Here is a 72,089-nt window from a genome sequence, read left to right as displayed (position 1 = left end):
TTACAAGCCAGCTGTTTGGCCCACTGTGCTAAACCAGCCCCTTGTCTTGTAGATTCTTCCTTTCAGTTTCCGCAGTAATTTTCATCACGCAACGCCTCACTGCATGTCTTCACATTGCTCCCGAGCTTTCTGTTACTTAATTTCCATTCCAATACTTCCATCTTCTACCATCACTGACCCCCAGCTACTTTGAGCTATTCACTTTATCCAGGTCTTCACCCATAATCTTTACACCTCACACTAATCCTCTCTCTAGTCTCAAACTTAGGGTCCATAAATTAGAAACCTAATTTAACGGAATAATTTCATTTTGGGCGCAATTGGTGGGGTGTTTCTCGACAACTGCATTGGTAAGATCGCGGTCCATATTTAACAGCACTTAGTGCCAAAAATGAGCTCCCATAAGAGCCTCGCCATTAATGGCTATCTTGCTGTCTGATTCGCCAGACTTGTCCCTCAGCTTCTCGCCACTATCAAGGAGGAGCTGCTTTTAAACACTTCCTCTCCACTCACTCAGTTAACACACAAGTATGACAGCGAAGACCTACTCTTCGCTTGGGGGGGGCCGACCTGGACAGGCTTCTGGACGCCGTCGAGGAAATTTGGAGGAAAATGTAACTGGTCTGATTAGTAAGTTTGCAGACGACACAAAGGTTGGTGGAATTGCGGATAGCGATGAGGACTGTCTGAGGATACAGCAGGATTTAGATTGTCTGGAGACTTGGGCGGAGAGATGGCAGATGGAGTTTAATCCGGACAAATGTGAGGTAATGCATTTTGGAAGGTCTAATGCAGGTAGGGAATATACAGTGAATGGTAGAACCCTCAAGAGTATTGAAAGTCAAAGAGATCTAGGAGTACAGGTCCACAGGTCATTGAAAGGGGCAACACAGGTGGAGAAGGTAGTCAAGAAGGCATACGGCATGCTTGCCTTCATTGGCCGGGGCATTGAGTATAAGAATTGGCAAGTCATGTTGCAGCTGTATAGAACCTTAGTTAGGCCACACTTGGAGTATAGTGTTCAATTCTGGTCGCCACACTACCAGAAGGATGTGGAGGCTTTAGAGAGGGTGCAGAAGAGATTTACCAGAATGTTGCCTGGTATGGAGGGCATAAGCTATGAGGAGCGGTTGAATAAACTCGGTTTGTTCTCACTGGAACGAAGGAGGTTGAGGGGCGACCTGATAGAGGTATACAAAATTATGAGGGGCATAGACAGAGTGGATAGTCAGAGGCTTTTCCCCAGGGTAGAGGGGTCAAGGGGGCAAGGTTTAGAGTAGACGTACGAGGCAAGTTTTTTACGCAGAGGGTAGTGGGTGCCTGGAACTCGCTACCGGAGGAGGTAGTGGAAGCAGGGACGATAGGGACATTTAAGGGGCATCTTGACAAATATATGAATAGGATGGGAATAGAAGGATACGGACCCAGAAAGTGTAGAAGATTGTAGTTTAGTCGGGCAGTATGGTCGGCACGGGCTTGGAGGGCCGAAGGGCCTGTTCCTGTGCTGTACATTTCTTTGTTCTTTGTTCTTTGAGACGGGAGATCCTGTCCCGACACCCGAGGGGGTCGGCAAACCAGCAGCAGAATCACCAATGCTACCTGGGAGGTAGTGGCAGCGGCTGTCAGTGCGGGCAGCATGACCATGAGGACCAGCGTTCAATGTTGGAAGAAGACCAACGACCTCCACCGAGCTGCAAGGGTAGGTTACCATCTCTCTCCTGGCATCGCTTCCGCCTGCCACACCTCACCTTCCAATCCCCCGCCCTAATCCCAAGAATCACTGACAAACACTTCGCACCCTCCCCACATCCATGTTCCTCAGTGCCCCCTGGCACCAACCAGCACAACTCTTTCATGTCCAGTTGCGGTGCCCAAAATGCTACCTGCTGCAGACCTCCACTGATTCATCAAGCACATGGCTCACAAAGCCCTCTCTTTGTCCCCGCAGGAGAAGATAGCCCATAATAAGCGAGATAGGGCCAAGACAGCAGGCAGAGTACCAGAGACCCATGTCCTCACCCCCTATGAGGAACAGGCCTTGAAATCAAGGGGTTGTCCGAGGAGAGAACAGTCACCGACAGCGAAGTTGGCCTGTGCTGTAAAGGTGAGGATCCACTGCCCCTTCATCCAGATGACCTGCCTCAAGTGATTTGTTCATGTCAGATAAAATGTTCCTTCTCTCTCACTGACCACATGTCCATTCTCTCGCAGGATCTCCATCTGATAGGGCCGGGCTATCCGGAATCATCCCCCTCACCCCCGCCACCCTAGAGACCACCTTGGGGGAGAGCTCCAAGGAGACCACCATCAAAGCGTCACAGCTATCACAGTACAGAGACGCACATTTCCGTGGACGACAATAGTGGACAAGCTTCTGGGTCACAATCTGGTGAGCACCACACAGCTGCTGATGCACATCAGGTGGAGACAGGAACGTCCAAGGAAGTCAGCAGTCCTGGATCCCAGGACTCTGCTGAGTCTTGGTCAGATGCTGAGCCTCTGGAAAAGGTTATCCCAGAACTGATGCAGATGCTAGCCGTGAGATTCAGGAGGAGATGTCAGCAACATGCCACCGAATGCATAGCCAATTGGAGGAGTTCCAAAGAGTACGGGCGCAGGAGATGATGCCAACAATGTGAGACACTTGAGGCTAATACTGCCAGGTGACCATAATGGAAAGCCTGCAGCACATATGCAGTCAGTGTCTTGAGTGGACAGGGCAGGGCTCTGTCCTGGAAGTGTTTGGTAGGACAGACGGGCATCAGCTATATTTGCCCCTGTTAGAGGTATCCACAATATTTAAAGGTGGCTTGAAGACCTCACAGACGAAAAGCCACCCCCAATCTGGAGTGCTTCAGCCCTAGGCCATCCTCCATCCCCCCCCCCCCCCCCCCCCCACCAAAACGGCAGCCGCTCCAGTGCCCTTGAGCTGCATGCCGGAAAATGGAAATGTCTACTCACCTCCTCCGTTCCCCTCAGTAGCCATTGTGCCAACCTCAAGTTTTTTTAAAAGGAGTACTAAACGGTGCCCACATGATTTCTTACTGGGGAGCTGGTTAATTTCCGGGAAATCATTACATTTGACTTCAATCTCGCTAATGAGATGGAAAGTAATGCAAATTGGGGGTTAATGATATGCTTGCCATATTTGGGTGAGACCCAGAATTCGCCACCAGGAGCAGGCCGGTTAAATACCAAACTGATTTGCACCGGGTAGGAATCTTGATTTTGTCCTTTCCCACTATATAACTGGCATGCCCAGATCCACGTCAGGTGCAACACGGTAGTTAAATCACCCCCAAGTCTTTCGTCTGCTAATTTTCGTACCCCTGTCTTCCAGTGCTTCTCCAGTTTGTTAGATACTCAGTCATGTTCTCATCATCCCCACCGCATTGTTCAATATCTTCAAAACAAATCTTTGACCGTGGCACTCCCTTTTTCACTTGTTCAGTTAGATCATCCATGCCAGTAAGGAAGGGGCTCAGTGCCGATCCCTGGTGTAATCCAACGTTGCCTTTAAAAATCTCATTCTTCCCCCACACTGCTTCTTACTCTTGCCTGGCACCTGTATTAATGACACGTACTTCTTTGGGATTCCACAAATTCTAACACTTCTTCAGACTTCCTCCCTATCTATCCAGTTACAAACCTTCTCTCGATCGATGGTTACAGTATTCATGTTGTACTGGCCGTCTCAATATTTCTCCCTACTTGTCTCAAAACAAAAATGGCATTGGTGGTGCTTCTGGGCAAGAATCTCACTATTTTCTCAACCTCTGATCCATTACTTTCTCCCATTCTTAAAGGTATATGCTAAGAGTTTAATTCCTTTGTAATCTTGAATCATAAGGGAACAACCTTCACTTTCTTTAAACATACCGCTCTTCCATCTGGTAAAGATGCAAGGTATCTTACCTAGCATATGAAACATAAAAGAACAGACAGCTAATAAGTTAACAATTCCTTCTGTCTAATCCTTCATTTTTGCCAAAGTTCTTGCTGTTGTACTAGAACCTGAAAATATATGTATTTTTAAATCTTTATTAATGTCACAAATGGGCTTACATTAACAGTGCAATGAAGTTACTGTGAAAATCCCCTAGCCGCCACACTACGGTGCCTGTTCGGGTACACTTGAGGGAGAATTCAGAATGTCCAATTCACCTAACAAGCACGTCTTTCGGGACTTGTGGGAGGAAACCGGAGCACCCGGAGGAAACCCACGCAGACACGGGGAGAACATGCAGATTACTCACAGACAGTGACCCAAGCCGGGAATCGAAACTGGGTCCCTGGTGCTGTGAAGCAACAGCGCTAACCACTGTAGTACCGTGTCGCCCTGAATTAGAGTTGAGCCTGTATGTCTTTCTGTTTAGTCATTTTCCATCTCAAATCCTCCTTTAACCTCACCTACTCATACCAGCCCTGTAACTTTTCCTTCAGTTTCATTTAGGGATAGCATTAATGCCGTTTTCAGTCAAATCAATCAGATTATTTGCTTTAGAAGTCTTCAAAATTTCTAACCCTTAATGTGAAAGCAAAATCCAATAGGATATGAAAATTAGAATTGGCTACCAAAGCTATGTGGAAACAAAAGGTACAATTTTTGGGAAATGCCTTCTTATCTCTGCACAATAATCAATTGTATCTCTAATTAAATAGACTGTTTATCACAGCAAAAAGTTCTTGGCATAAACTATGGCTTAAGGATAATGTATTATATAACCAGACAAATGGAGTGAGAGTTTAATCAAATGTGTTAACAAATAAAGAAAAACTTTATTCCAGCCTTTTCAAAAACAATTCTCCTGTTTAAATACAAAGCTTTCTATATTAATTATTTTAACCAGATTATTCCAAATGAGGATGCTTATGCCCAGCTTTAGTTCTACCTACCTCACCTCAGGAGCATTCTGACTGCAGAAAGTGTCAGTGGGGGGGAGGGGGGAGGGGGGGGGGGGGGGGGGGGGGGGGGCAACAACAACCTGCATTGGTATAGCACCTCTAATGTGGTAAAGTATTCCAAGGTGTTTCACAGGAGCAACAATAAAACAAAGTGTGTTATTGAGCCACATTAAATATTAGGACAGATAACCTCAAGGGAGAAGCTGGTAAAGGAGTGAAAATGTTTGGGGAGGAATTTCTACTTGTTTACTGACTTTAGATCATTTACTCAGGATGATAGAGTTGATGTTTAGGGATTGTACTTGCTAGAGAAATAGACTTTAGATTCAGACATTTAAGATTATTAAAGGTATGGACATTGTGCAAGTAGATGATATGTTTGCGTTGATGAGGTCCACTTTACAAGCTGTCCAGAGAATGAAATTGAATATCTTCTATAGAAGATTTACTTTCCCCCTCAAGATTCATCAACCTGTGGAACATAATTGAAGAGGAAGTGGTAGAGGATTATTCCTTGCTTCGGTTCAAGAAGGCATTAGATGGGTTTCAAGAAAATAAGGTGATCACAGCATTTGGAAAGTAAGAGTAATTTATCTCCTGAAGTTTTTTACTGATGGGTTGAAAAGTTATTGCAGTATGTCGCAATAGGGGTGTGTCTTGAGGTTCTTTGGACTGTGCCCAATGCTTGATTGTTTAATTTTGTTTCATCGTAACATGAAGTGGGAACATTACCGAGGTGTGGTAGAACATGTTCGTTTGTGGTTTGTACAAAGAAAATTACAGCACAGGAACAGGCCCTTCGGCCCTCCCAGCGTGCGCTGATCCAGATCCTTTATCTAAACCTGTCGCCTATTTTCCAAGGATCTACTTCCTTCTGTTCCCCGCCCGTTCATATATCTGTCTAGATGCATCTTAAATGATACCATCGTGCCCGCCTCTACCACCTCTGCTGGCAAAGCGTTCCAGGCACCCACCACCCTCTGCGTAAAAAACTTTCCACGCACATCTCCCTTAAACTTTCCCCCTCTCACCTTGAAATCGTGAACCCTTGTAATTGACACCCCCACTCTTGGAAAAAGCTTGTTGCTATCCACCCTGTCCATACCTCTTATAATTTTGTAGACCTCAATCAGGTCCCCCTTCAACCTCCATCTTTCCAACAAAAACGATCCTAATCTACTCAACCTTTCTTCATAGTTAGCACCCTCCATACCAGGCAACATCCTGGTGAACCTCCTCTGCACCCTCTCTAAAGCATCCACATCCTTCTGGTAATGTGGCGACCAGAACTGCACGCAGTATTGCAAATGTGGCCTAACCAAAGTCCTATACAACTGTAACATGACCTGCCGACTCTTGTACTCAATACCCCGTCCGATGAAGGCAAGCATGCTGTATGCCTTCTTGACCACTCTATCAACCTGCGTTGCCACCTTTAGGTACAATGGATTTGAACTCCCAGATCTCTCTGCACATCAATTTTCCACAGGGCTCTTCCATTGACCGTATAGTCCACTCTTGAATTAGATCTTCCAAAATGCATCACCTCGCTCATTTGCCTGGATTGAACTCCATCTGCCATTTCTCTGCCCAACTCTCCAATCTATCTATATTTTGCTGTATTCTCTGACCGTCCTCCTCACTATCTGCAACTCCACCAATCTTAGTATCATCTGCAAACTTGCGAATCAGACCACCTATACCTTCGTCCAGATCATTTATGTATATCACAAACAACAGTGGTCCGAGCACGGATCCCTGTGCAACACCACTAGTCACCTTTCTCCATTTTGAGACACTCCCTTCCACCACTACTCTCTGTCTCCTGTTGCCCAGCCAGTTCTTTATCCATCTAGCTAGTACACCCTGAACCCCATACAACTTCACTTTTTCCATCAACCTGCCATGGGAAACTTTATCAAACGCCTTACTGAAGTCCATGTATATGACATCTACAGCCCTTCCCTCATCAATTAACTTTGTCACTTCTTCAAATAATTCTATTAGGTTTGTAAGACATGACCTTCCCTGCACAAAACCATGCTGCCTATCACTGATAAGTCTATTTTCTTCCAAATGTGAATAGATCCTATCCCTCAGTATTTTCTCCAACAGCTTGCCTACCACTGCCGTCAAGCTCACAGGTCTATAATTCCCTGGATTATCCCTGCTACCCTTCTTAAACAAAGGGACAACATTAGCAATTCTCCAATCCTCCGGGATCTCACCCGTGCTCAAGGATGCTGCAAAGATATCTGTTAAGGCCCCAGCTATTTCGTCCCTCGCTTCCCTCAGTAACCTGGGATAGAACCCATCCGGACCTGGGAACTTGTCCACCTTAATGCCTTTTAGAATACCCAAAACTTCCCCCTTCCTTATGCCGACGTGACGTAGAGTATTTAAACATCCATCCCTAGCCTCAACATCCGTCATGTCCCTCTCCTTGGTGAATACCGATGCAAAGTACTCATTAAGAATCTCACCCATTTCCTCTGACTCCATGCATAAATCCCCTCTTTTGTCTTTGAGTGGGCCAATCCTTTCGCTAGTTACCCTCTTGCTCCTTATATACGAATAAAAGGCTTTGGGATTTTCCTTAACCCTGTTAGCCAAAGATATTTCATGACCCCTTTTAGCCCTCTTTATTGCGCGTTTGAGATTTGTCCTACTTTCCCGATATTCCTCCAAAGCTTCATCAGTTTTAAGTCGCCTAGATCTTATGTATGCTTCCTTTTTCATCTTAGCTAGTTTCACAATTCCACCTGTCATCCATGGTTCCCTAATCTTGCCATTTCTATCCCTCATTTTCACAGGGACATGTCTGTCCTGCACTCTAGTCAACCTTTCCTTAAAAGACTCCCACATTTGAAATGTGGATTTACCCTTAAACAGCTGCTCCCAATCCACATTCCCTAGCTCCTGCCGAATTTTGTTATACTTGGTCTTTCCCCAATTTAGCACTCTTCCTTTAGGACCACTCTCGTCTTTGTCCATGAGTATTCTAAAACGTACGGAATTGGATCGCTTTTCCAAAGTAATCACCGACTGAAACTTCAACCACCTGGCCGGGATCATTCCCCAATACCAGATCCAGTATGGCCCCTTCCCGAGTTGGACTATTTACATACTGCTCTAAAATATTCTCCTGGATGCTCCTTACAAATTCTGCTCCATCTACGCCTCCAACACTACATGAGTCCCATTCAATGTTGGGAAAGTTAAAATCTCCCATCATGACCACGCTATTGCTCCTACATTTTTCTATAATCTGTCTACATATTTGTACCTCTACTTCACGCTCGCTTTTGGGAGGCCTGTAGTAAAGTCCCAACAATGTTACTACACCCTTCCTATTTCTTAGCTCTACACATATTGCCTCAGTTCTCGAATCCTCCATCGTGCCCTCCTTTTTTTTTTAAACAAACAATTTTATTGAGGTATTTTTTGGCATTGTAAACAGTTACAGATTACAGAAATATGCAAACATCAATATAAAACCAATACTTCAACCAAACCATACTGCACATGCCCGCTCCCCTCCTCTAGACACTACCCGCCTATTTATCCCTCCTACTCTACCATAATCTCCCCCCTCCGTCCTCCCACCACCCTGCTGACGTTCACTCTCCCGCGAAGAAGTCGATGAATGGCTGCCACCTTCAGGCGAACCCTAGTACAGATCCCCTCAAGGCGAACTTAATTTTTTCGATACCCAGAAAACTTGACATGTCCGAAAGCCATAGTTCGGTCTTCGGAGGTTTTGAGTCCCTCCATGCCAGCAGTATTCGCCGCCGGGCTATTAGGGAAGCAAAGGCCAGAACATCTGCCTCTTTCTCCCCCTGGACTCCCGGGTCTTTCGAAACCTTGAAAATTGCCACCCCTGGACTCATCACCACCCTTGTTTTCAGCACCCGGGACATGACCCCCGCAAATCCCTGCCAGTACCCCCTCAGCTTAGGACATGCCCAAAACATGTGAACGTGGTTCGCTGGTCCTCCCGCGCATCTAGCACACTTGTCCTCTACCCCAAAGAATTTGCTCATCCGAGCTAAAGTCATGTGGGCCCGGTGAACGACCTTAAATTGAATCAGGCCGAGCCTGGCACATGTTGCGGTTGAGTTTACCCTACTCAGGGCTTCCGCCCATAGCCCGCCCTCCATCTCCCCGCCAAGCTCCTCCGCCATTTGAGTTTCAGTTCCTCCGTCTGGGACTCTTCCCCCTTCATGAGCGCCTTGTAGATATCCGAGACTCTACCCTCTCCTCCTTCTCATCTAGAGACTATTCTGTCCTGGATCCCTTTTGGCGGGAGGCGAGGGAAGGATGGGACCTGTTTGCGTACATCTGTAAATACTTAAAGTCATTTCGCCTTACCAGCCCAAATTTCTCCTCCAAGCCCCTCAAACTCGCAAAGCTCCCCTCCAGGAACATATCGCCCACCCTCCCCACCCCCGCCCACCGCCATGTTCGAAACCCTCCATCCATGTTCGCGGGGGCGAATTGATGGTTATCACATATTGGAGCCCAGACAGACGCATCCACCCCCCCCTACATGCCTCCTCCACTGGCCCCATATCCGCAGGGCCGCCCCCACTACGGGGCTGGTGGAGTACCTGGTCGGCGACAGCGGTAGGGGAGCCGTGACCAGGGCTGCCAAACTGGTGCCCCTACACAAATCCGCCTCCACTCGCTCCCAGATAGACCCTGTACCCACCATCCACTTGTTTAGCATGGCTATGTTAGCCGCCCAGTAGTAGCTGATCAGACTCGGCAATGCCAGTCTCCCCTCGCTGCGGCTCCTTTCAAGCATCGCCTTCTTCACCCGCGGGGATTTTCCCTCCCAGACAAAGCTCATGATGATTTTGCCAGTCCTTTTGAAGAAGGACCGTGGGATGAAGATCGGGAGGCACTGGAAGATGAACAGAAATCTAGGGAGGATTGTCATCTTTACAGTCTGCACCCTCCCCGCCAGTGACAGCGGGAGTACATCCCATCTCCGAAACTCCCGATTCATTTGTTCCACCACTCTAGTCAAATTTAACTTGTGCAACCTGCCCCAGTCACGTGCCACCTGTATCCCCAAGTACCGGAAACCTTCCTCCACCAGCCTAAATGGCAGGCCCTTCAGTCTATTCTCCTGGCCCCTTGCCTGCACCACAAACATCTCACTCTTGGCCATATATAATTTGTACCCTGAAAACCGGCCGAACCTCCTCAATGTTTCCAGTATATTTTCCATCCCGGCCAGTGAGTCCCGACACGTACAGGAGCAGGTCGTCCGCATAGAGAGAGGCCCTATGTTCTCCCCCCCCCCCCCCCCCCTTCGCAGCTCTCAACGCCATCGCCAATGGCTCTATGGCCAGCGCGAACAGCAATGGGGAGAGTGGGCACCCGTCTGATCCTGCGATGTAGTCTGAAATAATCTGACATTATCCTGTTCGTCCTAACGCTAGCTTTTGAGGCCTGGTATAATAGTCTGACCCAATTAACCAGTCCCTCCCTGAACCCAAACCGTCTAAGCACCTCCCACAAATAGCCCCACTCCACCCGGTCGAACACCTTCTCAGCGTGCATTGCCACCACTACCTCCACCTCCTTGCCCATCGGGGGCATCATGATCACATTAAGCAATCTTCTCAAGTTAGCTGTCAGCTGCCTGCCTTTCACAAACCCTGTCTGATCGTCCCCAATCACCTCCGGTACGCAGTCCTCAATTCTAATCGCCAGGACCTTGGCATCCACATTGATCAGGGTGATTGGCCTGTATGACCCGCAGGATTCCGGGTCCTTGTCCGGTTTCAATATCAGCGAGATGGTGGCTTGCGACATCGGCGGCGGCAGGGTCCCTCTGTCCCTTGCCTCATTAAAAACCCTTGTCAGGACCGGTCCCACTATCTCCGAGAACTTCTTGTAAAACTCCACTGGGTATCCATCCGGCCCCGGGGCTTTCCCCGACTGCATGGCCTTTAGGCCCCCCAATACCTCCTCCGCTCTAATCGGGGCCCCAGCCCGCCCACTAGTCCCCTGCCTACTTTTGGGAAGGTTAGTCCATCCAGGAACCTTTTCATCTCCTCCGGCTCTTCCGGGGGTTCAGAAGTGTACAGCTTACTATAGAAGTCCCAAAATACCTTATTCAGTCCTGCTGGTTCCTCCACTCTGCTTCCCTCCCCATCAACCACTCTACTTATTTCCCTGGCCGCCTCCCTCTTCCTGAGTTGCTGCGCTAGCAATCTGCTGGCCTTCTCCCCATGCTCATGCACCACTCCCCTCGCCTTCCTAAGTTGTTCCATGGCCCTACTCGTGGATAGCACCCCCAGTTCCGCCTGCTCCCTCAGTAGGTCCTCCCCCGGGGACCCCGCATGCTCCTCGTCTATCCGGTGAATTTCCCTAACCAATCTGTCCATTTCTGCTCTGTCCGCCCTGACCCTGTGAGCCCGAATTGAGATCAGCTCCCCCCTCACTACTGCCTTCAGCGCCTCCCACAGGGCCGCTGCTGAAACCTCCCCCGTATCATTCACACTTCCGAAGTCTCTCACATATCCCCTCCTCCGACAACAGTCCTACGTCTAACCTCCATTGCGGGCGTTGGTAATTCGCCCCCCCGACCTGCAGGTCCACCCAGTGCGGGACATGATCTGAGATAGTGATTGCCGAGTATTCCGTATTCTTTACCTCCCCTACACAGTCCCTGCTCAAAAAATCAATCCTAGAATATACTTTATGAACTTACGAATAAAACGAGTAGCCCCTTCCCATCGGCTGTCTGGCTCTCCATGGGTCCACAGCCCCCATTTGCTCCATGAACCCTTTCAGCTCCCTTGCCATTGCTGGGAGTCTACCCGTTCTGGGACATGACCGGTCCAGCGCCCGGTCAAGGACTGTATTAAAGTCCCCCCCTCCCATTATCAACTTGCATGAGTCTAGGTCCGGGATCTTCCTCAGCACTCTTTTTGATATAGTCAACGACGTCCCAGTTCGGTGCATATATGTTCACCAGCACCACTCTTCTCCCCTCCATCTTGCCCCTTACCATAAGGAATCTGCCCCCGCCATCTGCGACTGCATCCTCCGCCTCAAATTGAACCCTCTTATTGATCATAATTGCTACCCCCCTGGACTTAGAATCCAAGTCCGAGTGGAAGACCTGGCTGATCCAGCCCTTCCTTAGCCTAGTCTGGTCAGACACTTTCGGATGTGTCTCCTGCAACATAATTACGTCCGCCTTCAGAGCCCGCAAATGCGTGAACACACATGCCCTTTTAACTGGCTCATTTAGTCCCCTGACATTCCAGGTGATCAGCCTGGTTGGGGGGCACAACCCCCCCCCCGCCGGTCAGTCATAACCTTTCTTGGGCCCGCCCCCAGCCCACGCGCCGCGCCATTCTTGGCTTGCCTCTTGGCCGCCTCCACCCCGACCTTGTTTCCATTACCTACTTCAGATCCCCCCGTCAGCAAAATATCTCCCCCCCCCACCTAGTAACATCCCCCGATAACCCCACCCCTGCCATCCACTGGCTGTATTCTCTCTTCCCCCCCCCCCCCCCCCCCCCCCCACCTGACTAGCCAATCTGCTGGCCCGGTGACTCATTGCTCCGGTGCCCCCTTGTCTCACTCCCATTGTTTCCCCGACCTCATCTCCCCTTCTCCCCCCACCCCCCCCCCCCCTCCCTCCCAGCACACCATCCCCCACTCCGACCCACTGGAGTAGTCTCACTAAGATGGGAAAGATCAAACAAGATGTAAACATAAAACAGCAACGCGAGGCTGCTCCAGGTGCAACACAGTTCCAGCTGTGTACACAGAAAAGTGTTAACCCACGTCCCTTTCCGAGCACTTAAAAAAATATATATATAACACCACAATAACCCAGTACCTGTACATCCCCCATCCGAAACAAACATAAAAACCATAGACATAAATGAAACAAAAGTCCCCAACGAACATCTTTAATCCCCATTGCTGACCGGCCACCCTTTTGTTATAATACAGGCTCCAGCACACTCAGAGAGCCCAACAAAAAGTACCCACCACACCAGGAAAAAAAAGGAGAGAAAGAAAAAAGCACCAGAAAAAAGGAAAAAGACCATAAAAGAGGGGGAGGGAATACCCCCCACACCCCCCACAGGCAAAAACTGCCCACAAAAAATACACCACAAGGCACCTTTAAAGCAGTAACCAGTCGACCAGCAGACCAGGCACAGTAGGCGTCCCTTCGAACAGTAATTCTCGGACCCTAGCTTGCGTCCGTGGGTCCTTTTTTCGAGACCAGCCCCAGATCCCTCACAAAGTCCATCACTTCCTCGGGCTCGGAGAAGTAGTGGTGTTGGCCCTGATGCGTAACCCAAAGACGGGCCGGGAAGAGCAGACCAAACTTCACTTGCTTTTTCAACAACACCTCCTGAACTTGTTTAAAGGCTGCTCGCCGCCTGGCCACCTCCTGGCTTAGGTCCTGGTAAATGCGAAGGACACTGCTATTCCACGTGCTGCTCTTAGCACTCTTTGCCCTCTGCAGCACCCGCTCCTTCTCCACAAACCTGTGGAACCTAATCACCATCGGACACCGCTTCCCCCAGCTCCTTAACTTTTGCGTCCTGGGCATCCAGTCTCTGGTTCAGCTGATCCACTGCCTTCTGAAGTGGGTCCAAGTTATCCCGCTTCAACGACTCAAAACTGCTCTTTATCACCTGCAGCATGTTTTCCAGTGCCTGCTGGATCGCCGGGTCCGAGATCCATAGGTCCGCCATCTTTGCTCCCGGGTCAGCTTCCCCTGCACCTTGCCTTTGTCCCTTCCTCTCCCGTTTGCGCTGCTTTCGGCTCTCCCGCAGTTCCATGCAGCTCTGCTCGCTTCTTAGCCCCCCGTGACCGTCCTTTCAGCGCCCCACAGTCCCGCAAAACCGGGGAACCAGGTCCTCAAATCCCACCGGAGTGAGAGCCCCCAAATGTGCGGCTCACTCACTCATTGCCGCCACGGAAGTCCATCGTGCCTTCCTTAATCACAGCTGTGATATCATCTCTGACCAGTAATCCAACTCCTCCACCCATTTTACCTCCCTCTCTATCCCTCCTGAAGCATCTATACCCTGGGATATTTAGTTGCCAGTCTTGGCCTTCCCTCAACCAAGTCTCAGTAATACCAATAACATCATATTCCCAGGTACTAATCTAAGCCCTACGTTCATCTGCCTTACCTGTTACACTTCTCGCATTGAAACAAATGCACCTCAGACCACCTGTCCCTTTGCGTTCATCATCTCTTCCCTGTCTACTCTTCCCCTTAGTCACATTGAGTGTATTATCTAGTACCTTACTGGCTTTAGCTGCTGCCTCATTACTAACCTCTAACTTCCTAATCTGGTTCCCATCCCCCTGCCACATTAGTTGAAAACCTCCCCAACAGTGTTAGCAAAAGCACCCCCTAGGACATTGGTTCCAGTCCTGCCCAGGTGTAGACCATCTGATTTGTAATGATCCCACCGCCCCCAAAACCGGTTGTCAGAGAGATCTAGGTGTACAGGTCCACAGGTCACTGAAAGGGGCAACACAGGTGGAGAAGGTAGTTAAGAAGGCATACGGCATGTTTGCCTTCATTGGCCGGGGCATTGAGTATAAGAATTGGCAAGTCATGTTGCAACTATATAGAACCTTAGTTAGGCCACACTTGGAGTATAGTGTTCAATTCTGGTCGCCACACGACCAGGATGTGGAGGCTTTAGAGAGGGTGCAGAAGAGATTTACCAGAATGTTGCCTGGTATGGAGGGCATTAGCTATGAGGAGCGGTTGAATAAACTCGGTTTGTTCTCACTGGAATGACAGGAGGTTGAGGGGTGACCTGATAGAGGTCTACAAAATTATGAGGGACATAAACAGAGTGGATAGTCAGAGGCTTTTCCCTGGGGTAGAGGGGTCAATTACTAGGGGGCATAAGTTTAAGGTGCGAGGGGCAAGGTTTAGAGTAGATGTACTAGGCAAGTTTATTTACCTAGAGGGTAGTGGGTGCCTGGAACTCGCTGCCGGAGGAGGTGGTGGAAGTAGGGATGATAGTGACATTTAAGGGGCATCTTGACAAATACATGAATAGGATGGGAATAGAGGGATACGGACCCAGGAAGTGTAGAAGATTGTAGTTTAATCGGGCAGCATGGTCGGCACGGGCTTGGAGGGCCGAAGGGCCTGTTCCTGTGCTGTACTTTTCTTCTTTTGTTTTTGTTCAATGTCCCAAAAATCTGAACCCCTCCCCCCTGCACCATCTCTCAAGCCACGTAGTCATTCTGACTATTCTTGAATTTCTACTATGACTGTCTCGTGGCACTGGTAGCAATCCTGAGATTACTACCTTTGAGGTCCTACTTTTTAACTTATCTCCTAACTCCCTAAATTCTGATTGTAGGACCTCATCCTGTTTTTTACCTATATCGTTGGTGCCTATATGCACTACGGCAACTGGCTGTTCACCCTCCCCCTTCAGTATGTCCTGCAGCCGATCTGAGACATCCCTGACCCATGCACCCGGGAGGCAACATACCATTCGGGAGTCTCGTTTTCAACCACAGAAACGCCTGTCTACTCCCCTTACGATTGAATCCTCTCTGGCTATAGCCCTGCCAGTCTTTCTCCCGCCCTTCTGTGCAGCTGAGCCAGCCACGATGCCATGAGCCTGGCTACGACTGCCTTCTCCTGGTGAGTCATCTCCCCCAACAGTATCCAAAACGGTGTACCTGTTTTGGAGGGAGATTACCGCCGGGGACACCTGCACTGCCTTCCTGCTCTTTCTCTGCCTTTTGGTCACCCATTCCCTGTCTCCTTCACCAATCCTAATCTGCGGTGTGACCAACTCACTGAACGTGCTATCCATGACCTCAGCATCGCGGATGCTCCAAAGTGAGTCCATCCGCAGCTCCAGAGCCGTCATGCGGTCTAACAGGAGCTGCAGCTGGACACACTTCCCGCACATGGAGTCGGGCATCGGCCGCGTCCCTGAACTCCCACATTGAGCACGAGGAGCATAACACGGGTCTGGGATCTCCTGCCATTTTTACACTTTACCTTAACTGATTACAAATATAATATCAAATAATGAATAAGTGAACGGAATAAAGAATTAACTTACCAATCACAATACTTACCAACACACGAAGAGTTACATTTCTCCCAATACTGCTAATTGGAGCACTTTCCTTGCCAGCTAATCGGGTCAATGCTTTGCTGTGATGTCACTCTTCAAGTTAAGTTTTTAAAGCTTTTAAAGAGGAAAACTTACCTTCCCAACAGACCCCTTGCCACTGCTCCCGCCGAAAATCTGAAGGCTGCGTCTCTGGCAGCTGTGTCCCCGCCACTCTCCTCGTGCTCTTTTATCCTGTGGCCCGCCACTCGCCTCGCGCTCTTTTATCCTGTGTCCCCGCCGCTCTCCTTGCACTGTTTTATCCTGTGTCCCCGCCGTTCTCCTTGCACTCTTTCACTGTGTCCCTGCCGCTCTCCTCGCGCTCTTTTATCCTGTGTTCCCCGCCGCTCTCCTCGCGCTCTTTTATCCTGTGTCCCCGCCGCTCTCCTCGCGCTCTTTTATCCTGTGTCCCCGCCGCTCTCCTCGCGCTTTCACTTCCGCCGCTCTCTCGCGCTTTTATCCTGTGTCCCCGCTGCTCTCCTCGAGCTCTTTCACTGTGTCCTCGCCGCTCTTTTATCCTGTGTCCCCGCCGCTCTCCTCGCGCTCTTTTATCCTGTGTCCCCGCTGCTCTCCTCGCGCTCTTTTATCCTGTGTCCCCGCCGCTCTCCTTACACTGTTTTATCCTGTGTCCCCGCCGCTCTCCTTGCACTCTTTCACTGTGTCCCTGCCGCTCTCCTCGCGCTCTTTTATCCTGTGTCCCCGCCGCGCTCCTCGCGCTTTTATCCTGTGTCCCCGCGGCTCCTCACGCTTTCACTTCCGCCGCTCTCTCGCGCTTTTATCCTGTGTCCCCGCTGCTCTCCTCGAGCCCTTTCAGTGTCCTCGCCGCTCTTTTATCCTGTGTCCGCGCCGCTCTCCTCGCGCTCTTTTATCCTGTGACCCCGCTGCTCTCCTCGCGCTCTTTTATCCTGTGTCCCCGCCACTCTCCTTGCACTTTCACTGTGTCCCCGCCGCTCTCCTTGCGCTCTCTTATCTTGTGTCCCCGCGGCTCCTCGCGCAAAGTGAGTCCATCCGCAGCTCCAGAGCCATCATGCGGTCTAACAGGAGCTGCAGCTGGACACACTTCCCGCACATGGAGTCGGGCATCGGCCGCGTCCCTGAACTCCCACATTGAGCACGAGGAACATAACACGGGTCTGGGATCTCCTGCCATTTTTACACTTTACCTTAACTGATTACAAATATAATATCAAATAATGAATAAGTGAACGGAATAAAGATTTTACTTACCAATCACAATACTTACCCACACACGAAGAGTTACATTTCTCCCAATACTGCTAATTGGAGCACTTTCCTTGCCAGCTAATCGGGTCAATGCTTTGCTGTGATGTCACTCTTCAAGTTAAGTTTTTAAAGCTTTTAAAGAGGAAAACTTACCTTCCCAACAGACCCCTTGCCACTGCTCCCGCCGAAAATCTGAAGGCTGCGTCTCTGGCAGCTGTGTCCCCGCCACTCTCCTCATGCTCTTTTATCCTGTGACCCGCCACTCGCCTCGCGCTCTTTTATCCTTTGTCCCCGCCGCTCTCCTTGCACTGTTTTATCCTGTGTCCCCGCCGTTCTCCTTGCACTCTTTCACTGTGTCCCTGCCGCTCTCCTCGCGCTCTTTTATCCTGTGTTCCCCGCCGCTCTCCTCGCGCTCTTTTATCCTGTGTCCCCGCCGCTCTCCTCGCGCTCTTTTATCCTGTGTCCCCGCGGTTCTCCTCGCGCTTTCACTTCCGCCGCTCTCTCGCGCTTTTATCCTGTGTCCCCACTGCTCTCCTCGAGCTCTTTCACTGTGTCCTCGCCGCTCTTTTATCCTGTGTCCTCGCCGCTCTCCTCGCGCTCTTTTATCCTGTGTCCCCGCTGCTCTCCTCGCGCTCTTTTATCCTGTGTCCCCGCCGCTCTCCTTACACTGTTTTATCCTGTGTCCCCGCCGCTCTCCTTGCACTCTTTCACTGTGTCCCTGCCGCTCTCCTCGCGCTCATTTATCCTGTGTCCCCCGCCGCTCTCCTCGCGCTTTTATCCTGTGTCCCCCGCCGCTCTCCTCGCGCTCTTTTATCCTGTGTCCCCGCCGCGCTCCTCGCGCTTTTATCCTGTGTCCCCGCGGCTCCTCGCGCTTTCACTTCCGCCGCTCTCACGCGCTTTTATCCTGTGTCCCCGCTGCTCTCCTCGAGCCCTTTCAGTGTCCTCGCCGCTCTTTTATCCTGTGTCCCCGCTGCTCTCCTCGCGCTCTTTTATCCTGTGTCCCCGCCACTCTCCTTGCACTTTCACTGTGTCCCCGCCGCTCTCCTTGCGCTCTCTTATCCTGTGTCCCCGCGGCTCCTCGCGCTTTCACTTCCGCCGCTCTCTCGCGCTTTTATCCTGTGTCCCCGCTGCTCTCCTCGAGCTCTTTCAGTGTCCTCGCCGCTCTTTTATCCTGTGTCCACGCCGCTCTCCTCGCGCTCTTTTATCCTGTGTCCCCGCTGCTCTCCTCGCGCTCTTTTATCCTGTGTCCCCGCCACTCTCCTTGCACTTACACTGTGTCCCCGCCGCTCTCCTTGCGCTCTCTTATCCTGTGTCCCCGCGGCTCCTCGCGCTTTCACTTCCGCCGCTCTCTCGCGCTTTTATCCTGTGTCCCCGCTGCTCTCCTCGAGCTCTTTGTGTCCTCACCGCTCTTTTATCCTGTGTCCCCGCCGCTCTCCTCGCGCTCTTTTATCCTGTGTCCCCGCTGCTCTCCTCGCGCTCTTTTATCCTGTGTCCCCGCCACTCACCTTGCACTTTCACTGTGTCCCCGCCGCTCTCCTTGCGCTCTCTTATCCTGTGTCCCCGCGGCTCCTCGCGCTTTCACTTCCGCCGCTCTCTCGCGCTTTTATCCTGTCCCCGCTGCTCTCCTCGAGCTTTTTCAGTGTCCTCGCCGCTCTTTTATCCTGTGTCCCCGCCGCTCTCCTCGCGCTCTTTTATCCTGTGTCCCCGCCACTCTCCTTGCACTTTCACTGTGTCCCCGCCGCTCTCCTTGCGCTCTCTTATCCTGTGGGCCCCGCGGCTCTCCTCGCGCTCTTTTATCCTGTGTCCCCGCCGCTCTCCTCGCACTCTTTCACTGAGTCTCCGCCGCTCTCCTGAGTGTGATGCAAGAGAGGACAGAGGGTGAGATTGGCAGCATGGATGAGTGAAGTGGAAAGGGGCTGTCATCCTTTCTGAGTTAAGAGATGGGGTGGTGGGAACATAGAGTCAAGGTAAGAAAATTAGGGGCATTCAGTTGTAGGTAATTTTCATCATGGATTAAAAAAAAATTTAGAGTACCCAATTAATTAAGGGGCAATTTAGCGTAGCCAATACACCTAGCCTGCACATCTTTGGATTGTGGGGGCGAAACCCACGCAAACACTGGGAGAATGTGCAAACTCCACACGGACAGTGACCCAGAATCGAACCTGGGACCTTGGCGCCGTGAGGCAGCAGGGCTAACCCACTGTGCCACCATGCTGTTTTATCATGGGTTTATTTGACAGAATTTCAAGTTAGCAGCACAATGGCTATATTCGGGGTGGTCGGTGAGTTTAATGTAAGAAGCGAGGACTGGGCTGAATACGTGAAGAGGTTGCAGTATTTCTTTTTAGCAAATGGCAGAGAAGATGAGAAAAAACAGCGTTCGATTCTCCTGAGTGTGTGTAGAGAAAGGTTGATGCACTAAGTTGATGGAATCTGGCCACACCACTAAAGCCAGGAGAGATTTTACTTGCAGTTTTAGTTGCTCTGGTCCAGAATCACCATAACCCGAAGCCCTCTGTAATTGCTCAGATTCAAATTTCATAACCATTATGAAAAGAAGGTCAATCGGTAGCTAACTTTGTGACAGAATTACCTCAGCTGTCAGAACACTGAATTTGGAGCAATGTTAGAAGATATGCTTACAGATAGAATCATAGAATCTACAGTGCAGAAGGAGGCCATTCGGCCCACCGAGTCTGCACTGGCCCTTGGGAAGAGCACCCCACTTAAGCCCACACCTCCACCCTATCCCCGTAACCCAACCCAACCTTTTTTGGATACTAAGGGCAATTTAGCCAATCCACCTAACCTGCACATCTTTGATCTGTGGGAGGAAACCGGAGCACCCGGAGGAAACCCACGCAGACACGGGGAGAACGTGCAGACTCCGCATTGATAGTGACCCAAGCCAGAAATCGAACCTGGGACCTTGGAGCTGTGAAGCAAACAGTGCTAACCACTGTGCTGTCGTGCCACCCGATAGATTGGCTTGAGGTTTTAACGAGGACAGCATTCAGCGTCGGCTGTTGGGTGAAGCCACACTGACTTTTAAGAAGGGTCTGGAAATTTCTCAGCATGGAAATGGCTGCTAGCAATGCTAGATATATTCAGCAGGCTAATGGTGGTGGCCCAGAAGAGGTCGCTGCACCAAGTACAGAAAGAAGCTGCAAGCAGAATGGTGAAATAAGTGGAGTGTTTCAGGTGTAGGGCTACACTGTGTGAATTATTGCAAGTTTCTGTACGCTGCTTGTCACCAATGCAACAAGAAGGGCTATTTAGTGAGGAAGTGCAGGAATGCGAACGGCAAGGTGAAGGCTGAGGAAGAAAATTTTAATTCAAGGAAGCCTCAAACAGTATACACTACAGGGAAAACTCAGAGCAGGTGTATGTACACAAATCTTCAATGGTGGCAGCATAAGCAGAGGCTTTTTAAAAACCATATGGCTCTTTCACTTTATTAATGAAGGAATACAAAAACAATCAAGTTATGCAAAACCACTGGTTAGGTTTCGTGGAATATCCTGTTTAACTCTTGAGCATCATTCTTTAGGGAGGATGTCAAGGAAGAGATAGAGAAACTGGTGCGACAATAATCTCCCTCAATGTCAACAAAACGAACACGGGCCTACACTGGCCGACCTTGGAAGCACATGCCCCATTCTTGCCTTTAATGCAAATGGGGACATGTGCTTACCTTTAATACGAAAAGGGAGTCTGCTTGGTCCTCACGATCTCACTCCAACCAGGTTCACAGGAGAGGACAATGTGCAGACTTCAGCCAGTTTCTTTGTGCCACCTTCATCTTTGTGAGAATGGAAAATCTAACCTCGAACATGTAGAAGTCATCGTGAAGGGAAATAGCAACAAAATGCTGGTTTTACTAAATACACTTGGGAGATGCTACTCCTGAATGCTGGCAGCCTCGTGGACTTCTGGTGCGTTTTTAATGTGCTGTCACAGGTCAGGTACAGCAATGTAATCTTTTCATTTGGAGTCAGCTGTAAGTTAATAGTTGACTCTGGGGTCTCAACCTAAAAGGAATTTTTCACCCAACACTTCACTTTCGAAACCTGAAACTTATTTGTCAGTACTTCTCTGTATATAACAAACATGGGCTTTGCACCCTTATTTGCAATGGCACAATTAGCAACGCTATACCTTGAGAAATCATCTTTATACATCTTTGTACAGGGTGCTGGGCATCAAGTGTACATTCAGGACACGCTGACCTGCTCACTGCTGTCGCTTATGGTCGGAAGACTGCATACAGCGTAATTTTCTTCTCATTTAAAAGGCGGAGGCAGCCGCCATTCTTTGTGGGCTGTTAACCACTGCTCTGTCTTGCCCTGGATTCTCCTGAGCTGCTGCTCTCCAATAGATTCAGATACGAGATCCTGACCAGTAGATACACGGCTTATTTATGTCTCTGGTCGTCTCTTTCTTGTAAGAAAACAATTCATTTTCACAGACCTCTTGCCTTGCTTGCCAGCAGCTACAAAATGGAGAAAGCTCTCTTCCGTGATTTGATGCCAAAAACACGTATGTACAGGGTACTGGGCATCAAGTGTACGTTCAGGACACTTGCTCACTGCTGTCGCTTATGGTCGGAAGACTGCATACAGCTTCATTTCCTTGGAGACTGCGTCATTCTCTATAAAAATGCCGATAACAGCCATTGGGCACTTCTCCTGCAATTGGGACCACTATGGGAACATCGCAAACGATCACTCCGCAAACCTCCCAAAACCGCCCATGACCCATCTGTGGGTCATGACCCGAAATTTGAAACGCTGTAAGTGTGCAAACTGGGTCAAACAGGGTTGCGTCATCGCACCAACACTCTTCTCCATCTTCCTCGCAACAACTTGATTGGGCAGCACGGTAGCACAGTGAATAACATTGTGGCTTCACAGCGCCAGGGTCCCAGGTTCGATTCCCTGCTGGGTCACTGTCTGTGCGGAGTCTGCACGTTCTCCCTGTGTCTGCGTGCTCCGGTTTCCTCCCACAGTCCAAAGACGTGCAGGTTAGGTGGTTTGGCCATCCTAAATTGCCCTTGGCGTCCAAAAATGTTAGGAGAGGTTATTGGGTTACAGGGGTAGGGTGGAAGTGAGGGCTTATGTGGGTCGGTGCAGACTCGATGGGCCGAATGGACTCCTTCTGTACTGTGTGTTCTATGTAACACTCCACCCCATCACCCTGAAGCACCCACTGGAGTGGAGCTAACCTACCGGATAAGCGGGAAACTGTTCAACCTCCAACGCCTCCAGTCCAGAACCAAGACCATCCCAACCTCTTGTCATCGAGCTGCAGTACACAGACAAGCCTGTGTGCGTGCACAAACAATTGCCGACACATTCACTGAGGCATATGAGAGAATAGGCCTCAGACTAAACATCTGGAAAACAAAGGTTCTCTACCAGCTCGCTCCTGCCACATAAAACTGCCCCCCAACCATCAGATCCATGATGAGACCTTGGACAATGTGGATCATTTCCCATACCTTGGGAGCCTCCTCTCGGTGTGAGTAGACATTGAAGACAAAATCCAACACAAACTCCAATGTGCCATTGCAGTCTTCGGATGCCTGAGAAGCAAAGTATTCGAAGACTGAGTCCTCAAACCCAACACCAAGCTCATGGTCTACAGAGCAGCCGAGGTCCCTGCCTCCTATGCATCAGAAACATGGACAATGAACAACATGCATCTCAAATCCTTGGATAACATCAACACTGTCTCTGCAAAATCCTGCAAATCCACTGACAGGATAGGCGTACCAATGTGAGTGGCCTCTCCCAGGCCAATATCCTCAGTATCGAGGCACTGGTCACGGTTGACCAGCTGCAATGGGCTTCCCACGTTGCTCACATGCCCCCAACACAAGACTCCCAAAACAAGTGTTCAATTCTGAGCTCTGCAATGGTAAGCGATCATCAAGGAGGCAGAGGAAACACTATCAGGACACTGAAAGCCTCTCTAAATAAATGCAACATCTCCACCGACATGTGGGAATCCACTTGCCTCAGAACGCATAAACTGGAGAAAAAGCACCCACGAAGGTGCCAATCACCTCCAGTATTGGAGGGTGGAGCACATGGAGGCCAAGTGTACACCGAGGAGTGCAGAATCCAGAGCGCCACCTGCCAAACGGATGGCAGAGTCTGCGGATCCAGGATTGGACTGTTCAGCCCCACCTCTCCGGAGTGGCAGCAAGTCACCCTCCACGCTGAGAGACTGCCCAAGAGAGGAGAGGCAGAAACTGTTGTTCAGTTTCAGTTGTTCAGAGGCAGAAGGGCCAATGAATCACAAGGCCAATCAGGTAATAAAACCAGAAAGGCTGGATAAACTGAGCAGGTCTGTCAGCATCTGAAGGGAGAGAAAAACAAGAGAGCAAATGTTTGGAGACCGTCTGACTCATCTTCGGAATTGACTTGAGGCGCTCGGCGTAAGAAAGCTTTTATTTCCCAGGCGGGGAGTGTTGTGATGATGTGGCCGCAACAAAGCTGCAAATTCAAAACCTCGAAACTCCGCGCTCTCTCTCTCTCTCTTTCCCCGCGGATGCTGTCAGCCCCGCTGAGAGGAGATTGTCCAGCGTCTTCTGGGGTTTTTTTGCTGCAAATTCAACGGCAACGTTGAAAAAAAAAGAGAAAATCAATTGGGTTGATCTCTGGCCGCCTTCGGATGAGGGCGTGCGTCGGTTTGTAAGCCGCCGGCTTCATTCGATTCGATCGGTCCGTTAAACTGTGACGGTTGCCGTCCGGGGGGGGGGGGGGGGCGGATGTCGCGCGCGAAAGGCACAAGCGGCCGCTCGAGGGTCAGTGGCCGATGCTGGCCGTTCGGGCCGGGCAGAGCGCGGGGGACAGCAGCCAGCCAATGGGAGTCGGGGTGGGCCGGGCACGGGGGGGGGGGGGGGGGACGCACAGAAGCCAGCCAATGGGAGTCGGGGTGGGCCGGGCACGAGGGGGGGACACAGCAGCCAGCCAATGGGAGTCGGGGTGTGCCGGGCCGAGGGGCGGGTCGCCGGGGGGGGGAGTGTCCACTCGCGGGCTGCGCTGATTGGGTGATACTTGAACCAAAAAAGGATATAAACCACCTTCAGGAGGTTTCGAAATAGAAAAAAAAAAGAGGCTGTGAGGGGGAACGGCGCTGATACGGTTAGTCAGGGGGGAATAAGACTTGTGTGGAATTCCAGCTGCGTCGAAGGACGGGACGTGCTTCACCATTAAAGCTGTGTAAATATTCCGCCGACTGTTGTTTCTTTTTATTATTATTAAGTGTAAACTGAGTCGACAGCCCCAAACAGAAAGGCCCGGCCGGGGTGAGCAGCCCGATCAACGAGGAGGCGCCATCCTTCCATTGAGTGTGAGCAGGAGAAATGGCATTGGATTTCGCGGCAGGATGCCTGGGAGGTGAGGGGTGGTTTGTTTTTCAAATATGTATTCACCAACGAACAAACAAAAAAAAAAGGGGATCGGCCTTCTTCATGCTGAAAACGTCTGGCAAGGCGCAGCGTGCCTCGCCGGGCAAGGCAGTGCATTGAGCGGTTGCCACGTATTTACAGAGCGGATCCCCTTCGAGTCGGATGGGTGTCTCTGGTGGGGGGGGGGGGTCCAGCGGCTCTCAGCTCGGGGGGGGGGGGGTGATGGGCTTTAGCACTCAGTCTCTGCTAATCGCCGACCCAAGGTCAGGGCAGACCAAAGTAGATTAGAAAGCGGTGCTGCCTGGAGGTTTGGGAGGGGACGTTTAGCCTCGCCACTTCCCTCCCTTTCCTGGCACTGGCCGACTAAGATTCCCTTCGCAGCCGCTTCAACCCCTTTCTCTGAAACTGTGAGGAAGTCAACTCATTTCCAGCTCTCTCTTCACCCCACCTCCCCGCGCCATGTAGTGGGGGGGGGGGGGGGGGGGGGCGGAGGAGAGAGAACAGTTGCCTGCGTTGATCATCCCTGTCTCTATTAATAGCAGCGCTACACGTGAAAATCCATAGCGTTAGCTGATACATTCCTGGCAATATGCTGTTGCCCAATGTCTGTTGCAGTCAGCTAAAAATGTACATTGAATAAAACATGCTTTTATCAATCTCTTTCGCCAGGGGACCCTTGTTTACCTTTAAGTATGCTGAGCAAAAGTTGATATTGTTTGTTTTGGGTTGGACCGTTTACTCAGTGTGACTTGTCTAATTTATTGCTTTACTCCTAATTTAAGTAAAAGTCCAAATGTTTTGGGGAATTTGGCACTCAAGACTAATATTGTTCTGCTTAGTTTATTACATCGTCAGTAATATATTGAAACTCCATATCCGAAACTCGATATTCATGTTAGAAATTAAACGAAACTCAAAATCCAAGTCTAGCATTGACTACAGAACTAGAATGGAGATATAATGTGTATAATACTTGGAGTCATCTTATTGAACTGTGTATTGCAGAAAGTTGGAGCGGGGTAAAAACAGGAATGATTAAATAATAAGGGCCATCCGAGTGTAGTAAGGTAACCAAATAATATAAATCCACAAGAGCAAAGTGACAGGCTGCACCCTGAATTTAGGTTACTGTTATCCCTCTGTAAAACATTTGTTTTTACTCTGGATGAGTTTATATTTGCCTTATCAACTTGCCCTGTCACCTTCAAAAGTGGGTGATTTTGGTTTTCAACGCTTACATTAATTTACAGGTTTGGGGAAAGAGTTCTAACAATCTGAATAAGTTTTAGTTTGTTTTCTGAAAATCAAACTTTTCCATAGATGGGACAGTATTCTCCTTTTTCACATTTTCTCCCAAATTTACACCCACCAACAATAATCAATAACAAATATGTCAATCCCCATATCAATAACAACGATCCCATCCTCCCATCAAACCCCAAACAGTAGCCCGCATGTTCACATAAACAAATAACACAAAGGAATCGCCTATAGTCACCATCAACACACACCGCCTCTTCCCCCCCCCCCCCCCCAAAAAAAAAACCTAATGTTCAATGTTATCCAGTTCTTGAAAGTGCATGATGAATAATGCCCATGAATTGTAGAACCCCTCCATCCTTCCCCTCAGTTCAAATTTAACCTTCTCAAGAGTCAAGAATTCCAACAAGTCCCCACGCCAGGGCACAGGGTGGAGAGGCTGCCCTCCATCCCATCAGGATCCGCCTTCGGGCGATCAACGAGGCGAAGGCTACAACATCTGCCTCCGCACCCATTTCCAACCCTGGCTGGTCCGACACCCCGAATATGGCCACCCCGGGGCCTGGGTCCAGTTTCACATGCACCACTTTAGAAATTACCCTAAAAACCTCCTTCCAGTAATCCTAGCTTTGGACAGGACCAAAACATGAGCGTGATTAGCGCCCCCCCCGCAACGTTCACACACAACTTCTACTCCTTCAAATAATCGGCTCATACTCGCCCTCGTGAGATGTGCTCTGTATACCACCTTCAGCTGTATTAGCCCCAACCTCGCGCACGAGGTGGAGGCATTCACTCTCCGGAGCACCTCACACCAGAACCCCTCCTCCATAGCCTGTCCCAACTCTTCCTCCCACTTTGCTTTGATCCTTCCAATGGTGCCTCCTCCTCCTTCCAAAATAGCTCTGTAAACCGCTGACACTACCCCCTTCTCCAGTCCCCCTGTCGTCAGCACCTCCTCCAGGCCGGCTCCTCCGAGAAGTTCTGTATCTCCTTTCTGGTAAAATCTCGAACCTGCATATATCTAAACATTTCCCCCTGCTCCTGCCCATACTTCGCTTCCAGCTCCTTCAATCCTGCAAACCAACCCCTAAGAAACAAATCTTTCAGTGTCTTAATCCCCTTCTCCTTCCATTTCCGAAAATTTCCATCCCACCTCCCTGGCTCAAATCTGTGGTTCCCCCCGGATCGGCATTTCCCTTGACCCTGCCCCCAACCCGAAATGTTGGCGAAACTGCCTCCAAATCTTCAATGAAGCTATTATTACCGGACTCCGAGTACATCCCCGGGGCTATCGGGAGCGGCGCTGTTGCTAGTGCTTTCAATCCCGACCCCCTACACAAACTCTGATGGGACGGTACATGTGGCTAAAAGCACTCCACTCACTGGTGCGCTGTCGTCTTCAATTATTGATTATAATTTTTGAAGCCCAGTTTGAGGCATAATACAAACCCTGTAACACTCTTAAGCAAATTTACTTTGTCACAAAACTGACTAATAACCTTCCAAATTGTGAAGTTATGTTGCAACGTTTTAGTATATGGCGTAACCAGTTATAAATAATGCAATCAATTTCCTGAAAGGGATACTTCAGTTTCGCCTTTTGTTTAAAAAAAAAAAAGTCAAACCACATTTGCTGTTTAATGGTCTGAATCGGTTACTCTGACTGCTAATTCTTGCAGCATAGTCACTGTCCTGTAAATACATAATATAAGTCAAAGAGCAGCTTTTCAGTTTAACTTTCATTACTTAAAGCAGTGAGCAACAGTAGACTTCAGAAGCCTGACACACAATAATGTTAATTTGATGAAAATACATCTCTTTCATGTTGTCCTATAGATGTTGTTGGTTACAGATCGTATTCACCCAGCTATCTATCTGTCAGTTTAGAAAAGACATTGGTTGCGAAAGCTAGGAAATTGTAAACTCCCCTACTTCTCCGTCCATGCCCACAAAATACAGATAGTATTCCCCCAGCTATCTGTCAGTTGAGAAAAGGCACATTGGTTGCCAAAGCTAGAAAATTGTAAACTCACCTACTTCTCCGTACATGCCCACAAAATTCAAAATTATTGCAAAAAAACAAGTACGTGGTAAATCACAACCATTTTGTATTGCTGCTCTATTTTTCTCTAGTTCCTCTCTTCATTATTTTAGCGCTGATGGCATATCCAGTAGTAAGATTTTGCCATTTGCTTCCATTTATGTTCGTTCAACTTATTTATTTTTTTAAATCTTTTTATTCTCCTCATTTTCAACATTTTCATCAAATAAACAACCAAAGAAAAAAAACTAATACAAGAACAATCCCCCAAACACAAAACCGTACCCTGCTCAATAGACAGACCAAACTTCCCCTTCTCGAGAGTCCAAAAAAAATTTCAAATAGGTCCTGAGTCACAGGATGGAGAAGCTAACCTTCACCCCCAACAGGACCCGCCTCCGCAAAATCAGCTAGGTGAAGGCTAAAACATCTGCCCCTGCAGCCCAAGGCGGTCTGCCACCCCAAAAATGATTCCAAGTTCCCATGCACTACCTCCGGACCCTGAAAACCTCCCTCCAACAAACCCCTCACATTCCACGTAACTATCCTGACCGGGGTTCTCTTCCCCCTCCTATCCACCATCATAACTCCCGGCCCTGCCCACTGAGCTTGGCCCGCCCCGTCCCATTGTTACCATTGAACCCCAACTCCCCCCTCCCCATTCGCTTCCTCTCGAAAACACCTCCCAGTATTGGTCCACTCCCCCCACTTTTCACATCTCCTAGGTCCATCGAAACCTGTTCTATCTGGCTCCTCCCCACCACACTCCCATTCACTAACCAGCTTAAGCTAGCTAGTGTGGAGGCCCCAAGCCCCTCCCCCACCCGGTCCCAGGAAAACAAAAGAAACAAAATCACAAACCCAAAAAAACCCATCATTGCAAAAAAAAAACCTTATCCAAACAGGCAACTTCACCTCATTTAACACATAGAACAACATGAAATAAAAAAAATGAAGCTATATACAATCTTCCACCCCCCCCTCCCCCACCCCTTCTCTCAGTCCAAGACCAATCCTTTATCCCATTTCTCACTTCTGCCTTCGCAAACGCCTCTGCCACTTCCACCGTCTCAAAATAAAAGTATTTGGAGTTGTAGGTCACCCTCAACTTAGCTGGGTACACTACACTGAACCGCATTCTGCTGTTATACAGTGCTGTTTTCACTAGGCCAAAGGGCGACTGTCTCTTTCTCAATTCCGCGGTTAAGTCTGGTAAATAGCTCACTGCACCTCCCGCTTCTGCTTTGCCCAACCCGGGACCTTCTCCTTCTCGTGGTACCTATGGAAACAAATAATCACCACCCATGACGACTCCTTTGTCTATGGTTTAGGCCTCCCTTCAGTTTTATTTTTAGAGTTTGCTATTCCAGCATTCCTGACATGTTGTAGATACAGTTGCAATCAGACCTCTGCGAAATGATTGATTAAACCCATGCTGCCCATTGATGCAATGCAACCCACTTTTAATTATGTTCACCAATTCCTTTAAAGCATTTTAACATTAACAATGTCAGTTGTGCAGTGTTTAATCACAACTCTTTGGATGTTAAAGATCAGTTGCTTTTTGAAGTACCATCACTATTATATAGCTAACTGTTTTAGGTAATTTTCAGATAGCAAGGTCCCACAAAACAGATAATGGGAGACGCAAGATGAAACTATTTTCTTTTTAGTGGGGCAATTGTTGAGGCGATGCATCAAAGAGCAGAGTTATGGATCAGTTGATAGCACACTTGCCCCTGAGTCAAGTCCCACTCCTGACTTAAACACAAAAATCAAAGTTAGTACTCCAGTACTGAAGGAGTGCGGCACTGCCTGAGGTACCATCTTTTGTTTGCAGCCTAGAACTGTCAGCATTTGCTGTTAGTGCTCCACTGGAAAGGGCGATAACTTGTCTGCACAGAATAATGTGGAACTCCATAATTTGCAGTTAGTGATTCTTTCCAAGAGCCGGTGCAGACTCGATGGGCCAAATGGCCTCCTTCTGCACGGTAAATTCTATGATAATCATAATTTGTACACCAAAGACACCATCGTCACAATTTTGTTTTTACCTACATTCAGTTACTTACAAAGTACAGTAACTAAAATATGTAGGCTAAGATTTCAGTACGATTCCCGTACCAGCCTCCCCGAACAGGTGCCGGAATGTGGCGACTAGGGGCTTTTCACAGTAACTTCATTGAAGACTACTCGTGACAATAAGCGACTTTTCATTTTTTTTTCATTTTCAGTAAAAGTCAGCTGTGCATTTTGTTAAAGGTTTGCCATAATTTCCCCAGCTATTTTTGTGGATGCTTGGTGCCGGCTGCATGGAAGTGATCTTCAGGCGATACAGTGGCACTTCATGGTGATGGCCCAAGAACACGGCTAATTCTCGTGCACAAATCTTCAGGATTACAGCTGGCATATTGTCAGGGCCCATAGGCTTTGTAATATTCAATGCCATCAGTTCTTTCTTGATAACATGTGAAATGTTTGGAACTTGCTGGAGTGGGCAAGATGGTGGGTGAGCCAGGTGAATCAGATGGGTGGCTAGGAAAAGTCCTACATTTAATGAAGAGCGGAATGAGACCAACGTGCGATTTTCAACCACTGATGCAGGAAGACAGTTGAGCTAGTTAAGGAGCCACTTATAAGTTCTGAGCTTACTGGAATTTAATGGTAGCTCAGTAGTTAGTTGACTCTCATGGGTCTCCCATGCTGCCAGAGAGCCTCCATGTAAACCCTGCTGGGTTTGCCAGTGGCTTACCAAGGGGCCTCTTATGGTATCGGGAAAGGAGGAACCACTGAAATCCTATCTTTGCGTGTGATATCCCCCCCCCCCCCCCAAACCTGGCGAGCCCCATCCCACTCCACTATCTATCTCTGAGGATCCAGTGACGAACCCTGGTGAAGGTCTCACTGTAGTACTGGTGATACCTGCCCACAGTTCTCTGGGGGCCTCTGATTGGGTGGCAGCTCTTGGCAGTGGGATTTCTGTCCTACTGGTCCACCACTGCCAGATAAGTGCCTGATTACACTGATACAGTGTCGTGGAAAGATGACACACGGCTTCTGGGGCCAGCTTTGCCTCAACTAAATGCAACCCATGTTGTCTGAAGATTGACTCTATGCTGGTGGGGATCTTGGGAGGAGACTGAGATGAATAATCCACCCTGTCAGTTCTGACTGAAGATGGTTGTAAGGGCTTATCTTTGCAGTGTCATGCTGCACACTCCCATTACTAAAGATGGGGATGTTTGTGAAACCTCTTTCTCCTGTTGGTTGTTTAATTGCCCAATGTCATTCACGACTCAATGTAGCAAGTCTGCAGATATTTATTTGATACTTTGGTTATGGGATATTTTGCTTTCTATACATGCTGCTTCTACTGTTTAGTATTCATAGGGTCTTGCATTTTAGCTTCTGCAGCTCGGCACCTCTTTTAAGTTTGCCTGCTGCTGCTCTTGGCATTCTTTCCTACACTTCTCATTGAACCAAGGTTGATTTGAAGGCTTGATGCCAATGCTAGAGAGAAATATATAGCACCATGAGGTTACAGATTGTGGTTGAATACAATTTTGTTGTTGCTGAAGGCCTACATCATATTTAGAGGATGTCCAGTTTTGAGCTGATAGATCTGCACAACTCTGTTGGAATGAGATCACTTCGGTTTTCCTCCTTGTTTCTGTTCTCATCACCTGCTCCATGTCCAGTCTTTATTAAATCCTTCAGGGCCTGGTTAGTCATGGTGTAACTGAGCCACTCTTAGTGATGGACATTGAAGTCCCCCATCCACAGTGTATTCTTGCAAAAAAAAAAAAAAAAAAGACTTTGTGGAAGGGTGTCTGGGCCATGTTGACATCGAAAAAGAGGAGGTATTGGGTCTTTTAAAAGACATTAAGGTAGATGAGTCTGCTGGACCAGGTGACATTTATCCCAGAATACTGAGTAATGCAGGGGAGGAAAGTTGCTGGGGCCTTAACTGGCATCTTTGTATCCTCATTGGCTACAGGTGAGATTCCCAGAGGACTGGAGAATAGTTGATGTGGTACTGCTGATTAAAGAAAGGTAGCAGGCATAATCCAGGAAACTATAGGCCAGGGAGCCTCATGTCGGTAGTAGATAAATTATTGGAGAGAATTCTCAGGGGCATGATTTATACCCATTTGGAAACAAATGGACTCATTATTTATTGACATGGGGAGGTCGCTAACTTGATCGAGTTTTTTGAAGAGTCAAAGATGATTGATGAGGGGAGTGCGATGGATGTTGTTTACATGGTCTTCAGTAGAGCCTTTGACAAGGTGCCTCATGGTAGACTGGTACAAAAGGTGAAGTCACACAGGATCTGAGGTGAGGTGGTAAGATGGATACAGAACTGGCTCGGTCACCGAAGGCAAAGGGTAGCAGTAGAAGGGTGTTTTTCTGAATGGAAGGTTGTGACTAGTGGTGTTCCACATGGATCTGTGCTGGGGCCTCTGTTGTTTGTTGTATACATAAAACGATTTGGACGAAAATGTAGCTAGTCTGATTAGTAAGTTCACAGATGATACCAAGGTTGTTGGAGGGGCAGATAGTGTTGAGGATTGTCAGAGGATACAGCAGGACATGAGCAGAGAAATAGCAAATGGAGTTTGATTCAGACAAATGTGAGAATGCATTTTGGTAGGTCTAACATTGAGGGGAAATATACCGTAAATGGCAAAACTCTTAGGAATATAAAAAGAGAAATCTGGGCATGCAGGTCCACAGATCGTTGAAAGTGGCAACACAAGTGGACAAGGTAGTCAAGAAAGCATACAGAATACTTGCCTTCATTGGCATCGTGTATAAAAACTGGCGAGTCATGCTACAGTTGTATAGAACCTTAGTAATGCTGCACTTGGAATATTGCGCACAATTCTGGTTGCCATACTACCAGAAGGATGGTGGAGGCTTTGGAGAGGGTGCAGAGGAGGTTTACCAGGATATTGCCTGCTTGGAGGATGTTAGCTATGCGGAGAGGCCGAATAGACTCTAGACTGTTTTCATTAGAATGACGGAGGTTGAGGGGTGACCTGATAGAGGTCTCATGATTGTGAGGGGCGTGGATGGGCAGGCACTCTTTCCCAGGGTGGAGGGCTAAGTCACCAGGGGGCATAGGTTTAAGGTCCGTGGGGCAAAGTTTAGAGGACATGTGCGAGGCAGGTTTTTTTTACATGAGGGTGGTGAGTGCCTGGTATGCGTTGCCAGGGGAGGTTGCGGAAGCAGATACATTAATGCCGTTCAAAGGGCATCTCAACAAATACATGGATATGATGGGTATAGTGCAGGCATTTTCAAAGTCGGAGTAGCGACCCACGGATGGGTGTTGGGAGGGTCGCGGAGCCGTCCGTCGCAGCGCTCGCGATTCCACAAATTCATGCGCAAACAGCTGGCTTTTAGCAATACCGGCGGCGAGCGGCCTTCAAAATAATGGCAGTGACCATATTAAAAAAATGCGGGCGCATTGCGCATGCGTGCCCGCTCATCCTTGGGCATAGTTCAGCGCATGCGCACCGATGAGTGGGCACGCATGCGCGGCGCGCCCTCATTTTTTTATATGGTCGCTGCTGTCATTTTGAAGGCTGCTCGCAACCGGCATTGTTAAAAGCCGGCTGTTGCGTGCGAATTTGCGCAATCTGAGATGCACAAGAAGATTTTTTTAAAATTCTATGTAATCTTCCTGCCTGAAGGGAGGCAGTGAGCAGGTCACGCCACCCAAATTTTGACGTCACATGCTTTGGGCGAGACTGCGATTCCTCCATTTTGTCAGCAACAAACAAATAAATGAGGACCAAGCAGGCTCGCCTCTCGCATTAAAGGTAAGAGAAAATGGTGGGACGCGAAGGTTGGCCAGCATGTGTCCCGAAGGTTGGCAGGTTGGTAAAAAAAGTTTGATAAACACTGGTATAGAGGGATACGGCACAAGGAAGTGCTGAGGGTTTTGGCCAAGGGTGGTATCATGACCGGTACATGCTTGAAGGGACTGTTCCTGTGCTGTATTGTTCTTTGTTCTCTATCTTTGCTACCCTCCGTGCTTCTTCCAAGTGGTGCTCAACATGGGGGACCACTGATTCATCAGCTGAGAGAGGGTGGGAGATGATAATGCCCATGTTTGACCGAATGACATGCAATGTCATGGTATCTTTAACTTCAAAATGGATCTTGGCCTTTATTATCATTAATATTCATTAATGTTGCAGTGTTTTGAAATGTTTTGCTTCACAAATTTTACCCATTTATTTTATGTTGTCCTGTTTAATCACTGTGAAGCAGATTTGTGGGCCTGTCCAGTTTTCTGCTCCTGTTTCCCTGTTTCATGTGTTCTTCTGCTTTGTGGCGTCAACTATATCTCCAGTTTAGAGTTTAATCTTTGGATCACCGATAATATATTTTTGTACATATTGATGTAGGGCAGTTCTATTTATTTTAAACTTACTTGACCTGCCCAAGTTAAGTATTTCTGTTAATGGTAAAAGAACTCTGCATTTCTGTTCTTGGTACTCTGCATTCACGATGAAATCTACCTTATATTTGGAACATAGAATTGTGGTAGGGAAGTTAGCAATAACCAAAGTTAGAGGACATTGAACCTTCAAGAATGAGATGATAAAGCACAGCTTCATTTCCAAAAGACTACCATTTGATTAGCCATCCAGTGTATTCCATCACATACTTTTTAGTAAAGCTTTTGTGACTCCTTTCAACAAGTTAGTCGTTGTAGTCATTTGTTGTAGTCAGTGGTGATCATTGCTCACCTGTTTTTCAGTTTGTATAAAGGTCTTTAAACTTCTCCATGTAGTATCTTCAGTCAGACCAGAAATGACATTGCATAATGAACATTGGTTCCTTAGCTGACCCCTCACTTTATTCACCTTGTTACATGTTTGTTAGATGTTTTGCCCTCTTTGACTTTCAATCATTTTCCAATAGACTACTTCTAGTTTGTGTTTCCAAACCTGATGTCTCAGCAACCAGTTAATCCTTGGACAGAGAATTTTCCTGGTTCTGGATTAGATAAGACATTATGCTTAATGTCTGACTTTGCTTCTACTATGCTTAGTTGCATTTATTTTCCTTTGCACACCACACTATACAGTTCTGATAGTTAAATTAAGATCTTTCCAAATCTCGAAAGTATGAAACACTTAATGCATCTATTTTACTTCAAACCTTTGAAGCACTACTTACATAATTTATATGGAAAGTCAGCTTCTTGGGCAAATTACAATCTTCCCATAAGCAAATACCAGGGTTGTTAGCTGCATATTTTTCTTTAAAAGACTTAGCCTTTTTTCACAGAGTGCGACATGTCATGAGCAGGAGAGAAATGGTGGGATGGCTTTTCCCATTTTTCCTCACCCCTTGATTACCACAATAAGCTGCGTATTTTGGAGGGAGTGTTTTAAACCATTCAAGTGCTGCGACTTTAACAATAGACACAAGACCGGGAATGGAATTCTCCCAAGCCCCCAGCAGTGCGTGCCAGAGGCCGAAGCGAACCTCCTGTGCATCCTGTTAATTTGGATGCAAATGAAGGCCCATTCCCCTGCCCCCCCTCAGCAGATTTTCCGTGGTGCCAGCAGGAAACAGGCCAGCATAATTTACACTCTGAAAAAGATGGCATGCAGATGTCGGAACTCATCTGAACAATGCCTGGGCTGCCTCCGAAGTTCAGGATGGAGGCTGCCTTGATGCTGGAACATCACAATAGTGGGTTGGGGATACATCTGCAAGTGTCCTGGAGAGGATCCGTATTCCGGTCTTAGCGAGTGCTCCCGGACTTCTATCTTGATTTTCAGGAGGTCCACCATCTGTCTTCAATGGTGGGCCAGTAATGTTGGATGCCTTTTAAATATGGCGCCCAGACATGACGGCGGACTTATGCACCATCCAGATCTGTCCCGCCACTGAATATCGCGTGAAATGTCTGGGTGTGTAATTAATTAGGCCAGGACTAGAAGATTTGCCATGGCTGCTGAAGCGAGAAACACTTCCATGTTCTTGCACCCATAGAACCAGAGAATTCCTACAGTGCAGAAGGAGACCAGGCCCATCAAGTCTGCACCAACCCTTTGAAAGAGCACCTACCTTTTTTTAAATTTTGAGTACCCAATTCTTTTTTTTTCCCAATTAAGGGCAATTTAACATGGCCAATTAACCTACCCTGCGCATCTTTGGGTTGTGGGGGTGAGACCCACGCAGACACGGTGAGAATGTGCAAACTCCACACCGATTGTAGGCCAGGATCGAACCTGGGTCCTCGGCAATGTGAAGCAGCAGTGCTAACCGCTGTGCCACCGTGCTGCCCAAGAGCACTCTACCTAGGCCCACTCCCCTGCCGGATCCCTGTGACCACACCGCACCTACACATATTTGGACACTAAGGGGCAATTTTAGCAAGGCCAATCCACCTAACCTGCACCAGCCATGGCACTTAGTCTCAAAATTCCGCCCAGGTTTTCTGTTAAGTTTAAATCTGAAGAAAAGATGAACGTTTATTCACACACAACCTGAAATGTAACTATAACATTCAACTCCTCAAATGCTTGCATACACTAAGATGAATTCCAGAGGTAAAAAGCATGCATTTAGGTTCTAACAAGAAGTAAATTACAAATTTAAATTAGCCCTTTAAGTTGTATGTGTTACAGGCTTTGATACGTTCTCTTGCAGTTATTTAGAGATGAATGGAAGTTGAAAGTCTGGGCTTCCAGACAGAATTGTGGCCAAGTCTGGTGAAGACAAGTTAGCCCTCTCTCACTGCCTGAGTTTACTGTTATATTAGGCTGGGTTCCTTTCTTGTTGGAGGATGGTGTTTCTTGTGTCCAGTTGATTTCCAGACTGACCTGTTTCTGGCTGGTCCTTCCGAGTTATATGATTTGATACTGGAAGTCTAGTTTCGATCATATGACCACTTGATCAGAAATTATATGGCCACAAAGAATTAGAAGTTCGAGCCACTGCTACAAAAGAGGAGAATGAATGGAGGCTTTTCACATCTGCTTGTGATAAACTAGTTGCTCCACGTCTCTTTGTGCCCAGAATTTTATTAAATACCCAAGAAATAGAAGGTGTAAATTCACAAGTGATCTGTCTTCTCTCCACCCATTGAGATTTCATTTTCAATGACTTTCCAGAAGCATGGTCAGAGAGGAGTTGATCCTTGTTTGTCCAGAAATCACAAACGGTCACTTCGGCCCTCTTTTTGTAGGAAATTGTCCACTTTTTAAAAGTAAATGTCTCTATCTTGGAAGTTAGAAATGTGATATATCTTCACTGGGCATAACTAATGAAGCTGACAAATATTGGAACATTTTAGCTCACCTTATCAACTATTGTAGAGAAATAAGTGTTTTTTGTCAATTCTTCATACAGCATGGGCCCTCTCCCCAGTATTCTTAAATAACAGAAGTTAATTCCTTGTGGAAATATAGGGGGTTAAAAGCTGAACCAGCTCATTTGTTGCCACCATCTATGCTGTAGCATTCTGCAATTCTATACCATATTATTTTCGGAGCGTAAAATCTCATACACACATTGATCTTGTCATTATTTACTATTTTGTGAGTATAGCAAGACCGTTTGAAAGCCTGCTTCAATAGAGCTAGTTTATGTTTTTGAATACAAGATACAGGTTATCGTGTTTAATTAGGTCCCATCCTCCTTCCACCTCCGTGTTTTCTTTTCAAAGTAATTCTGTTTTCATGGCTGCTTGTTGGATTTGGAGAATCTGCAATAAAATTGATGGTATCCTTATTAATGTGGTGTTCACATTAACTGATATTTCGCTCAGTCTGCGATGCAATAGATATTTTCTACTGGTGTTACACTGTTAAATGTGAAGGAGTGTAGTAAAATAAATATTAATAGAATTTTCTCCTGTAAAGCAAACATTGTTAATTTACTTTAGAGATTCTGTTTGCCAAACCCCCCCCCCCCCCCCTCTTGAGTACTGCAAACAGTAATTTGATGTCGAGAATAAAGAAAATTGTGCGATTCAGGCCAGTAAAGGTAATTTAATCTGCTTACTAGATCTTTTCGTTGGCATGCTTAATCTTTGTTAATCATGAAATAGTTTGCCCAATTCTAATGCACAGCTTAACACGGTCGTGAAACCATGTGACTGTAGATATCGCTATATTCTGATGTGATTTGTTCTAATAAAACATTATGGTACAATTGGTAAACAGGTCCATGATTTTATGATTAAGCTCATCAAATACGTGACAGTTTTTGGCAGGCTCAGTGATGTTAGTTTTACTACTTCAGACTGTTCAAATTAATGCCATTGACACAACACCAGAATCTAGTGATGCTTTGAATGGGTTTTAAGCTTAAATGGAACTTTACTCATGGTTGTATTTTTCTTTCAGCTTTGTAAGAGAGATTGAGAACATTTCTCCCTCTCCCCCTCACCCCTATCCATATGCTTGTCTGCAACAGTAATTGTTTAGTTTTCACTCCCTTTCCCACCGCTGACGACCTGTATGCTTGTATGAAAACTCAGCTCAATGGTTATGGGTTTAGACTCTAATGTAAATGTTGTTGCCTGGTCTCATAATTCTTGCACCTGCTCAGATAGCTGCAATCTGCCATAAGTGCTCATTCAGTGATCAGAAATTATAATGTTAAGATCTGCTCTCCCTGTATGTGAATTGAACTTAAGCCCTCAAGCCTGTACAGTGTTCATGTTGGTGAATGGCATAAACCTACCAGCGTCAGTGCAACTATTGATCAATGTTAGTTGATCTTGATGAGACTGAACTAAAGTGGAAGCCTACAGAGTTGAGGGCAGATTATTGACATGGTTAGGAAATTAGTTGAGTGGCAGGCAACCGAGTGGGAGCAATGGGTAATTACTCTTAATTGGCAGGCGGTGACTAGTGGTGTGCCAAAAGGATCTGTGTTGAGGCCTCCATTATTCACACTATTCATTGACTTGGATGATGGCATAGAGAGTCATATATCTATATTTGAGGATGATACAAAGTTAGGTGGCATTGTAGGTAGCCTTGATGATAGCAGAAAATTGCAAGGATATATTGATAGACTAGGTGAGTGGGCAAAATTATGGCAGATGGCATTAAATGTAAGCAAGTGTCAGGTTATCCATTTTGGACCTAAAAAGGATAGTGCAGAGTACTTTTTAAATGGAAGGAGGTTAGGTACGATGGATGTCCAAGGAGACTTGGGGTTCACGTGCATAAGTCCTTAATGCCAGGAACAAATTCAAAAAAGTAATCAAAAGGCTAATGGAATGCTAGCTTTTATATCTAGAGGACTGGAATATAAAGACACTGGGACCGGGGTTATGCTGCAGCTATTAAAGAAAAAACCCTGGTTAGACTCCATTTGGAGGATTGTGGTGAGCAGTTCTGGGCAACACACTTCAGGAAGGATATTTTGGCCTTAGAGGGAGTGCAACATAGGTTTTATAAAAATAAAAAAATTGATACCTGGACTAGAAGGGTTGAGTTACGAGGAGAGAGTACTCAAATTAGACCTGTTTCACTAGAATTTAAAAGGTTATGGGCCGATCTGATCGATGTATTCAAGATATTAACAGAGAACGACAGAGTAGATAACTATTTCCACTGGTTGGAGATTACAAACAAAAGAACAAAGAAAAGTACAGCACAGGAACAGGCCCTTCGGCCCTCCAATCCTGTGCCAACCATGCTGCCCGACTAAACTACAATCTTCTACACTTCCTGGGTCCGTATCCCTCTATTCCCATCCTATTCATGTATTTGTCAAGATGCCCCTTAAATGTCACTATCGTCCCTGCTTCCACCACCTCCTCCGGCAGCGAGTTCTAGGCACCCCGCTACCTCTGTGTTTATATTTTTTTTAAAACTTGCCTCGTACATCTACTCTAAACTTTGCCCCTCGCACCTTAAACCTATGCCCCCCAATAATTGACCCCTCTACCCTGGGGAAAAGCCTCTGACTATCCACTCTGTCTATGCCCCTCATAATTTTGTAGACCCCTATCAGGTCTCCCCTCAACTTCCGTCGTTCCTGTGAGAACAAACCGAGTTTATTCAACCGCTCCACATAGCTAATGCCCTCCATACCAGGCAACATTCTGGTAAATCGCTTCTGCACCCTCTCTAAAGCCTCCACATCCTTCTGGTAGTGTGGCGACAGAATTGAACACTATACTCCAAGTGTGGCCTAAAACTCAAAATTAGGGCCAGACCATTCAGGAGAGATGTTAGGAAGCACTTCTTCACTCAAAGGGTGGTCGAGGTTTTGAACTCTCCCACAGACCGCAGTTGAACCTAGATCAGTTGTTAATTTTAAATCTGAGATAGATAGAGTTTTGTTAAGCAAAGTATTGAGGGATATGGGCTAAAAGCAGGTACATGGAGTTGGATCACAAATCAGCCATGATCTCATTGAATGGTGGGACAGGCTCTAGGGGCTGAATGGCCTACTCCTGTTCCCATGTTCCGAGTGCACATTTTACTTTGTTCCAATTGGGTAACTTTGGTTGAGAAACGTGTGGGCTCGAAATGTAGCAGCTTTTCGGCAAGAATTTTAACAGTAATTTATTACATGGGAAATGTCGAGATATTTTGTTTGTTTGACTAATTTATTTATTTTGGATATGTTGGGTGTATTAACATGAAATATGTTATTCTGCACTTGTCCTGCAGCACAGAATACGAGGCAGCCATTAATATTGCTGTTTGTATCACACAAGATAAAGGGAAGCACACTATTAGATTTTTGCATCTCACCATTTTTTAATAAAATCTGGCTTATAATATTATATAAAATGCGAACTAAAGTTTTGAGTGTCCGTTAGAACAGGACTTACTTTATAAATTTATGGGGGGGAGGCAGCAGATTACATACACCGATTGATCTGAATGTAGAAATCAGAAGAAGGTTAGTGCTTCAAATAGTTGACAGTCCTTGCATGGCCCAAGCTTTCACATGAACTCTGCAGCAAGATTTGCAAAATACATGTGGCAGACCATTAGCAGGAGGGGAGAGGCTTCAACGGTCTCTTGAAAAGTGGCACTTCCCAGTCCAAGGATAGCACATATGACTGCTGCAACCACCCAGAGAGTTGCACTGTCACAAGTCTTATTGAACGGTCCAAGAGACTGAGCAACAGAAAAGATGTATACAACCAGTGAGCAGTGTACAACACCACTGACTTGTCAGTAGTCTGGAATGTTGTTATGGTTATATATGGCTTTTGTAGATGAAAAAAAAAATACAGCTTCTCAAGCAAGTGCTGTGATATGCAGTTAACCTAAAATGATCAAAAGCTAGGTAATAATTTAGCATGAAACCAGTGGAAAAGAAGATCAAAGGAAACATGCTGGTCTCCTGGTTCTATTTAGAAGTCGTCATCACTAATTACATGATGCATCTAACAATTTTTTATTATCTGTAGTGATGTGATGTCACAATTATAGTGCCACCGCAAATTCTTACTTTGTTTCATTTTAATAATCTTTCTTATCACAAGTAGGCTTACATTAACACTGCAATGAAGTTACTGTGAAAAGCCTCTCGTTGCCACATTCCGGCACCTGTTCGGGTACACAGAGGGAGAATTCAGAATGTCCAAATTACCCAACAGCATGTCTTTCGAGAGGAAACCGGAGCACCCGGAGGAAACCCACGCAGATACGGGGAGAGTGTGCAGACTCCGCACAGACTGGACCCAAGCTGAGAATCGAACTTGGGACTGGGACTGTGAAGCAATAGTGCTAACCACTGTGCTTCCATGAAGCCATTTTGTAATCCCTGGCTGTTTTGTAGGACGAGATAATGGAGAATCTTGTAAAATTTTAAATGCCCATTTTAGTTGGACAAGTGGCTTTTTAACCTGAAGACCACAGGCTAGAAAGAATGTTGATTGACAGAATTTGAAATCGATTTTGCTCTGAATATTTATTTGTGTTGCATTGCAATAATAGTTGAAATATGGGTGAATCACAGATGAAGCTGCATCACTTTTAAAATCAAATAAAGAGAGTGCTTTCCCCACTCTCCAATTGGTTCAGTTCAGACATTGCGTATCAGTGTTGTGGTTAAGGTACTGGATTAATAATTCATGAGTAACTGAAAACTATGTTTTGAGTTTCTTCCAGCCAACATAAAGTTATAATGAACACAATATAGCCTGACCACTTGGGGCAGGTCTATGTTGCCTAATTTCTGTCTGGATTCCTTAAGATGTAAGATTTGATGAGTAAAAAGCAAAAAATGTAATCACTGGAGATCTGCTGGAACGTATAATAACTGAAACATGAATTCTTCCATTGGCTGAGCTTGGCCGCTGTTTCTCCAGCATTTTTTTGCTGTTTATTTGAAATCTCGTAAATGTAGGATTAACATTTGAAGGCATCTTGTCAAGTTTCAATGGATCTCTTGAATGCCCTGAATAAAGGATAATACTGGGTACCCATGATTAAATAGAAATTTCAGTGATTTTATATTTTGGCTAGACCAAGGTAGTTACAGGAATGGGCTATAGAAATACAATAATGTTTCAGGGCATTACAAGCTCATGGGAAAAGAACAATTAAAAGCACATAAAATATCCATGTTGTTTAGTTTCCCATGCTCTCTAGTCAAAAATGGACTTCAACACCGATTTTAAAAAAAAAAAAGTATATTTATATATTTTATTCCAAACACAATCAAAAACATGAACAAACAACCACAACCAAATAAAAACATGTTTCAGTTTGTCAATTTCTACACCCCCCCCCCCCCCTCAAGTCAACCAACTGGCAGCAAATAGATCCTTAAAAAATCCATCTCACTAAGAATCCCTGTTACGATCCCCTGAGAGCGAACTTGATCTTTTCGAGTCAGAAAAATTCATACAAATACCCCAGCTATGCCGAGATCCCCGGTGCCACTGTTATGCCCAGATTTTCATCCCAGGGTCAGGTTTGCCAACTCAGCTGGTCACCCCCCCCCAAGTGCGCGCACACTCTCTAATGCCCCATACGTCTATGTCAACTTGTTGCCAACCCATCATAGTTTGGCTTGTCCCCACCAAATCAACTTCCCTACTATCCTTGGAGAGTTCCTTGACACTTGCTGGTCAACTTGAATATTCCAATGACTGTGTGTAAAAACTGCATACTGATGTTCACTTTTAACAATCCCAAAGGATGCAATACTTCTCCCAAAGGTGTCCTGGGACCCTATCCAAAGAGCTAGCTTACCATCAAGTTCAAACCTCCTCTGATCTGATCTATTCTGCACGCTCCAGATGCCACACTCCTGTTCTTCCAAAGTCCCACTGCAATGGAGGCATTTGGTGATTGGCCTTCTGCCTCTGTGAATCATAATTGTGCGAACCCTAGCCTGACTCCTATGTCATCCCTGCGAAGATGGGAAAGGTCAGGTTTGGGAGCAGGACTTCAGATTTTCAGCCATTTACTGGATTTTCGTCGCAATGGAAAAGTTCCCCTTCTTGATGAAATTCCAGGCCTACGATTCAGACAGCACTCTCGTCAGTTTGATTCAGTTAGTAGTACCTTCTCCCTCCAAATCAAAAGGTTGTGCTTGCGAGCTCTACTTGAAGATTTGAGCCTGTCATCCAGACTGATATGGCAGTGCAATTCTGGGGGAGTACTTCATTATATTTCAGATAAGACAATAAATGGAGTTTCAGAAGGGCAATAATTTGTATGTAGGTGAATATGTACAGCAACGTCTGGGAAACATCAATGAGTTAATGGTTCATTAGTTGCAGCATGACATCTGCTGTTACTTAGACATGCAAGCCCTTGCATGTTTAGGTTGTTGCATCTTTTGCAAGGTAAATTGCTAAAATTACAAACTGATAGCAGTGCGGTGAGAGTTGGGGTATCTCCTCCTAGAGCAATCTGATTGAAGGAAAGGAATGTCAAAGTAACAGCCCAGGACTGAGAAGGAAGTGTAAGAGTGGTGAATTTCAACATTAATTCTCATTTATGCATTGAGTTTGAAGGACAGAAAGTTTGGATTAATCTCTACCAAAGAGCCAGTATAGCCATCATGGTTGAATGGCCTCCTCTGCTATAGTATCCTGTGATAACCATTAATCTCACTTATTTTAGCAGCATATTCTGCCCCAGTCTGGATTGCGTTAATGGGATATTGACCACTGCAACAGGTTGTGTAATTTGGCAGCTGTGTTTTTTTAAATACACTGCGTCCTCCATTCTACCTGTAAGTGGCAGCCTTAGTTAACTGTTAAAGGCTCAGAATGTGATTTGTATCACGGCCTTCTAACCTTCAAACATTAAACATTCTTTTTGCTCTGGTTTTTAAATTTATACTTTCTTAAGTCAAATTGTTACTATAAATATCAGGGCCTGGATTCTCTGTGCCAAATTGGCACTCGACGTGAGGGGGCGGAGAATGGTGCCTCAGACCTGCAATCGGGTCCATTGAAAGAGTCCCCCGCAGCGAATCTCCGCAGTCGATTGGCTGAGTTCCCACCGGTATGGTGCCACCCGGCGGGAGCTCGGAGTCGCGGCTGCAGTGGCTGTCCTGGTGGGGGCGGGGGGGCCTCCACGACGGCTGGGCCCGCCGCCTCCACGACGGCTAGGCCCGCGATCGTGCTCCACCGATCGGCGGGTGCGCACGATCTGGGGGGTGGGGGCCTACCTTCTGCGCCGGCCAGCTGTGTGGCTCTGCATGTTGCACGGCACGGAAGCGGCCGCCGTGCGCATGCGCAGGCCAGCAGGGCCGCGTACGGCAGCTGGAGCAACGCGGAGCACTCTGGCGCCGTGCTGGTCCCCTGTGGGCTACAGAATCGCTGGGCCAAGAGGCCCATTGACGCCGGCGTGAAACACTCCGGTGTTTACGCTGGCATCAACATTTAGCTGCGTTTTGTAGAGAATCCCGGCCCAGATATTGCTTTTTAAAAATTTAGTTTTTCCAATTTTTTTTTTTCAATTAAGGGGCAACTTAGTGTGGCCAATCCACCTACTCTGTAGATCTTTTGGGGGTGAGACCCGTGCAGACATGGGGAGAATGTACAACCTCCTCTCACACTGACCCAGGGCCGGGATCGAATCTGGGTCCTCGGCACTGTAGGGCAGCAATGCTAACCACAACACCAGATATTGTAACCTTACATAGAATATCTAGTACCGAAATAGGCCATTCAACCAACTAATGCTTGTGTTTCTATGTTTGAGTCTCCTCCAATTTCATCTACCTCATCGCAGCCCTTCAACATTTCTTTGCATCTCCATTTTCTCTCAGCTGTTTTTTCTCAATTGCTTCCCCAAGGTAGTGAATTTAATTCTCTCCCAAACAACTTTCCTATTGGATTTATTAGTTCCTATTTATATTTATGAACTTTGGTTTTAGATTCTCTCAAGTAGAAATATTACCTCAACATCTACCCTGTCCAGCTCATTCATGATTTTAAAGATCATCTCTTAAGACTTTGAAGGGGAAAAAGCGCAACCGGATCAATCTTTCCTAATAACTATAATCTCAGTCCTGGTACAATCCTTGTGAATCTTTCCGTCTTGAGCTTTCCCTAATGCATCTATGTTTTTTTTTGTATTTTACATTATTATAATATGCAGACCGGGCTTGAATGTTTGGGACCCGACAATGCCACGAATGGAGGTGGGTGTTCCAAATATACCGGCACGATCAGCATATTTGTTTCGTGATACTGATTCCGGTGTTACCAGGTAGGGGGGAAGCAATGATCCCACTTTCGTCCCAATTAAGGCTAGTTAAAGTTGTTAAAGAGTTTATTGTGAACTTGTTAGGAGAGGGTGGTTAAAATATTTTACTGGAATGCATGGGTTTAATGCAGTGGCTGGCAGGAAGCCAGTCATCGCAGCTCCAGGGCATTACCGTGGCTGCATAAAGGGTTATCGGTGCAGAGGGAGCTCAGCCTTTTAGGAGGTTCCCATGACACTGCACATGTGGCAGGGAGAGAACCCAGTCAGCGATCAGACATTGAATGGGGCTGTCACTCCCTCTGCATTGTGGGCAGAAAAACAAGAGTGCAAGGCTGCTAGTCACAATATAATATCGCATGTCCACAAGGAAGGCTGCAGCAAACAAGTGGATGCAAATCTCAGTTTTGAGAGGCTGATAAGTATGTATCATTGCAGGTCAATCTGTCACTGAGCCCTGCTGTGTACAGATACTCTCCCTCAGATGGATTAAGGAGGCTGATGGTTGTCCGGTGTTACGGAGATCTCTGTGCCATGATCTCTGTGCCAGCAATGATACTGACAAGTCCATGCCATCCGCCATCTCTTGCATCCTCTGTATGTCAGTACACCGTTCCAGCATTCACTCCAAATGTTGCTGCATTTGGCTTTCCATGAGATTGGTCCCAATCTCCATGGAGGAGCTCATGCATTCATGGCCCTGAGCTATTGTGGAACAAACGAGCTAGATGGACTCCTTCATTCTCTGCTCATGCCCCTGCCCTGCCTCAAGGAACTTTGACAAGTGGGAACATGCTTCTGCTGGTGTATGTAGAGCCTCCTCTAGTGACTCCTTGAGGTCCTGCATTTGTGCCTAACTGGGCAGGACTGTCTGTTTCCCCTCCTCCAAGGGAAACTTCCCGCAGCTGCCTCAGCCTCTGGTACCTCCTCCTGCACACTAGTGCTCGCTCCTCTCCCAGTGCCATCCTATCTAAACACACTGTGGAAGTAGTTGAGTCAGAAACATTAGGGACCTTCAAGCGGCTATTGGATAGGTACATGGATTATGGTAGAATGATTGGGTGTAGATAAATTTGTTCTTGATCTAGGGCAAAGGTTCGGCACAACATCGTGGGCCGAAGGGCCTGTTCTGTGCTGTATTTTCTATGTTCTCCCTTGGGACCTGCCTATGTCAGGTCACGCTGAGGTGAGTGTACCACAGTGTTACAACACCCTGGACCAGTGCGCAGTCAATTCCAGCCCCACTTGAACTGGAGTCGCAACACAATTGAATTAACCAATAATTGTTAGGAGCTGGTTTAGCACCGTGTGCTGAATAGCTGGCTTGTAATGCAGAACACGGCGGCAGTGCGGGTTCAATTCCCGTACCGGCCTCGCCGAACAGGCGCCGGAATGTGGCGACTTGAAGCTTTTCACAGTAACTTCAATGAAGCCTACTTGTGACTATAAGCGATCATTATTATTAATTGTTTGAAAAATACCATGTGTGTGTATATATACACGCACACAAGACAGGAAACATTTCTAAGTACAGTGCGAGTGGGAATTGCCGCGAGTTTCCCAACGACGCCGGCAACTCAATTCAACATTAATTGGTCCACTTAATGAGGTCTCACAGGCTTCTCGTCACAAACAACAGCTCACTAGCTGATTTGCCAGAACCGCGCTCGCCAGCCCCCCCCCCCGCTAACAAGATCGGGCAGCACTTAAGCTGGACTTACTTAGCCAACCCACAGCTCCAGGGTCCCAGGTTCGATTTCTGGCTTGGGTCACTGTCTGTGCGGAGTCTGCACATTCTCCCCGTATCTGTGTGGGTTTCCTCCGGGTGCTCTGGTTTCCTCCCACATTCCAAAGATGCACAGTTTAGGTGGATTGGCCATAAGAAAAAAATTGCCCTCCCGTGTTCTAAAAGGTTAGGTGGGGATAGGGTGGAGGTGTGGGCTTGGGGGTGCTCTTTTCAAGGGCCTGAGCAGACTCGATGGGCCGAATGGCCTCCTGCACTGTAAATTCTATGAACCCCAGCCAGCTCGCAACAATGGTGCTGAGGAGACCAGTCCAAAGATTTGAAGATGCTGACCCGCGGAGGCTGCTAGACACTGGAGGCAGGGAGGGATATCCTGTTCCCCCGAGTGCTGCCTGGGATGAGGTGGCGGCAGCTGTCAGCTCGGGGACTGGCCTTCAGTGCCGAAAAGGTCAATGGCGTACACCAGGCAGCATGAGTGAGTAGACACCAACGCCCCATCTCCCACCACTGTGAACCACCTGTGTGGCTAACAATGCCCTCTCTCTCCTCAGGGAAAGCCCTCCCACAGTGTCGGGACAGGGCCCAGAATGTCAGAGGGGTGCCTGACATAAAGAATCCTCACCTCCTTCGAGGAGCGTTGTCTGGAGGTGACCGGTGTGGCTGAGGATGGATCGGTCACCCACACGGAGGCTGGTGGACACACTAGTGGTGAGGAACCGCTGGACTCCACCCGGGTGACCTGTGAGTAATGATTGCCTGACTGACTGACCCAGCCCTCCCACTGACAACATGTCCATTCTCCCACAGATCCTCCAGCCGATGGCGCCGGCTCATTCCGGGTGGCCCCATCTCCTGACTCCAAGGAGAGCCCCTTGGTGGGGAGCTCCGAGGATGCAACTGTAGTCACGGCACAGCTGTCATCCCCACCCTCCACCAGTGCAGATCCAAACACCTTGTTGGGACATGTTAGTGGTCAGGCTTCGGGGACACAATCTGGTGAGCACCACACTGCTGATGATGCACATCAGGTGGAGGCAGGAACCCTCCGGCGAGAGTAGTCGGAGGGCTGCTGGGTCCCAGTCTGATGCTGAGCCTATGGCAGAAGAGGTACCTGGAGCTGATGGAGACAACAGGGACCAACCTGGATGTTCAGAGGGAGATTTCAGTCTCCAACAGTTCCATAGCCGCTTGGTGCACTCCCAGAAGCTGAGGACGCAGGAGGTGAAGCCGGCAACGAGTGGCACCGAGGCCAACACTGCTAAGATAATGACCGCTGTGGAAATCCTGGTGCAGGACGCGGCACCATGAGTGACTGTGTCGAAGGCATTGCTGAGGGTCTCGGTAGAATGTCTGACTTGCTGGGGGATATCACCCAATATCGACTTGAAGAAGTTCTGCAGGACATGTCCTGCTCTCAGATGAGAATGGCCAAGGTGCAGCGGAGCTTGTCCCAGTCGCAGGTGGGCATGGCTGAGGTGCTGCAGAGCATGGCCCAGTCACTGCGGAACATCAACACTATGGTGTAGACCATGGGGAACCGCCATGGCAGGCAGAGCCAGATGATGCAGGGGCAGCTTGGGCTCGAATCAGCTTCCCTTCCATCCCAAGCTGCACCCCAGGTCCCTATGGTCATCGATCGGAGGATGGGGTGCTGGGTGCCTAGTCGGGCCCGTCCCATGGACTGGGGATGATAGCTACCAGCTCCCCCGAGTTCCACCCCTCTGATGAGGCCACGTCCCTCATCCAGCACACAGGACAGGGTGGCACACCTGTGCATGTACTGATGATAAATGAGCCATGGCCCTCCAGCCCCAGTGCCTCCAGAGGACGCCCACCAGGGGCATCGAAGACTACGGGGCGAGGTAAGCAGTTGCAGCATCCACTTCAGATGTACATCCTGGGGAAACACCAAGACGTAGGGGTAGAGCTCGGAGGGCAAAGCACCTCGAGGATCACTAAGGGCACCGAGAGTGGGGGGGTGTGGGGAGTGATACCATCGGGAGTGGAGTTTATACAACACATTAAACACCTTTTCGCACAACCATTATGATGCCTCCGACACTTCCTTCCGCAATGCAGGCTGACCCTTTGCCCATCCCTGCAGACATCTCTCCACCCCGCCCCCAATGCGGGAAGTGCAAAAGGCCTCAACAGTCGGTGGGGATCATTGGGGCAGACGGGCAGGGACAGTGGTTGCCCCTGGAATGGGTCACACGATCCAGGGGTTGGCATGGTGGTAGAGCGAGCGGTTGCTCACCCCTGCGGAGGGTCCCCCACCGAGCACTGGGGTCGCAAGCCCAGCACCGGCAGGCTCTTTTCCTGTGAGCAAAAATGGCTACTCGCCTCCACTCCCCACAGAAGCCCTACCGCCAGGTTCACCTTTTTCGAAAGAAGTACTAATCGGCGTGAGCACTTGCCGTGGAGGCCGCTGAAAGACACGAGACGTTGGATATAGGGTGGCTCTCGTTAATTATTTGGAAATTGGGCTTAGGTGGTGTTAATTGGTTTCTCGCCATGCCACGGCAAGATCCCGATTTCGCCTACAGGTGTGGGCTGTTTACACGCAAACTGGCGCCTGGCGCAGATCTTGTTTTTGGCCTCGTTATTCATCGGCCTCGTTACACTTGAGCGAGAGCGCAACGATGCCGAAGAATCAGCCCAGTCCCTAATTCCTAATCCCTCCCCCCCCCCCCCCCCCCCCCCCACCCCCAACTGGCCTCCAACCCTGTATACACACGCACATAAGACAGACAAACTGAGAAGGGTGAAAATAATGAGGAAAAATAGTCTTTGTTTCAGATGGCTGTCCTTAAGCAGACCTTTCATCAAAATAAGGCTTTCGGGGGGGCAGCACGTAGCACAGTGATTAGCACTGGGACTAAGGCGCTGAGGACCAGGCTTTGAATCCCGGCCCTGGGTCACTGTCTGTGTGGAGTTTGCACAATCTCCCCGTGTCTGCGTGGCTTACACACCCAACCCAAAGGTGGATTGGCCACGCTAAATTGCCCCTTAATTGGAAAAAAAATAATTGGGTACTCTAAATTTATTTTTAAAAATAAGGTTTTCAGATCCAGATCTGTTTGTGGCATGTACTGGTTTCAAGATAGATAGATTCATTTATTCAGGTTCTCTGTAGGTTCAGAAATATATCGATGCAAGCCTTTCTGGCATGAGAGAGGAGGGGGAGCAAGTCCTTGTCTCTGTGTCCAGGTCTCAACTCTGCTTACCTTGGGTCTATTGACTTAATCACCACCTGTTACCGGGTAGAATATGGTCTTTTGGCCAATTCATAGGCCACCAATCGAACCCAAGTCCCACCCAGTCGATCAGCTGCCGAAATTAGTTTTTCTGTCCAAAGCTAGCAGCACCATGTTGCAACTTCTTGAATTCTCTCTGCTGCTCGACTTAAAGATACATGTCCATTAATCATCCATAGATCAAAATGATAACAGCAAAAATAAAGAAAGGGGAAATGAGGAAGAACCCTTGCAACAGTGCTTCTCCGTAATGCTGCTCTGCGCCTGCGGAGGGAGAGGGTGACTTGGGTTGGACATCTGCAGCTGTGGGATTAACAGACGATGAAAGTTGACCTGAAGCTCACTACAGTACTGAGCCTGCCCAATTCATCGCTGTATGTGACATGTTTACAGACAGGGTGGTATGCACTGAACTTGACCCACTAAATTGCTCTCTGCAATCACCAGATCCACCAGAAGCTTCCATCTTTGGAGGGCCAGGTTCCTCTTCACCCGCTAATAATAATCTTTATTGTCACAGGTAGGCTTACATTAACCCTGCAATGAAGTTGCTGTGTACACATTCTGGCGTCTGTTCGGGTACACGGAGAATTAAGAGCAAAGACAAGCACAGCACAGGAACAGGCCCTTCGGCCCTCCAAGCCCGTGCCAATCATGCTGCCCGACTAAACTACAATCTTCTACACTTCCTGGGTCCGTATCCCTCTATTCCCATCCTATTCATGTATTTGTCAAGATGCCCCTTAAATGTCACTATCGTCCCTGCTTCCACCACCTCCTCCGGCAGCGAGTTCCAGGCACCCACTACCCTCTGCGTAAATAAACTTGCCTCGTACATCTACTCTAAACCTTGCCCCTGCACCTTAAACCTATGCTCCCTAGTAATTGACCCCTCTACCCTGGTGAAAAGTCTCTGACTATCCACTCTGTCAATGCCCCTCAATTTTGTAGAACTCTTATCAGGTCGCACCTCAACCTCCGTCGTTCCAGTGAGAACAAACCAAGTTTATTCAACCGCTCCTCATAGCTAATGCCCTCCATACCAGGCAACATTCTGGTAAATCTCTTCTGCACCCTCTCTAAAGCCTCCACATCCTTCTGGTAGTGTGGTGACCAGAATTGAACACTATACTCCCAAGTGTGGCCTAACTAAGATTCTATACAGCTGCAACATGACTTGCCAATTCTTATACTCAATGCCCCGGCCAATGAAGGCAAGCATGCCGTACGCCTTCTTGACTACCTTCTCCACCTGTGTTGCTCCTTTCAGTGACCTGTGGACCTGTACACCTAGATCTCTCTGACTTTCAATACTCCTGAGGGTTCTACCATTCGCTGTATATTCCCTACCTGCATTAGACCTTCCAAAATGCATTACCTCACATTTGTCCGGATTAAACTCCATCTGCCATCTCTCCGCCCAAGTCTCCAAACAATCTAAATCCTGCTGTATCCTCTGACAGTCCTCATCGCTATCTGCAATTCCACCAACCCTTGTGTCGTCTGCAAACTTGTTAATCAGACCAGTTACATTTTCCTCCAAATCATTTATATACACTACAAACAGCAAAGGTCTCAGCACTGGTCCCTGCGGAACACCACTGGTCACAGCCCTCCAATTAGAAAAGCATCCTTCCATTGCTACTCTCTGCCTTCTATGACTGGGCCAGTTCTGTATCCACCTTGCCAGCTCACCCCTGATCCCGTGTGATTTCACCTTTTGTACTAGTCTACCATGAGGGACCTTGTCAAATGCCTTACTGAAGTTCATATCGACAACATCCACTGCCCTACCTGCATCAATCATCTTTGTGACCTCTTCATCAAGTTAGTGAGACTCGACCTCCCCTTCACAAAACCATGCTGCCTCTCACTAATACGAATGTCCAAATAATCTAACAGCACTTCTTTCGGGACAGCTATCTCCATCACTGCCTCCTCCATTAGAGTGTTGCAGTGGTCTGGACCTGCTCTCTGTGCCCAATTCTTCTGAAGGAGAAAAGAGTGAGGTAAGGCATTGCTGCCCTCTGATCACTGTCACTTGCTCTTAATCAGTAAAAGCTGCATCTCTTGGAGGTGAGCAGCACTGTGGCTCGGAGCCATTCCAACGGATCAGTAAGTGCCCTACGTACACACCTCATGTTTAGGTGTTGTATGTGCCCTGACACTCCTCAGCTGGTTGGCCTGTTGGAGGCGAATAGCCAGAGGCCTCTCCTGAGATTGGGCATTGCACTTGAAGCAATACATCTGTCTCCATATCAGTTAAAGAATCTCTTTCCCCCCCCCCCCCCCCCCCCCCTCCCAAATGAAAATCAAGATATAAATCAAGACTTGGGACCCAGAAACTGTTCCAACTCCTGTTTCTCATACACCGAACACTGCATTGCACTCCAATGGTCACCCTGACCAGGGTCCTATACAAATTTACCTTCACTGTTCCCAGAAATAAATCTTTTGGGGCGCAATCAAATGGCCAGGTGATCTCGCGTGACGTTGCGATGTAAATCCCGCCCACAATGGACTTTTAGGCAAAACTCCATATTAAAACGAGACAGCTAGTCTCACTTTAATGTGCAGGTACCCAAGGTGTTGGGCTCTATTCCCTTTGCCTCCGAGACCTTGGGCGAGCACCATTCAGTATTGGTCAAGGTCAGCACTGCCCAGGTGGCACCGGCAGGATGCCAAGCTGGGGGGGACACTCCCATAGTGTGTTGGGGCTTGTTTTGGGGGGATGGTGTTTGGAGATCACTTCAGGGGCTCCAGAGATCGGGACACCATTTAAAAATGAATTCCGGTGGCTATGTGTGGCCTCGGCCGCATGTTCCCCACTAAGGCCCCCAATCTAACCGGGGTGCCATTTTATAGCGTCGTGTTTCTCTGGGCTGTGAATGCCGGGAGACATGATGCTAAACGGCTCGCTATGGGACTTTGTTCCCATTTCGTTAAATCCCGCCTAGTGTTTTGTTGCAGTTTTTAATTGCTTTGTTGACCTGCAATGCTCCTTTCAATGATTGTTCATCCCAGATCCCCATTTTTACGTTGATTGGTTTGGTTCATGTGGTGGTACCTTTACATCCATCTTCATTGAGCTCTTGTTTAATAATTAAAGTAAACATATTCGGCATGTTTTTCTGTAAGTAGCCTGTTTAAACAGGAATCCCTTTTTTTTTCAATACCTAATCCTGTTCGAATCTTTTTCTTCATGGGAAAATATTATTTAGTTCACTTTACAAAGCACATCTTCTCTTTGGTGTTTGGCATAACAATACAGTCAAAACGAGATGCAACTTGATGTTTTTCCAAAACAAGTTGCTGGAATCTGGTTTTCTGGATGAAATTATATTGAAAACCTGCTTGATATCCTGCACAAAGTCTTGTAGTTAGCAGATGGCTAGTCTATTAGAACATGTTGTCGCCTGGCTTTGTTCCAAACATCTCAGTAATGTTATGAGAAAAATTAGCATGTGAAATCTCATTTCATCCTCGCATTGACCTTTTTTACTAAAATTACATCTTCAGTGTTCTGCCCATGAGAAAAATTAGGCAGTTAATTAGTGCTTCACTGCACCCAAAGAGTACCTTAAGCACAACTACTGCAATAAGAAGGATGGCATCCAGGTCGGTCGAACTAAACCCAGCTATATTTTCCCACATGTATTTGGGTGGGACACCTTTAGTACCTCAGTCTGGGGCTGGTTTAGCACAGGGCTAAATCGCTGACTTTGAAAGCAGACCAAGGCAGGCCAGCAGCACTGTTCGGTTCCCGTACCAGCCTCCCCGAACAGGTGCCAGAATGTGGCAACTAGGGGCTTTTCACTCTAACTTCATTTGAAGCTTGCTTGTGACAATAAGCGATTTTCATTTTTTCACCCAAGTGGCCGTTTTTCACGTCCAATAATGGGAGGCTGTTGAACCACGGGTGTAATACAATTGAAGAAAATCCTTTTCTCATCTTGTTTACCACAAATTCCATTTTCAGTGAGAGTGGGGCCTCTCAATTTTCCCTCAGTTTGAGAGATTATTACAAGCCCCTTTTATTTTTGGACCGTCAAATCAAGAGCAATGGATTGAAACACATTGTGAACTACTTACTTACAAAGTTGTGAATAGGATACAAGCTGCTATAGGTGGTGTTCTGTGCAATATTTTGCTGCCAGATGACAGTAGTTGGCACAGCTGGGAGTCCTGCCTCTTTGGACCTTTTTTTTTTAAGAAGTAAAATTTTGTCTGACTAGTGTTGTTGGATTTGCAGAATCAGAATGGCAATTCTTCATACGTTATGCCATCAAAGGTATAAGTTCTATGTAGATTTTCCAAGCCATAAGAAATATAATAGGCGGGATTCTCCGTTTGGGAGCCTATGGGCATGTTCCTCCAGACACGCTGCAGCTCACCGTGGCGTGGTGTAAGCCGGGAGAACCCATTCTCAGAATCTACCCGACTCTCAATGCTTCGTGAGACATTGCCGGAAAACCCTGCTCTCAATGGGCGAATCACTTTTTAGCAAATCTGCATATTAGAGCGAGGCATTAAGCCTTACTCTAATGTGCAGATTCTCAAGGTACCTGAGGCTTTGGCATTCAATCACTTCACCTGGGGGACCTCAGGTGCGTGCTGTTTTGGTACAGGGACCAGCTGGAATGGCACTCGTGGGGGGTTGGAGGCCCCCAGCTTCATGCCCTTTGGGCAGAGTGGTGCCCTGGCACTGCTGGTGTTGCCTGAATACCCATGGCAGTGCCACCTAGGTGCCAGCCTGGAGGTGCCCAGGTGGCACTGCTGGCTTGCCGGGGCACTGCCATGGTGCCAGGTTGGCACTACCATGCTGGCAATTTTTACCCGCCTGCAATCGGCCGGGGTTGCCCGATGTGGGCGAGCAGAGCTATGTGCAGTCTCAGCCACATGATCCCTGTTCAGGCCCCTTAGTCAAAGTGAGTCTTTCTTTTCCCCCCCCTCCTTCCCAAGGCTGTAAAGCGGGATGCAATTTGGTGTTCCACACCATGCAAATATATGCATAGCGTGGAATGCGAGGGATTCCCAAGGTGCCACACTTAACGGGCCACCCACTCAAGATAGCGAGGTCCCACGGCCGAATACCCCCCCACCCCGCACTGCAAATTGGTCTCCTACCCTCAAGTACGGGGTGAACCAAACCCCCCACAGGGACCCCCTGCCGAAAGGAACTTCCTCCACAGCCGGCCTCAGAGATGCAAGTGCATTCCAATCATTCGTGTGTGTGATTTCACTGCACTGCCCTTTGATGTGGTCAATGTTTACACACGTGAGGTTTCACCACTTGGGTCATTGAAGTGTGAAGGGATCAAAGCTACAGGTGTTTTTTACAAGCTGTAATCATCGACCACTATTGGAAAGCTACGAATGGCTTGCAGATAATGGATCTGTGGGAACTGGCACAGCTGCTGTCCTTTCAGGAATGGACATGTGGAGCTGCAAGGCAAGTATTACAGCTATAATACTTTCCATTGCCCAATCTGGACTCCTGTCTAGCTTCCAGACAGGGGTCTCTTTGCTAGGGATGGGTGTTCCTTTTGGTGGGGTAATCCTGCTTTTACAGGGGTCTGTGGGGTGGGGGAATTCTGCTAGAGGAGGTGTAGGCAGGCAGTGCATTGTTTGGGGGTGGGGTGGGGTTCAGATGGTCTCTACCAGTGTGGCTCTGGCTGAGGTCCACCACATCAGGTTCACGATTGCTGAGACCACAAGTGATTCCTGGCCACGGGGGCTGGAGAATCACGGGTGACCGGAGCGAAGGCGCCAGGTTTGCTAAATAGATGCAAATGCATCATTAAGAGACATTAGCCTGTATTTACATTTCCCCCTCCCCCAGCTCACATCGTGGACCTCGTTCACGCCACCAACGGGGGGGGGTTGGAACATCACATGGGCTTCGATCCAAATTCCCATCCCATCGGGGAACATGTTCCAGGCGCCCCGGGAGTGAGAATCCACCCATTGTGTTCAAATTCCTGTGGTTTAATACAGAAATTTAATCAGTATATTTGCACTTTCCAGAGCCGGCCAGCATGAGTTGAGCAGATATGCTAATTTATTGCTATTTGTTTGTTGCAGGTGTTGCGGGTGTTCTTGTAGGTCATCCATTTGATACAGTAAAGGTGAGTTTTCAGATGCGGACTTGCTGATATCTATTGTGTTAAACATACCTGAGACCAAAGACTACAATTCCAAAAGTGTTACTTTTTTTAAAAGGGGAAAATTATGTTTTATCATAGAATTTTAATTTATTCAAAACTTTTATTTTCAGAAACATTATCATCAGATATATTATTTTCTAACCGAAACTCAATTGTAACAAAATTAATTTTAGCTTTCATTCAGACACTTTCAGCCTATTCAAGGTAATGATTGGCTGCACCTTTGTGTGCTACTTTGTGCTTGATGGATTTTGACCTCAAAATTGACCTGGAGAGTTTGGAAGTTGATGAATGAACGAGCATGCCATTTCATTTAAATAAATCAAGTGGTTATTTTGTGAATCTTTGCTTGCTGGATTTTGTTTTGAGGCCGGAATATGTGAGCATTTTGGAAAAGGTTATTCAAATGCCTTTTTAAAATTTAATATTAATGATTTTCCTGTTTATATTGGGTTATTTTTGCAAGTTAAGAATAATTAGACTGAATGGTCAGTTGGAACAAAAGGCTGCATTTGTATTGTGGGATCATTTCACCGGAAGCAAATCCCCATTATACCAGGCTCCTAATTCATTTACTTTTGAGCAACAAGACTCCAGAGCACGATTGACAATAGTGTAAGAACTGAGCATGTCAAGAGATTGAGTATATACAGTTGTTTCAAACTCTATTTCAACTTGGAAGCTTTTAGTCATAGACTTCCTGATACCACATGGCATATTGCAAAAAACAGACTACTGGCTTCTTCAAGCAGGAAAAGAACATGAAAATGGCAGCATGTGAATCTGATGCTACCTGCATCACCTGTTTATGTTTGCTTTCAGCAGACCAAGGGGAAATCACGTCCTGCGCTACATCTCTATCCCCAGAAGCAATAGCACCACCTTATTTATACAGCAGCAGGACTGTAGTGTAAGTGCAGTATAAGGTAAAGGGCAGGATACATTATTTTTTACTGAAAGTGTTGGTCATTAGTGGTCCCTGAAGTAAAATGGCTTGTACTGCCGAACTGACTAGGTATGTCAGCTATAGCATGGATCACTAATTGGAACACTTTGCAGCAATATCACACTTGTGCTTTGGAAATTAGCTTGTCCAGACTTACCTTTTACATGAAGTTTATATCTGCCAATCAGACCAACATTTATGGTAGACCTGCAGAAGTAGGTAACCCTGGCCGCCTACCTCCAGGGAGATGGCACTCAATGAGGAGCTAAAAATAAATGGGCATGTTGGGGGGGAAAAGAGGTAGTGCGGAGAAATAAAGAAAATATTTTCTGTTGCATTAAGTGTGGATTATTCCTGTTACACAGTTTGCGAACCTGTTGCACCAGTGCATCGATGCAGTACTGTGAAGAGGCAGTGAGCAGAGTCTGGGTACTCTCTCATAGACGGAGAAGAATAACCAGGGACAGTCGTCTCTTGAGCTGTGTCACTTGCTTTGCTGCAACCAGGATAGTGATATTTGGCTGAGGCCTGGGAACAGATTTCTCAGCCACAAGAGGTGCAAAGCCCAAGGAAACAAAAGGGGTGGGGTGGCGCAATCAAGAGATTCATAGACACCCAAAAAATTTATGATATTTAATTTGACATTGATATTTTAGAAAATCTAATCACTGTGTTTACTCCATGACTATAACTGGTGCAATGGCAGCGTAGATCAACATTATCTGATTGTATTGTGTTTAATGGCTGCTAGAGATTTTTAACCAGGATATTGATGCAATACTGTCAGGTTAGGAGCTACATTTTCTTGCTATTTTCATGTAATGTGTTAAGTTTGTTGCGTTTAACTACTTCTACTTTCTGAGCTAGGGGCTGTCCTCATTAACAGCAAAAGTGTTACTTTGTGATGAGAGATAAGCCTCATCACGGGATACCTAGTAAGTACAGAAAAGGTGAATTTCTACATTCTCAGTTTCTGTCCCGTTTGCCTGTATACCAAGTGACTATCACTTTTCAGAAAGAAAAATGGAGTTTTAAACACATAGCATGTTTTTTGTTTCTTCCTATAAACTTTGCAGAATGTAAATTTTAACATGGGAGCTGTAGAAATAAATTATATTCATATTGAACAATGCTAAAACTGTAACTGCAATTGTTGAGTGATAGATTTTGGAACAAAATATCTTGTTATTCCTGCCCGACTATGTCTCTTCCTTTTCTCGAAGTATATTTGTTTTGTAGGTCCGACTTCAAGTACAAAATTCTGATCAGCCACGTTACCGTGGGACTGTACATTGTTTCCGGTCCATTATCAAACAAGAATCTGTAAGTAGCAAGCTTATTCACAAGATTAATTGATTGAAACAATTTATTTTTGGTTTGTTCAGGTTTCCATGTCCCTCTTCTTCAGGAATCAGGATCTTCCAAGTGCTTGCATTGAATTCCATAGGCATCAGACAGAATTTCTTTATTACTGTGTCTGTTGGGTTTTCTCTTTTTTGCCTTTCCTTTTTGAGTTATATTTACAAGGAAGGGACAGATGATGGAGCAGGATACAGGTATCCAAGTTGCAGTGAGCTGGTTGTGTTGGTCTTTAAAACAGCCTTTCAGATCTTTTCGTCCCCTGTTCTCCTTTCCTGAAGACCATTCGATTAGTTGCAGCAGACCTGTTAGTACCCCACAAAGTTTAATTTTCTGGACTGAACCATTGTACCTGAGCTTGAGCAAAGAGTCAATTGTACCACTGACCTGGCCAATTTTCTAAACAGATCCCAGATCAGGAATGGAATCTTACTGATCTGTGTGGCTGGCCAATACATTCATTATCCAAGGCATTGGAGAAAACTCTTGAGATCTTTTGTGATCCTTTTCTAAATTGTAGTTCTTGTTGTCTACACAGAAAGCAGGTTACTTGTCTGGTTTCAAGCTATGTTAACGAATCTGTTTCACTTTGTGATGGCAAATGTTGTGCTGCAGACTTGTGTGTTTTAATTTTGAATCACAAGTTCATGGGCTGGATTCTCCGATTGCTGACACGGAAATCGCATTCGGCGATTGGCCGGAGAGTCCACTTTTACACTGGAATCGGGGGCCGTTTTTCCTATGCTCTGTCCCCTCAGAAACGGCATACTCGAGTATGACGCATGCCGTCAGGACGGCCACAGAACGTCATCTGAGGCCCTCCCCCGATTGCGTGGGATAAGTGACCCGACCATTCTGCTCGCCCCCCCACCGGGCAGAGGATCGGTGCGGGGGCGCCGCCGACTTTCTGGTCATCAGACCAGCCGGATCCTGCGGACATAGCCGCAGAAGCAGAGAGTCCAGACCCATATTAGTTTACACAAATCTTGCTTAGCCACAAATTCCTTTCCCATTACTTTTCATCATAAAATCTACTTAATTACCGGGTGGAACATGCTGAAAATTGAATTGTGCAGTTTTTGCTTCAAAGACTCATTGTGCAGTCAGAAAGGACAGATGGTGTTCACAATGTATTTTGAACATTCAAAAAACTCTAATTTTCTAATACTAATCTTGTTGAATCTTTCATGGTCTTGCCCTTCCTTAACTCTGCAAGCTCCTTTAGCCCTACAATCCAATTGAACTCCCTCCCTAATAGCACAGTGGGTGTACATGGACTGCAGCGGTTCAAGAAGGCAGCTCACCATCACCTTCTCGAGGCCAATTAGGGATGTACAACAAATGCTGGCCTATCCATTGAAGCCCATATTCTGTAAAAATTAGTAAAGAAAAAAAGATTGCCTCACTCCTCTAATCGGTCTCCTCTTATGATGCTCCTTAAAATCTACCTCTTACTCCCTGTGTCTGCGTAGATCTCGCCCCCACAACCCAAAGATTTATATAATTTTTTTTTTTAAATTTAGAGTACCCAATTAATTTTTTCCAATTAAGGGGCAATTTAGTGTGGCCAATCCACCTACCCTGCACATCTTTGGGTTGTGGGGGTGATACCCACAGACACACGGGGAGAATGTGCAAACTCCAAATTGTCCTTTAATTGGAGAAACATATTTTTTAAAAATCGACTACTTTACTCAAACATTTGGTTATTTGTTTGAATAGCTCCTTATTTGACGGTGTCAAATTTTGTTTAATAATACTCCTGTGAAGTACCTTGGAGCATTTTACTGCATTAAAGGCATTATAGAAATTCAAGAATCTGTCATCCACATGTTGCAGCATTAACTAAATCCTTGGATTAATTTGCCAGCATATACTGACCATCAGAACTTGTTTGTCCATTGTACTGTGCTCTTGATGAGCCACGTACTAGGGAAGAGTAATTGAGGTAGTTTCCGCTTTTCTTACAGTTTTTACCTTTTGGAGTACCCGCTCCAAGTTGATTGTAATCTAGGCTGAAAGGACACCAGACATATCCATTCCTAGTATCCTTGCACCATATTCTGACTAAGCATCTCTTTTTAAATCCCAGCTCAGTAGCAGTCCAATTGAGGTTTCAAATGGAAGAATCCTTGCACATGTGAATCTTAATGTGTTGTGAATGTTACGATCATGCTGCTCACACTGTATAATTGACCCCAATCTTTTTGAAATAAAGCCTTACCCACCACTACTTAGTTAGCTATCATTGGGCAATTTCTAATTCATTCTTTTTTTTTAGAAAATATTTTATTGAGGCATTTAGAATTTTAACAATTTTAAACATCAAATTTCAATAACAATAAAAACACAACAATATAGCTAACAAACCCCAACCAACATGGCAGTCATAAACAGTGCCACCTTCCCAAGCCACGCCTCCATTGGTTCTCCTGCCCTTGCTCATCTTCTAATTCATTCTTGCAGGATTTTCTGACTCTCATTGCAAAAATGTTAACTTTTTTTATTTTCATTTTTTTTGCCTTAGGTCTTTGGACTATACAAAGGTATTGGTTCACCAATGATGGGTTTGACCTTCATCAATGCTATTGTTTTTGGTGTCCAAGGAAACACAATGCGTTACTTGGAGAGTGACACACCACTTAACCAGTTCCTTGCAGGGGCTGCAGCTGGGGGCATCCAATGTGTTATCTGTTGCCCCATGGAACTAGCAAAAACAAGGATGCAGCTTCAGGGCATGGGTGAATACCAAGTTAAAAGCAAAGTCTACAAGAATTCAGTCGACTGCTTGTTTAGAATTTATAGAAAACACGGAATCCGTGGAATCAACAAAGGCATGGTGACTACTGTGTTGAGAGAAATACCTGCCTTTGGCTTCTACTTCCTAACTTATGATTGTCTGACTAGAGCCTTAAACTGTGAACCTGGTGCTAGTTTTATAATTCCTAAACTGCTTTTTGCTGGTGGTATGTCTGGGATTGCATCTTGGATCTCCACTTATCCCATTGATGTGATTAAATCCCGATTACAAGCTGATGGAGTTGGAGGGATAAACCAGTACAATAGCATTTGGGACTGTGTCCTTCAAAGTTACAAGAAGGAAGGGTGGCATGTGTTCGCAAGAGGGCTCACCTCTACTCTTCTGAGAGCTTTCCCTGTCAATGCTGCTACCTTTGCTACTGTCACACTCTTCCTCATGTACTCACGGGCTGAGGAGGAATGTAAGGAGCTGGAGACTGCCTCAGCAATCCAGCAGCACTCGAGCCTCTAAAGCCAGTGTCTTCCTCATGTTCAGAGTAACTGCTGTGATAACTGAATTTTATTCTGTCCTATTTTTATAAGTGTAGTAAAATAATGAAAAATGTTTCAGGGTGTAAATAAGTTCCATGTAAGAATTAATTCTTTATCAAATATAACCATGGGTTTTACTTTTAACATTATTCCATCAGTTTTGAGACTACAGCGTCATGCCTTATATTAAATGAATGTATATATTGTATTTTAGTTAATAAAAGCAAGTAAGAAAAATGAGATTTTTTTTTTTTGTTGTTGTGCCCATTAGAGTAGGCATGGACTGTACAGAAAGCTAATTAATGGGACTGGCTCTAGAATAAGTAAGTTGTTAGCAAGGGTCCAAGCTTGGATGATGATTTCTAAAGAAATTGAAGTAAATTTTCACTTTTACCTGGTGAATGGTTAATATGGTAGTGGATTGGTCACCCATTTTGTATCTCGCCTGTTTCTCATTTCATGGAATTCAGTGGTAAATCACCGGCTAAATAAAATTGACACCCAACCCATTACCATCTGTTTTCCACCCAGCAGTAAAAGTAAAGTTTCACCTCTTTATGTACTAAGAAGAAGCATGCAACTAAAACAAGTTGTACTCTCATTTTTTTTGTCTGTGTTTTCAGCACAGTGGGGCAATTCTATTGCTGATTAATGACTTGTATGTAAGAAAACCTTAAGTAATATACTAAAGCTTAGTTAGGTTTTCTCAGAAATCAGCATTTAAGATGACTGAAAAGTTTTACCTCTATTCAGTGTTTCCTCTATTCTAAATAACCACAATGTTAAGCTCAGCACCTAAATGGCCATAAACCTGACTCACTTCTGTTGCGCACTTATATCCAGGATCTTTTTTTGTCCTTTTGCTGTTATCTGGTGTAACTTGAATAATCCGCATTCTTCTAGCCAGTCCTATTTCTGCAAATCCATTCGTAGCATTTTATAATTACTCTCCGACACTTCTTCCCAACTCCACTGGTTTTCTAGCTGTAATGATATGTTTCATAGCTTTTTTCCCTAATATCATCAAGTAATCTAGTATATAAAATTAGATTTTACTTGAAACCACCCATGTTACAATTCAGAGTTTTCAGGAATCAGCCCACTTCGTCATTTTAATGTGTTGTGTTACCTTGTTCATTTTAATTATGATTTATGTGCAGTACACCTATGGAGTTTTTTTTCTGTTGCTTGATGTGTTGTTGAAGAATTGTTACTGTGAATAAACCAATCCAGCAAATCACCAGTCCTACAGGTGTTGCTGAGTTAGTCAGTTCACAGATTGATAGCAAGTTATTATGATCAGGGTCCATGTAGATTATTTTGTTTTCTTAACACTCAAGAAGGTTCTTCAATGCTCCTGAATGTATGCTGTCTCTTGCCTCTCCAGAGGCTGCAGTATTGGGAAGCCTCCTAGTGGGGGCCAAGTGTTAAGATCCTAAGGACATTTTAGCCACATTAACAGTGATTGGTGGTACTAGTATAAATTGGTAGCCCTGTGGTTTGAAACAGGCTAGATGTTCAGGTTTGCCATCCAATGACATATGGAAACAGTAGTCACTCTTATTGCTTCAGATTTGTGCAGCAGGCCCTCTCATCAGTGGGCTTATGACATCTGTGAATTAAGAAAAAGGTCCTAAACAACTTACTTTAAATTCACATGCATAGTGTTACAGCAGTTTTATGCTTTATTGTTCAAGATGAAATTTTAAAATATTAAGAGGCTATTTTAAATAAAGGTCCATCACTCCTTTAATAGATTCATTTTATGCATTAATTCCCATCTGCCCATTTTTATGCAATTTCTGGAAAGCATATAAGAAACTGCCTTGATTTACCATGGTTAATGTGGCATTGAATGACTACAGAAGGTAGGGATTACAGAATCCAATCTTCACTGTAACGTGGGACAGGTGCAATACATATTGGTCTGAGATGCTGATCAACAAAGATTCTCAATATTTTGCACCATTTCCAGGACATTTTTGATGGGCACAGAACACTTTATTTCACAATGTGAGAAAAGAGAAACATTTGTTTGTTCCTAGCACTATGATCAACTTTCTAACTATCAAGCGAATTGCAATTTCAAAGTGTTTGACTCTGGAAACCTTGAATGTCTATATATTATCTGAACAATTTCCGTTTCTGAATTGAAAAATGCATGCTTGATTAACAATACACTACAGCTTTGACTTTTTGGTCATTTGGGTTGTACTGTGTAATGCTTGTTTCAATGTGTTTCACATCATGTACCTTACTATGTAAGTACCATATGCAGACTGGAAGGGGGAAAAAGGGAAAATAAAATCCATATTCAGATCAAATTCCTGTTAATTCTGCTTTACTTCGTATATTTGAAAAACTCAAAAGTCAGTGTTTTACATTCATTCTCCTACACTGCTGTCGAGCTAAGCTTTCCAACCCTGCCGGGATTCTACAGCTTCCCAGACACGTGTTTCTTGGCAGCGGGAGATGGCACACGTTCACTGGCAGCAGGATTCTCTGCAGCATTTCCCATTGACGCTATGCCATGCCGCCAGAGAATCCCGCTGCCAGCGAGTGCCCCTGTCCTTATTATGAGGCACTCTTTATTCCAGCCTTCCTTGGAATATAAGAACTAGGAGCAGGAGTAGGTCATCGGGCCCCTCGAGCCTGCTCCACCATTCAATAGGATCATGGTTGATCTTTCTGTGGACTCGGCTCCACTTACCTGCCCACTCGCCATAACCCTTAATTCCTTTACTGTTCAAAAATCTTGGACTGGATTCTCCATTCCCCGACGCCAATTTCGTAATCAGCGATCGGCCAGAGAATCCCTTTTTATGTCCAAATCGGGGGCGATGCTTGTTTGACGCAGGTTTTGCATGCTCCGCCCCCTCCAAAACAGCGTCATCGCGCCACAAGCCATTGGGACGGCCTCAGCGCGTTACCTAAAGGCCCTCCCCCGATGCTCCGCGTCCGATGGGTCAAGTTCACAACGGCGAGGCTCACTTCTGGTCCCAGACATGGGGGAACCTGGCGTGGTGGCTGCAGACCGTGTCGAGCAGGGGGGCACTATCTGGCAGGTCGGGTCTGCGGCCACGGACCCGGCCATTCTCCGGCCGTTTATTTTGTGGAGGCCGGGCGTTTTACGTGGTGCAACTGCTATCCCCTCACCAGTCACAGCATCGATGAGGGGGCGGCGCCAATTCCTTCCACGTAAAATGCCACACATCCTTGTCACTTAGCCTCAGAACCGGAGAATCTGGCCCCATATCTATCTTTGCCTTAAAAACATTTAATGAGGATGTCTCTACTGCTTCACTGGGCAGGGAATCCACAGATTTACAACCCTTTGGGTGAAGACGTTCCTCCTCAACTCAGTCCTAAACCGGCTCCCCCTTATTTTGAGGCTATGCCCCCCTAGTTCTAGCTGCACCCGCCAGTGGAAACCACCTCCCCGCTTCTATCTTAACTATTCCCCTTCATAGTTTCTAGAAGATCCCGATTTCCTAGTCCCAGTCTACTCAGTCTCTCCTCATAAGCCAATCCTTCCAACTCCGGAATCAACCTAGTGAATCTTCTCTGCACCCCCTCCAGTGCCAGTACATCTCAAATAAGGAGACCAAAACTACACAGTACTCCAGGTGTGGCCTCACCAGCACCCAGCTGCAATATAACCTCCCTGTTTTTAAACTCCAGCAATAAAGGACCCAATTCCATTTGCCTTCTTAATGACCTGCTGAAGATGCAAATCAACTTTTTGAGATTTCATGCAAAAGGACACCCAGGCCCCTCTGCACAGCAGCATGCTGCAAATTTGTTCCATTTAAATAATCGTCCATTTTGCTTGTTATTCCTACCAAAATGGATGACCTCACATTTACCAACATTGTACTCCATCCAGACCCTTGCCCACTCATTTAAACTATCTATGTCCCACTGCAGACTTGAACATAGAACATACTTTCAGTGTTCTCTGCACACTTTACTCTGCCACTCATCTGAATGTCATCCGCGAACTTTGACACATTACACTTGGTCCTCAACTCCAAATCGTCTATGTAAATTGTAAATAATTGCGGTCCCAAAACTGATCCCTGAGGCACACCACTAGCCACTGATCGTGAACCAAAAACCCCCTCATTTACCCCCACTCTTTGCTTTTTATTAGTTAACCAATCCTCTATCCATGCTAATACATGACCCTTAATGCCGTGCACCTTTTATCTTGTGCCTTTCGTGTGGCACCTTGTCGATTGCCTTCTGGAAATCCAGATACACTACATCCACCAGTTCCCCATTGTCCACCACGCTCGTAATGTCCTCAAAGAATTCCACTAAATTAGTTAAACCTGACCTGCCTTTCATGAACCCATATTGTGTCTGCCCAATGGGACAATTTCTATCCAGATGTCTCGCTATTTCTTCCTTGATGATGGATTCAAGCATTTATGGCCTATAGTTTCCCAGTTTTGTCTACCTCACCTTTTTTTTAAATTTAGAGTATCCAATTATTTTCTTTTCCAATTAAGGGGCAATTTAATTGGCCAATCCGACATGGGAAGAATGTGCAAACTCCACACAGACAGTGACCCAGGGCCGGGATTCGAATACTGGTCCTCAGCGCCGCAGTCCAAGTGCTAACCACTGCGCCACATGCCACCCTCTATCCTCTACCTCACTTTTTAAACAGTGGTGTCACATTTGCTGTTTTCCAATCTGCCGGAACTGCCCCGGAGTCCAAAGAATTTTGGTAAATCACCACGAGCACATTTGCTATTTCCTCCGCCATCACTTTTATCTGCATTCAATCAGGGCCAGGAGACTTGTCTACCTTTAGTCCCATTCGCTTGCCTAACACCACTTCCTTAATGATCATTTTTAGCTCCTCACTTGCCATAGCCTCCTTGCAGTTAAATATTGACACGTGATGTGTGTTTTCCACTGTGAAGACTGACACAAAATACCTGTTCAATGCTTTGGCCATTTCCTCATTAACCATTATTAAATTCCCTTCTCATCCTCTAAAAGACCAATGTTTACTTTTGCCACTCTTTTTCGTTTTATATATTTGTAGAAACTTTTGGTATAGGTTTTTATATTCTGAGCTAGTTTACTCTCATAATCTATCTTACTTTTCTTTTAGCTTTTTTTTTTTTGTGGCTTTCTGTTGACCTTTAAAGATGTCCCAGTCCTCTAGTTTCCCACTAACCTTTGCCATTTTGTATGCATTTTCTTTCAATTTGAAACCCTCCTTTATTTCCTTAGATATTCATGGCTGATTATACCTTTTCCTACAGTGCTTCCTTTTCACTGAGCACTGTGAAAAATTGCTTTAAAGTTCTCCACTGTTCCTCAATTGTTCCTCTTTGCTCCCAATCTACCTTCGCCAATCCTCCCTCATCCCATTGTAGTCTACTTTGTTTAAGCACAAGACACTGGTATTGGATTTTACCTTCTCACCCTCCATCTGTATATTAAATTCAGTGATCGCTCCTTCGGAGAGGATCCCTAACTATTAGGCAGCACAAGTGTATAGCACTGTGGCTTCACAACACCAGGGTCCCAGGTTCGATTCCCCGCTGGGTCACTGTCTGTGTGGAGTTTGCACATTCGCCCTCTGCATGGGTTTCTCCGAGTGCTCCGGTTTCCTCCCACAGTCTAAAGACATGGAGGTTAGGTGGATTGGCCATGATAAATTGCCCTTAGTGACCAAAAAGGTTAGATGGGGATAGGGTGGAAGTGAGGGCTTAAGTGGGTCGGTGCAGACTCGATGGGCCGAATGGCCTCCTTCTGCACTGTATGTTCTATTAGATCATTCATTATTCCTGCCTCATTACACAGTATCGTTGAAGTGTGATATCACAAAACCATGACCTTTTTTCAAAACCGACTGGCAATTTCAGTTCAAACAAATCTTAAATTCTCAGATGACTTTCTTATCGGGGGAGAAAATGTAGTCTTTCATTCGTGGCTGGCAACCATCATTTTAAGAACTACGTTTGAAATTCCATTTTATTTATTTTTTTAAAATCTTCAAGCCCAATGTCTGAAAGCATTATGCAAGAATTATAGAATTGACATTAAGCACAGTCATATTAACACAGAAAAAGTTTGCAAGATGTTTCATAAAGAAGTACTCAAATAGTGAAACAAAAATAAATATTGACAAGAGATGATCAAAAGCTTGATCATAAGTGAATTTTAGAGAGGTGCAGAGGGGTCTCGGGAAGGAATTTCCAAGCTAGGGTCCCGGATGGCTGAAGGGAGGAGGACATGCACAAACGGCCAGTGCTGAATTTCTCCGTTTGTTGGTGCCGGGACTGATTTGCATATGGTTCCCGTTCCCGTTGGGAAGTGCTATTTGTGGAGTAATTCAGGTCATACTAAACAGCACTCGGTCCACGTGAATCTAGAGCAATTCTCATCCCTGCTGCCGTCGGATTTGCTTGGACTGGAATTGGTTAATAAGCGCTCCACTCTTACACTCATTCCAGCCAAGAAGGTGGCACAGGAGAGCGGCCCCAAGGTTTACCGAGTCCGAGCTTGATAGAGGCAGTGGAGGGGAGGTGGGACAGCCTCTTCCCGAGGATGGGCAAGGGGTACCCACTCGTGATTGTCAACTGGGCCTAGGTGAAGGTGGCTGAGGCGGTAAGTGCTGTGAGCCTCACCAGGTGGACTGGCACGCAGAGTCGGAAGAAGATGAACGACCTCCTTGGAGTAGCCTGGGTGAGCTATGACCTCTGTTCCCCTGCCATCACTCCTGTCCCTCCTTACATCACACTCACATAGAGGCCAATCAAAATCCATCTGCCTGCATCGCCCTCACATCCCACCCTGCACCAAACCCCAACACCAGTATTGTCCCCTTTGGCCAGGTGCCTTGCGCACACATGCCACCAGCTACAGTTTCCCACCCTCATCCCTCCCCTGTGTAACGTGCCTCCATGTGTCTCACCATGCCCTTTTTTGTGTCCCCTAGAAAAAGTCAGCCCATAACAAAAGAGAGCGGAAGAAGACTAGAGGGGGCATTCAGGACCTCGGGGCTCTCACGTCTGCCGAGCAGAGGGTGATGAAATTATCCAGGGAGGTGCAGGAGGGCTACTTCCAAGAAGGTTGGCATGCAACAACCAATTGAGCTCCCAATGTAGAGTAATGTCCCAAGAGCAAGTGAGTCTCCCCTCTTTCCCCCCCCCCCCCAGACCACTCCTTCCCAAGATCTCACCATGTCTCTTGTGTTTTGTCTTGTGGGATCACCATCAGACCAGGCTGGCATGTCTGGAGTATCTCGCCCCCAGCCACAACCCCAATACACCCCGGAGGACCAGTCCGGGGACGACACTGACATTTCGGCACTGCTTTCACTTGCACCCACCACCAGCGCAGAGTCTATCAATTCAGTGGGGCATTTTAGTGTGGAGGCTTCTGGTGCGCTCTTCACACATGCAGCAGCACATCAGGTGGAGGCAGGGATACCTGAGGGAGAGGAAAGTCTGAAGTATGCCTGATCTCAGGAAACAGCTGCAATCTGGACCGGTATTGCACTTCTGGGAAGTGTGATCCCATCACTGGTGGAGATGCAGACGCAGAGCCAGGATGGAGTGTCTGCAACTTTCTAGTGCTTGCAAGTGTCGCTGGAGGAGTCCAACCGCCTACAGGTTCAGGAGATCATGCTGACAATGAGTGGTACCCAGGCCAATAGTTTTTTAAAATAAATTTAGAGTACCCAATGCATTTTTCCAATTAAGGGGCAATTTAGCGTGGCCAATCCACCTATCCTACACCTTTGTGTTGTGGGGGCGAAACCCACTCAAACACGGGGAGAATGTGCAAACTCCACACGGACAGTGACCCAGAACCGGGATCGAACCTGGACCTCGGCGACGTGAGGCACCACCATGCTGCCCCCAGGCCAATACTGAATGGGTGGCGTCCGCAGTGGAAGTCTTGGGTCACAATGTCCAAGGCTTGAGGCTCAGACAGGGGAGTCCAGTCACAGGCAGCCATTGTCTGGATCCACATGGACATTGCTGCGACCTATTCACAAAGGGTCATAGCTGAGGAGGTTGAGAGCGTGGGCCAGTCACAGAGGGATGTGGCACAGTCCCAGAGGGACATGACCGAGGTGATGAGGGACATAGCCCGCTCATTGAGGGATATGGCACAGTCGCAGTGCTCCATGAGTGAGGGCATCAAGACCCCGCTTCAGTCTAGGAAGAACCTCCAGGATTGTCAGCGCTGGGTGACAGTGGAGCTTTCAGAGCTCATTCCGGCCTCATCTCTGTCCCATGGAGTATCCCGGGGGGGCCATTAAGCACCCCAAGGGAGGAGGAAGTGAAGGGGCCCATGGCGGTGCCTTGCACAGGAGGTGCTGGAGCACCTCAGCGCTTCTGAATTCACCCCCCAACATGACACTGCTGCATCTGATGGGCAGCGGGCAGAACAAGGTGGTACCTCGTCGCCTGTGACACCCAAAAATCAGCTGGGCCCATCCAGGTCTAGACCCTCCAAAGGCATCTCAGGTCAGCAGGCGGGTTATGCAGCAGGCTGCCTCTATCCCATGTGCTGTCTGGGGCACACCTAGAAAGAGCGATAGGCCACGTAAAATAAGGACATTTGACACCAGTTAAGTTGACAAGGATGCAGCACATAGGTTAGAGGTAGGGGTCAGGGCACTATTCAACAGTTTTTCATCTGGCTCAATCCCCTGTCTTTAGGGTGTGAGGGCTGGGCTGGGTGTAAAGGGTGTGCCAGGTGGTGTGGGAGGTAGGTAGTGTGGATGGTACAGGCAGGGCCCCAGGACAATTGAACAATCCACCTGGGGTCACCCTCAGAGGTGGCTAGGGACGGGGCCAGAAGTGTAAGGCCGCCTTGTAGGCAGTTTACCCACTGAGTGACCCATCACCGCATTCCATCTCCATAACCACCCCCTCCCAAAGGATATATGGGCTCTTTAGATGGATTTGCCAGTACACATGCAGGGATCACCCAGGCAGACAGTGGAATGTGATCCTGAAGGTAGGAGTCAGACTTTGTCAAACTAACCTGCACCAGAGCTCATCTTGCACGAGTCATCATCAACCTCCATCCTTTGGACAAGGTCCTCTAGTACTGCCTGCCCAGGGCCAACACCCTGTTGCGATGCTGGTAGGGCCCAAGGAGGGTTGGTAAGTTGGAGTGGAGGAAGGAGAGATAGGAGGATGGGAATGGATATGGAGAAGAGGGCACCATTTGGAAAAAGGTGGGGTTGTGGGGAGAGTATGGAAAGGTGGGACAGGTTGGCGGAGCTGCCTGTGGCCTAGTAGACAAATCTGGAGGTGATGAGGTTGTCCTGTGTACAGCAGCCCTGGAGCACATATTGAGCGGACTGCCATCCCAGGCTGAGCTCCATGTCCACTTCCTGGACATCATTATCAAATGGGGCCTGGCATTATCCTCCTCCTAAAACAAATACTGCAGCAATGGCAGCCAGAGCCAGGCCACTCTGATCTCAAGGGGGCCTCGCCAAATTCTCGGAGCTGTCACCAAGCCTCTCCCCACTATTACCCCCGGCCCTGGCAGCCACCCCTCCCAGCAAGCGATACAATTTGAAGAAAAATATATTTTATTCCAAACTTACACAATCCAACTCAACATAGTTTATACTG

At 46.9% G+C, this 72,089-nt stretch overlaps 1 protein-coding gene across 4 annotated transcripts; it reads left to right on the top strand.

The window, feature by feature from the left end:
• Positions 1 to 23,482: 23,482 nt before the first annotated feature.
• Positions 23,483 to 64,784, top strand: slc25a29l (solute carrier family 25 member 29-like). Of its 4 annotated transcripts, none has more exons than XM_072490609.1 (5): positions 23,483 to 23,604; positions 24,561 to 24,694; positions 56,782 to 56,825; positions 59,050 to 59,133; positions 61,697 to 64,784. In XM_072490609.1, exons 2-5 carry the CDS (start codon positions 24,661 to 24,663, stop codon positions 62,438 to 62,440), a joined length of 906 nt encoding a protein of 301 aa, XP_072346710.1. In that variant the 5' UTR covers positions 23,483 to 23,604; positions 24,561 to 24,660; the 3' UTR covers positions 62,441 to 64,784. The 4 variants fall into 4 exon arrangements, with proteins under 4 accessions (XP_072346710.1, XP_072346705.1, XP_072346696.1 ...); XM_072490604.1 differs by lacking the exon at positions 23,483 to 23,604 and adding an exon at positions 24,336 to 24,439; XM_072490595.1 differs by lacking the exon at positions 23,483 to 23,604 and having other exon boundaries at positions 24,396 to 24,694.
• Positions 64,785 to 72,089: the final 7,305 nt, after the last annotated feature.

The sequence above is a fragment of the Scyliorhinus torazame genome, chromosome 2, assembly GCF_047496885.1.
Source record: "Scyliorhinus torazame isolate Kashiwa2021f chromosome 2, sScyTor2.1, whole genome shotgun sequence".
NCBI classification, from domain to species: Eukaryota; Metazoa; Chordata; class Chondrichthyes; order Carcharhiniformes; family Scyliorhinidae; genus Scyliorhinus; species Scyliorhinus torazame.
This window is presented reverse-complemented; position numbering and strand designations above follow the sequence as displayed.

Excerpts from the sequence above, each read along its gene's own strand:
- slc25a29l (XM_072490587.1), top strand. The coding sequence starts at position 57,673 with ATGTTTGCTTTCAGCAGACCAAGGGGAAATCACGTCCTGCGCTACATC. Across the intron at positions 57,775-59,049 it reads TACAGCAGCAGGACTGTAGT|GTCCGACTTCAAGTACAAAA; the intron begins GTAAGTGCAGTA and ends TTTGTTTTGTAG. Across the intron at positions 59,134-61,696 it reads CCATTATCAAACAAGAATCT|GTCTTTGGACTATACAAAGG; the intron begins GTAAGTAGCAAG and ends TTTTTGCCTTAG.